Source organism: Telopea speciosissima, chromosome 1 (assembly GCF_018873765.1).
Source record: "Telopea speciosissima isolate NSW1024214 ecotype Mountain lineage chromosome 1, Tspe_v1, whole genome shotgun sequence".
Taxonomy (NCBI): domain Eukaryota; kingdom Viridiplantae; phylum Streptophyta; class Magnoliopsida; order Proteales; family Proteaceae; genus Telopea; species Telopea speciosissima.
The window spans coordinates 41,726,932-41,785,978 of NC_057916.1; the positions used below are offsets into that span (position 1 = coordinate 41,726,932).

General features: G+C 38.4%; 2 protein-coding genes across 5 annotated transcripts; both read right to left on the reverse strand.

Moving 5' to 3' along the window:
• Window positions 1-492: 492 nt before the first annotated feature.
• On the reverse strand, window positions 493-10,303 carry LOC122641075 (ERBB-3 BINDING PROTEIN 1-like). Of its 3 annotated transcripts, none has more exons than XM_043834412.1 (5): window positions 10,247-10,303; window positions 10,002-10,145; window positions 9,700-9,784; window positions 744-893; window positions 493-647 (listed from the first exon to the last, which is right to left on the reverse strand). In XM_043834412.1, the coding sequence occupies exons 2-5, from the start codon at window positions 10,093-10,095 to the stop codon at window positions 575-577; spliced, it is 402 nt and encodes a 133-aa protein (XP_043690347.1). In that variant the 5' UTR covers window positions 10,096-10,145; window positions 10,247-10,303; the 3' UTR covers window positions 493-574. The 3 variants fall into 3 exon arrangements, with proteins under 3 accessions (XP_043690347.1, XP_043690332.1, XP_043690338.1); XM_043834397.1 differs by lacking the exons at window positions 9,700-9,784; window positions 10,002-10,145; window positions 10,247-10,303 and adding exons at window positions 1,034-1,118; window positions 1,350-1,472; window positions 1,591-1,650 and having other exon boundaries at window positions 504-647; XM_043834403.1 differs by lacking the exons at window positions 9,700-9,784; window positions 10,247-10,303 and adding an exon at window positions 1,034-1,118 and having other exon boundaries at window positions 504-647.
• Window positions 10,304-18,526: 8,223 nt separating this feature from the next.
• On the reverse strand, window positions 18,527-53,253 carry LOC122654620 (GDP-Man:Man(3)GlcNAc(2)-PP-Dol alpha-1,2-mannosyltransferase-like). 2 transcript variants are annotated; one of them, XM_043848801.1, is made up of 8 exons: window positions 52,838-52,923; window positions 50,242-50,276; window positions 49,990-50,138; window positions 49,376-49,562; window positions 35,277-35,345; window positions 34,630-34,823; window positions 19,076-19,185; window positions 18,527-18,948 (listed from the first exon to the last, which is right to left on the reverse strand). In XM_043848801.1, the coding sequence occupies exons 3-8, from the start codon at window positions 50,103-50,105 to the stop codon at window positions 18,704-18,706; spliced, it is 921 nt and encodes a 306-aa protein (XP_043704736.1). In that variant the 5' UTR covers window positions 50,106-50,138; window positions 50,242-50,276; window positions 52,838-52,923; the 3' UTR covers window positions 18,527-18,703. The 2 variants fall into 2 exon arrangements, with proteins under 2 accessions (XP_043704736.1, XP_043704727.1); XM_043848792.1 differs by having other exon boundaries at window positions 18,528-18,948; window positions 49,990-50,276; window positions 52,838-53,253.
• Between the last annotated feature and the right edge of the window lie 5,794 nt (window positions 53,254-59,047).

A 59,047-nucleotide genomic window follows, 5' to 3' on the forward strand; every position in this document is an offset into this window, starting at 1 on the left:
TCGTTCTGAACAGCATTCTTGAGAACGTTACGAAACAGTCATTTTCGGTCTCAGAACGCCGTTCTAGACCAAGAACGCAAAAGAACGTTTCTAGTCAAGAACGGGCGTTCTTTGTTCAGACCGTTACCAAACGCAGCCTAAGTGTGGTTTCATTTATATATTAATAATAATGCATGTAATACTGCCCTTACATAATACAAGATTTACACCTATTGCCGCTGGTGGTCCTATGTGACACTTGCTTGATCTAATACATCTAATACTCTAACAGTGTTCGCTACTTAGCCATTATAATCTTACAACAATGTTAGAATCCCATAAAATCCTTAATGAGGAAGCTCTAGTGGGTTTCCTAGCATATCTATAATGTGCAAATGGAACACTCTTATCATTAAGAAACATCTAACTCAATAAAGAACCTAGGGCAAAGATTCAATGGAAATTAAACAAACAAATAAACTAAACAAGCCCTCCAAACATAAATAAGTTATTACATTTTTTCCTGGTCTCACAAGCCGTAAAGCAACTTCCGCAGCAGTACTGGCAGCTGCAATGACATCCACTGCCCACCCAGTCACTGGCCCTTCTTGAAGGACAGAGTGTGAGCAACTATAGCAATGAAGCCATCTATGTGACATCCCATATCACTGCAATAAACCAAAAATACACGCATCATCTACTTTCCATTCTTAATAAATTAGACATCGGAAACATACAATGGAATGCAGAAAAAGAAAACTTCCATCTTCAACATATCTCCTTCTTGCAGGACCGTCTCATCACTGGCGAGAGGGGAGAAATGACAAACAGTGTTGTTAATGGAGATGCATGTCGGGAAGGCAATGCCCCTCTCGATCTTCTTTTTCACGTTCTTGTACATGTTTCCAGATTGCCTGTATGGGCACCATCAACCAATCAGTACCATTGAAACTCTTCAGTATAACCACAAACAACATTTTGCAATAGAACTATAAAAACAACAAACTTGTACAAAAATAGGGAACGAAAAAAGGGGATAGATTAGAAATCGTACTCTCTGATAAAGGCATCGCCTTTCTCACATATATCTATGACCTTAGCCTTTGGTTTGCATTCCGACACTACTAACTGCAACGCCTCTGCAAGTTTTGCATTTCTAAAATTTGTCAAGCACTAAATCCAATAAACTATTCTCAAATTAAAAGGAAAATCGAAAATCACTGATTAGAGCTAAAAATTTCACAACATGATACACCAATTATCTAGTAGTAGTTACTTTTCAATCTAATGATCTATCATTCATAAACCCCAAAACAAGAAGTTTAAAAAGAAGATAAAAGAGAGAGAGAGAGAGAGAGAGAGATGCTAACTGTTGACGCTCTCAGCAACACTCTTATATTTGGTAACAACTTCAGGAGAAGTGAGATCTGGCTCCTTCTCCTCCTTCGTTTCTTCATCAGACATCTTCACTAAGCTCTAAATCTCTCCTCTGACTGCGTCAAATAAATCAAAATGAATCAAAATCTATAGAGATCGACTAGATCTGTAATGGAACAGCGAAGAGCTTAGGTACTCCAACAAATGGAAATCAGCAGAACCACAAGATCAAACCTATAGAGATTATGGTCACACTTCGAAGTAGGGTTTAGGCGATTGATACGTAAGATATTGTAAGAGAAAAGGGTTTAGTGAGAGGCGACGGAGAAGCTTTCTCCAGCTCTGGTTGTGGTTTGCTTCCAATTCAAGGGCAACATGTTGTGATTTATATAGCAGCGTTAACGCCAAGTTACGACTAGTAATCTTCTACACCGGAACGAAACCACCACTGGCACCACATGCCATATATAGTAATGGGCCTGGGGAAGGTCCAGACCGTATGAAATCTTGGGTTGTAAACGTCATTAGGGCAGTTTTTTGTTTTGTTTGTTTTTTTTTGTGTTTCCGGTCAAGAGAAAATCCGTTGAAGGATAGAATGTGTAGAACTTAATCGCTTCATATTCACAAAAATCATGAAGTCATAGAGTGGAATTTAGTCAAACTATCACACACATAACAAAATAGACAGATGATACAAGAATCTAATACCTTCACTTCTAAGCCTTAACTTGAGATAGTTAGGGTTTTTTCTTTCCTCTTCATTCCACCACCATGCGAGTTACCCTTCCGCCTTGTACGTGTTTCCTATCTCCGCCTCTATGCATGTTTCTGCTCTTAGCCTATTAACCATGACCATTGGCCTTACTAGTGACGAAGATGCCAGCGCCGACGCTGACAGTGGCAATATGGCCAGGGGACGGTGGTCATCACCAGTCTTAGCCATTTTCCTTCAGATCTGCTTTCATCATCCTCAGCTTCGGTGGCAAACTCTTGAGTCTGCTTTTCAATGGGACTGTCCACAGTGTATTCCGACTGTGGTTGATCTTCCAGCCCTGATCATTGGAGCTTCTTTGGAATCCTTGAAGTAGCAGGCGAAGGCCATCAAATGGCAAGAGCTCATGCCCACTGTTGATGTCGTCAGCCATCTTCTTACCCCTTCCCCTTCCCTCCCATGATGCTCCCTATTTTATGGGTTGTTGGGGGTTTTTTGCCAATATCGGCAATCAATCTCTTTGGTCTCAGTCTTTAGTTTCTATTTGATCATGTACGCGGGGTTATCAGGGGGTTTTTCTATTCTGTTTATGTGTGTTTTTGCAAGTGATGTTGATTCGGGTGCCGATGGCACCGTGGTTAACGGTGACTCAGAGGATCCACCGGCCGTTCAATCTTCACCAACCACCCTCTGTCGCCAGACGACGCTCCACTCACCAAGTAGGCTGTGGTAGCAACTTTGGTGGTCTTCTTGCCATCAATCGAAGTTCCACTTGCTGATCCATCAGACCTTTACTTATCCGGGGTGTTTGTTTGAAAGTAGGTTGTGGCTGTATGTAGCACGTATGGGCAGTGTGGGTTGTTTTCTTTCGGCACGTATGAGGATCCTTTTCTTGGCATGTTACTGCATGCACTTAAACTTAGCTGTATTTATAGCTTGATCTCTAGGGAAGTGTTTGTGAACCAACCCCTAGTCAGGAATCAGGATGACCCAGTCAATGGCATGTGAGACCGGGTCAATTTCCACTGCTTGGTTTTGGATACCATATATCCATACCTTGTGTTTATCATGCTCTCTATCAGTATGATGTCTTTTGTTCTTCTTTGTTTGGCATTGGACGCGCATGAATGAATAGCCTTTTTTTCTACCAAAAAAAAAAAAAACACAATAGATAGGGTTTTCCTAACCAGGGTATCTGAAACACTATTTATAGCCTGTGGAATACATTGAAAAGAAATAGAACCAAAAGAAGACGATTGTCTAATAGTATTTGAAATTACAACAAAAGTTTGCTTGGGTGGAATTTGGTCAGTTAGGATTTAGGAGTAAATAGTGTTAAACATCCAGTTCGGCTTAAACCGTTTAATTAAACGGCTTCAATTTTGAAACCATAACTCAACCATTTATTAAATGGCTTCACGGTTTCGATTTTAGTAAACGGTTTCTGTTTGATTTTGACACATTTATGTACATCTAAGAGTGTTAAATGGTTTTTTCGGTTTAAATTGTTTAATTAAACGGCCTCAATTTTGAAACCAAAACTGAACCATTTATTAAACGGTTTCACGATTTTGGTTTGATTTTGACACCCTGCCTTAGGACCATGGTTTGAGGAATCGGTATCAAATCGGCCGTATCAGACAATTCGTATTAGTATCAGTGGACACCAATACCAATCCCTTATCGGTAGATTGGTACAGACAGGAATAAAAATGTAATGAATTCTCATTTTTTTAAGAAAATAGGGGTAAACTTGTCTGATCCAGAACGATACCGATTACTAAAACCTAGGTTAGGCCTTAAGATTATAGATTACTACTAAAAATACTCTTGTATCGGTCAGCTAGTCTTTTTTTTTTTTTTTAATGGAATGCTAGTCTTGTTGTAACTTGTAACATGCTTGACTTATATATTTTTTGGATCTGATTAGGTTTTAAAATTCAATGGCAAGCCCAGCCCAACTTGATTGGGCTTTTGATGCTGGACTGGCACGGTCTTAGGCCCAGCTAGCTAATCCGAGGGTTGGGCTGCCTTCCCTGCTAATCCCACTTCTATATAACGTGCGTTGCTTAAGAGAAAACTTTCCTATTTTAATTTGTTTCTTATCCTTCAATAGGAAAAAGTAATATTTGATGACCAATCAATTAATGAATTAAATGGAATTTAATGATCTTTGAGGCATAAATGTAAAATAACGTCTACAAGATTTTCACATTTTAATTGGAAAAACTTTTTGAGCCATTGGGGCAAGAATCAGAATGTGATAGCGTGTCTTTGTGTCTACTCTATCTCTTTCCTTCTCACATGAAAATAATGAAATGACTAGACTGCCTTAATATATAGGAAAAATGTTTTCGATGGAGGGGGCACAGCTCATGCTCAAACACAGTGAGGAACGAAATAACTGCCCCACCTCCCGAGATGCCAACATGAACTTTCATTGGCTGTCGCACACACGTGACCCATGCTCTTCCCCATATATATGATACTATTTTATCATACTTCATTTGTGTGTATTTCCTATTTCAAATTGTAAAACAAAAAAACTAAAAACTTGTATGACCTTTTTTATTTTTGAAAAAGCTCTATGACCATCATCCTGGTTGCAAAAGCATCTTCAAGGATATCTTTATAGTAAAATATAATTAAATTACTATAATACCTCCTTCAAGATAAGTCTTTTCCACTATGTGATTTACTTTCTTCTTTTTTTTGTTGAACACTATGTGATTTACTAGTATTATATTATGGAGTGATTTGTAATATTGGGCTAAACATCTACAATGAAATATCTGAGTTAAAAATGTAGTAGTGCTCTTATAGAAGTTGTGGTTGTTGGATTCACAAAACTTTAGGTGGAATCAGATTGCAAGGAGGTGGTCAGCTATATCCTTGATCAAAACTAAATTCCACCCTCTGAATTTTCTACCATTATTTTAGATATTTAGAGACTATCCTCTTCTTTGATTTCATATCTTTTCATTGTATTCCATGGGCTAAGAACAGTATTTTAGATGTCCTGGCTATGAAGGCTGATGCAAAATTATTTCCAAACTGGGCTTCTTTTATTAGAAATAACTCTAGGGTTGAGATATATATATGTTGGGCCTTTGATCCCAAGAGTTTTCTATGTAATAGGCCACTTTAATGAGCCTAAACTAGGGGTATAGAGGTTGCATACTAGATTAGCCCAATACTTAGTTTATTTTTATGTTTTTTAATTGAACCGGTTCAAATCGGTTGCATCCAATTAGTTCAATTTAAGTGATCATGTGATTTGGTTAAGTGGTCATGTGACAACTTAAGTGGTCATGTGATGTAAGTTGGGTTGGATTAGGACTTTATAAGTCCAGCCATATTTTGAATCTATTTCCTTTAGTATTCTAGTTTTCTAGTCAATTTAAGTTACTTAATAGGTTAAGAATAGGGTTAGGCCATTCCTTTTTTGTGTCTAAGTCTATTTTTGAGTCTTCTATATAAGTTTATAAGGGAGGCTAGCATTGAATATGAATTTGATTAATAAAAATTAGCTTTATGCTTGCTGCCATTGCTGCTGCTCTTTGTGAGTGTACATCCTTGTGGATCTCAAGGTGGATAGGGTGGGTGGACTCCTGCGACTCCTTGCATCTGTCCAGTACTGGGAGGTTCTTCTTCTTCTTCAAGCTCTTGTTGCTGCCTTTGAAGGAGATCAAACCAGTAAGTAATTTTAGTTTCGTGCATATATCCTTCCCCTCCATCCATCAAACCCTAACCTCCATTAAACCTACAACTCCTACCTTAACTAGGACTCCCTCATAACTTCAGATCTATCAATCAGTTTCAAACCAAACTTCCAGCATACAACCCCCACACTTCTCCCTACACTCGATCCTAAACCCTGCTCATAACTCCCACTCTATCTCCTCCATTCCTCCGCTCCATTAAAACCCAAAACCTACAACTCAATTCTGTCTAGAATTGCAAAATTTTAAAACCATTCCAAATCCTATTATTTATATGCCATAAAAGCACCCTAGACTTGCATATTACAGCCATATAAAACCCTGCCCCAAATTCCTATCCTAAACCCTAAAATTAACCTAAAACCTAGTGCTGCCCATTCGAACCAGCAACCCTTTTTTGCTATTGATCCTGTTATCTGGCACCTAGTAGGTCTCCGATCTATCTAGGACTACATAAAGGCTCTGACTATTATATCCACGACAAATTGGTAAAATTCCACTCCGTGGCTTCATAATCTTTGAGAATCTGAAGCTTTAGGTCGTACACTTACTATCCTTTAATGAATCCTCCTTTTAACCCCCCCCCCCCCAAAAAAATGGTATTTCAGATGAACCAAAATTTTGTGAATTAGTAGACCCTCAATCCCCAACTCGCATTTAATCAAAGTTGCCCGCGTGACAAAATGAAGCATTGAATGATCCAATATTGCTGAAAGGGTGCACAACGTTATTTTCCAACCAAGTGGGTACATAATAATAGGATAATATATGATTGAATTCAAGTTTGAAATACACATCTACAATATAATTTATGGGTTGAAGACGTTGTATAGCATGTATATTTCAAGTGGGACCAAAATTTTGTGGATAAGTAGACCCCAATCCCTAACTCGTCTGTTAGGTTTAAACCAAATTAAATTTGACCAAGTAACAAAATAAAACATTGAAAGATCTAGGATTGCTAGAGGGTATACACCATAATTTGCTAACCGAGTGGGTTCATGCAATACAAAGAAATTATATGATTGAATTGAAGTTGGAATCTGACAACACATCTACAATGGTTGGGGGTTGGGTGAGCAACAGACGGAGGCAACATGGGATGGGGTAGAGGTGATCATGCGGGGAAGAGGATAATAAGTTATCTACGCTGATAGAAGACCATGTAGATCTTTTTTTATTTGCTTAATCGATTTTCCTTTCTTTGCATAAAAAAAAATACATAGGCTTTCTAAAAGAGAAAATTTTCATTCACCACGCGGTGAAGGTTTACCAACCCATCCTAGGGTTCACAAACCCCTATAGGGTTTTAATGTAAATTTCAAAATACCCTCCTGATACCTTCTCACGCCCATTCTTCAGCCTGTGGCAATTGGATTCATGTTCATTGTGGCTGAAAGAAAACTCAGTCCATATTTAAATCACTGACATTCTTTTTTTTTAATGAAAATAAGAAGTTAATATTAAAACATAATAGAAATATTGTCTGACATACAAGTAGCTGATACGTGAAATGTTCTAGCGTGCTGTACTAGATTGTGAGCTGGTTGGATGAAGTGTGTAGGTTGTATAATTAAGGTTATAGACTCAAACAAATTAAAAGAAGTTAATATCAAACAGTAAGTGAAAAGTTCCCACGGCCAAGGATTGTCTTCTTAGGAAGCCAGTTCCTTAGCTTCTCTGAGTCCGTCCTAATCACTATTTCCCTGCACTCCAATAAAAGTGCTCCTTCAATCCCTTCTTGGAGTCCTCTGGGCTCCGTTTCCTGTGTTGTCCCTGCAAATCCAAATTTCATTGAAGATGCAACTAATTCATGATTAGGTAATGAATAGCTGAAATCCGTTTCCGTATCAGTGTCCGTATCCATTTAGCACTATCTGAATCTGTCGGAAAACTAAACAGATGTGGATAAGGATAGGCTATAGCTATATGAAAAGCTATATTTACATGTAAACGGATAAAATATTCGATCCGTATCCATGTCCATAACTGTTTAGCACTATCCGAATCCGTCCGAAAGCTAATCGGATGCGGATGTGGTTATAGCACTATCCGAGCCGAATCCGATCCGTTTACATCCTTATTCATGATGGAATATAAGGACTAATCCCCACCCCCTAGTTTAAATGTAGAGTTGAAACTGCCATCAAATATTAGAAGACTGGATTCCGTAGTTTCCATAACCAAGTAAAATGCTAGAGAGGATGGTATATGTTGTTGTGAAGAAGCTCCTTCAATTGAAATGTCCTCCTCGTGTAGGAGATGGTTATCATGAACTCATCTTTGTATTTGTTGCAGGAGAATAAATGGATCGAGCTTAATGCCTTGAAACACTGTCCTATTTTTGTTTTGCCAAATAAAATAAAAGGTGATTCCAGCTATGCAGAGCACTCTATCCCCATCTCGTTTTGCTATGGATGGATCTAATATCAAGTTTGAGAAAGCATTCAAAATGTTGGTTCCTTGTAGGAATTCTGTTCTTATACCCGGAGGTCCTCCAGCCCAAATCCTTTTAGAAAGGGGGCACAAAGAAGGATGTGCCACAGAATCTCAGGTGCATCATGACAGATGGGGCAAAAAGCAAGAGAGGGATCAATCCAGTTTTTTTAAGCTTATCCCCTGTTGATCGCCCTTCACTTGAGACTTTCCAAAGGAAAAGTTTGAATTTTGGATGAACCTTTAGCTTTCACACCGACTCCAGATTTTATTGTATAGTCTATTTCTATTGGGATTTGAAGCTAGGAAGGCTGCTGCACTCTTGGTAGAGGGGATTCCTGTTTTTATTTATTAAGGTGAATAGTTGATCATGAGGATGTTGTGATAGAGGAATGGGGAGTATGGTTTGACTAATTGACAGGGGAAGGAGTGAATCACTAACATTCTTAAGGCCTAACCAACCTTCAGATTTTGGAGCACAAATGGCCATCCAACTGACATTATGATTTTTTTTATGGCAAGAAAAACTAATATTACTGAGAGAAAGGGCTTACAGAGTTATGGGTAGGCCATATATTCATATAATTGCAACATTTGAAAATTATACTAGTGAAGTTATTCGTAGCATCAGCTTGGTCAAAGCAATATTTGATGAAGTTTCAGGGGAACCGAGTTGAGGGGGTAGGAAGAAAAAAGTCAAAGAGCTCCATGCTTGAACAGATGATTTCTTTAATTTCTAGGTTTCGTTACTTCGCGAGTCTCCAGCCTTGGACGATCCCAAAAAGCTCTACTTCCTTTGCATCTGATGTAGACAATCTACCTGCATCTATTATTACACTCTGGCCAACTATCAAGATTGAAACAGTCCAACTGGTTATTTTAAGGTCTGGGTCATATATGCCTGCACAAGTTAAGCCAGGAAATTGTATATCCATATTAGTAATCATTGGAGGAATATTTTGGGTGTGTGTGCTAGGTTATGAAGATGGATTAGAAGATAAAGTGAGGAGAGGGTGAATATCCATATCTTTAATCCATCTGAAAACCTCATTGAGAACCACCATCGGGTCGGCTTTGGAAGTCCCTATAATAACCTTGTTTCTAACATTCCAAACAAAATAACTAGTAATCATTAAAACAAAGAAAATCCAGGTCAAGGATTGTTTATCAAAAACTTGAGAAGAAGAGATTGAAACACAGAGATGTGTGAGAGAAGGCCAGAGAGGTGCTCGGTTCTTAATCCGATGGGGCCAAATGCCCAGATACGCTTAGTCCAATCACATGATAAGAAAAGGTGACAGATTGATTCATCTTTAGATCCGCATAATGCACATGTAGGGTCGACCATCAACCAATCAGTACCATTGAACCTCTTCAGTATAACCACAAATAACATTTTGTAATAGAACTACAAAAACAACAAACTTGTAAAGAAACAGGGAACGAAAAAAGGGGATAGATTAGAAATTGTACTCTCTGATCAAGGCATCGCCTTTCTCACATATATCTACGACCTTAGCCTTTGGTTTGCATTCCGACACTACAAACTGCAACGCCTCTGCATGTTTTGCATTTCTAAAATTTGTCAAGCACTAATTCCAATAAACTATTCTCAAATTAAAAGGAAAAACTAAAATAACTGATTAGAGCTAAAAATTTCACAACATGATACACCAATTATCTAGTAGTAGTTACTTCTCAATCTAATGATCTATCATTCATAAACCCCAAAACAAGAAGTTTAAAAAGAAGATAAAAGAGAGAGAGATGCTAATTGTTGACGATCTCAGCGGCAGTCTTATATTTGGTAACAACTTCAGGAGAAGTGAGATCTAGCTCCTGCTCCTCCTTCGTTTCTTCGTTAGACATCTTCACTAAGCTCTAAATCTCTCCTTTGACTACGTCAAATAATTCAAAATGAATCAAAATCTATATAGGTCGACTAGATCTATAATGGAACAGGGAAGAGCTTAGGTACTCCAACAAATGGAAATCAATAGAACCACAAGATCTAACCTATAGAGATTATGGTCACACTTCGAAGCTAGGGTTTAGGCAATTGATACGTAAGATATGGTAAGAGAAAAGGGGTTTAGTGAGAGGCGAAAGAAAAGCTTTCTCCAGCTCCGGCTGTGGTTTGCTTCCAATACTAGGGCAACATGTTGTGATTTATACAGCAGCATTAACCAAGTTACGACTAGCAATCTTCTACACCGAAATGAAACCATCACTGGCACCACATGTCATATATAGTAATGAGCCTGGGTAAGGTCCAGACCCGTATGAAGTCTTGGGTTGTAAACGTCATTAGGGCAGCTTTTTTTTTTTTTTTTTTTTTTTTTGTTTTTCCGGTCAAGAGAAGATTCGTTGAAGGATGGAATATGTAGAACCTAATTGCTTCATATTCACAAAAATCATGAAGTCATAGAGTCGAATTTAGCCAAACTATCACACACATAACAAAATAGACAGACGATACAAGAATCTAATACCTTCACTTCTAAGCCTTAACTTGAGATAGTTAGGGTTTTTTCTTTCCTCTTCATTCCGCCACCATGCGAGTTACCCTTCCGTCTTGTACGTGTTTCCTATCACCGCCTCTATGCGTGTTTCTACTCTTAGCCTATTAACCATGACCATTGGCCTTGCCAGAGACAAAGATGTCAACGTTGACGTCGACACCGACAGTGGCAATATGGCCAGGGGACGGTGGTCATCACCTGTTTTAGCCATTTTCCTTCAAATTTGCTTTCATCATCCTCAGCTTCGGTGGCAAACTCTTGACTCTGCTTTTCAATGGGACTGTCCACAGTGTATTCCGACTGTGGTTGATCTTCCAGCTCCGATCATTGGAGCTTCTTTGGAATCCCTGAAGTAGCAGGCGAAGGCCATCAAATGGCAAGAGCTCATGGCCACTGCTAATGTCGCCAGCCATCTTCTTACCCCTTCCCCTTCCCTCCCATGATGCTCCCTATTTTATGGGTTGTTGGGGGTTTTTTGCCAATATCGGCAATCAATCTCTTTGGTCTCAGTCTTTAGTTTCTATTTGATCATGTACACGGGGCTATTAGGGGGTTTTTCTTTTCTGTTTATGTGTGTTTTTGCAGGTGATGTCGATTCGGGTGCCGATTGCACCATGGTTAACAGTGACTCAGAGGATCCACCGGCCTTTCAATCTTCACCAACCACCCTCTGTCGCCAGACGACGCTCCACTCGCCGAGTAGGCTGTGGCAGCAACTTTGGTGGTCTTCTTGCCATCAATCGAAGTTCCACTTGCCGATCTATCAGACCTTTACTTATCCGGCGTGTCTGTTTGAAAGTAGGTTGTGACTGTATGTCGACACGTATGGGCAGTGTGGGTTGTTTTCTTTTGGCACGTATGAGGATCCTTTTCTTGGCATGTTACTGCATGCGCTTAAACTTAGCTGTATTTATAGCTTGATCTCTAGGGAAGTGTTTGTGAACCAACCCCTAGTCAGGAATCAGGATGACCCAGTCAATGGCATGTGAGACCGGGTCAATTTCCACTCCTTGGTTTTGGATATCACATATCCATACCTTGTGTTTATCATGCTCTCTATCAGTGTTATGTCTTTTGTTCTTCTTTGTTTGGCATTGGACGCGCATGAATGAATAGCCCTTTTTTCTACCAAAAAAAAACACAATAGACCGGGTTTTCCTAACCAGGGTATCTAAAATACTATTCATAGCCTATGGAATACATTGAAAAGAAATAGAACCAAAAGAAGAGGATTGTCTAATAATATTTGAAATTACAACAAAAGTTTGCTTGGGTGGAATTTGGTCAGTTAGGATTTAGGAGTAAATAGTGTTAAACATCCAGTTCGGTTTAAACCGTTTAATTAAACGGCCTCAATTTTGAAACCATAACTCAACCATTTATTAAATGGTTTCACGGTTTCGGTTTCAGTAAATGGTTTCTGTTTGATTTTGACACATTTATGTACATCTAAGAGTGTTAAATGGTTTATTCGGTTAAACAGTTCGGTTCGATTTAAACCATTTAATTAAACAGCCTCAATTTTGAAACCATAACTGAACCATTTATTAAATGGTTTCACGATTTTGGTTTGATTTTGACACCCTGCGTTAGGACCATGGTTTGAGGAATCGGTATCAAATCGGCCGTATCAGACAATTCGTATTGGTATCAGTGGACACCAATACCAATCCCTTATCGGTAGATCAGTACAGACAGGAATAAAAATGTAATGAATTCCCATTTTTTTAAGAAAATAGGGGTAAACTTGTCTGATCCAGAACGATACCGGTTACTAAAACCTAGGTTAGGCCTTAAGATTACTCTTTTATCGGTCAGCTAGTCTTTTTTTTTTTTTTTTTTTTAAAAGGAATGCTAGTCTTGTTGTAACTTGTAACATGCTTGACTTATATATATATATTTTGGATCTTATTAGGTTTTAATATTCAATGGCAATCCCAGCCCAACTTGAATAGGCTTTTGATGCTGGACCGACACGGTCTTAGGCCCAGCTAGCTAATCAGAGGGTTGGGCTGCCTTCCCTACTGATCCCACTTCTATATAACGTGCGTTGCTTAAGAGAAAACTTTCCTATTTCAATTTGTTTCTTATCCTTTAATAGGAAAACGTAATATTTGATGAACAATCAATTAATGAATTAAATGGAATTTAATGAGCTTTGAGGGATAAATGTAAAATAATGTCTACAAGATTTTCACATTTTAATTGGGAAAACTTTTTGAGCCATTGGGGCAGGAATCAGAATGTGATAGCGTGCCTTTGTGTCTACTCTATCTCTTTCCTTCTCCACATGAAAATAATGAAATGACTAGACTACCTTAATATATAGGGAAAATGTTTTCTATGGAGGGGGCACAGCTCATGCCCAAACACAGTGAGTATCAAAATGACTGCCCCACCTCCCGAGATACCAACATGCACTTTCATTGGCTGTCGTACACACGTGACCCATGCTCTTCCCCATATATATGATACTATTTTATCACACTTCATTGGTGTGTATTTCTTATTTCAAATTGTCAAAAACAAAACACTAAAAACTTGTATGACCTTTTTTATTTTTGAAAAAGCTCTATGACCATCATCTTGATTGCAAAAGCATCTTCAAGGATATCTTTATAGTAAAATATAATTTAGTTACTATAATACCCCCTTCAAGATAAGTCTTTTCCACTATGTCATTTACTCTTTTTTTTTTTGTTGAACACTATGTGATTTACTAGTATTATGTTAGGGAGTGATTTGTAATATTGGGCTAAACATCTACAATGAAATCTCTGAGCTAAAAATGTAGTTGTGCTCTTATAGAAGTTGTGGTTGTTGGATTCACTAAACTTTAGGTGGAATTAGATTGCAAGGAGGTGATTAGCTATATCCTTGATCAAAACTAAATTCCATCCTATGAATTTTCTACCATTATTTTAGATATTTAGAGACTATCCTCTTCTTTGATTTCATATCTTTTCATTGTATTCCATGGGCTATGAACAGTATTTTAGATGTCCTGGCTACGAAGGCTGATGCAAAATTATCACCAAACTGGGCTTCTTTTATTAGAAATAACTCTAGGGTTGGGATATATATATGTTGGGCCTTTGATCCCAAGAGTTTTCTATATAATAGGCCACTTTAATGAGCCTAAACTAGGGGTATATAGGTTGCATACGAGATAAGCCCAATACTTAGTTTATTTTTTTATTTTTTAATTGAACCGGTTCAAATTGGTTGTATCCAATTGGTTCAATTTAAGTGATCATGTGACTTGGTTAAGTGGTCATGTGACAACTTAAGTGGTCATGTGATGTAAGTTGGGTTGGATTAGGACTCTATAAGTTCAGCTATGTTTTGAATTTATTTCCTTTAGTATTCTAGTTTTCTAGTAAGTTTAAGTTACTTAATAGGTTAAGGATAGAGTTAGGCAATTCCTTTTTGGTGTCTAAATCTATTTTTGAGTTTTCTATATAAGTTTGTAAGGGAGCCTAGCATTGAATACGAATTTGATTAATAAAAATTAGCTTTATGCTTGCTGTCATTGCTGCTGCTCTTATTGAGTATATATCCTTGTGGATCTCAAGGTGGATAGGGTGGATGGACTCCTGCGACTCCTTGCGTATGTCCAGTACCGAGAGGTTCTTCTTCTTCTTCAAGCTGCTGCTACTGCCTTTGAAGGAGATCAAACCAGTAAGTAATTTTAGTTTCCTGCATATATCCTTCCCCTCCATCCATCAAACCCTAACCTCCATTAAACCCGCAACTCCTACCTTAACTAGGACTCCCTCATAACTTCAGATCTATCCATCAATTTCAAACCAAACTTCCAGCATACAACCCCCACACTTCTCCCTACACTCGATCCTAAACCAAGCTCATAACTCGCACTCAATCTCCTCCATTCCTCTGCTCCATTAAAACCCAAAACCTGCAACTTAATTCTGTCCAGAATTGCAGAATTTTGAAACCTTTCCAAATCCTATTATTTATATGCCATAAAAGCACCCTAGACTTGCATATTAAAGCCATATAAAACCCTGCCCCAAATTCCCATCCTAAACCCTAGAATTAACCTAGAACCTAATGCTGTCCATTCGAACCAGCAACCCCTTTTTGCTATTGATCCTGTTATCTGGCTCCTAGTAGGTCTCCTATCTATCTAGGACTACAAAAAGGTTCTGACTTTTATGTGTACAACAAATTGGCCAAATTCCACTCCGTGGCTTCATAATCTTTGTGAATCTGAAGCTTTAGGTTGTACACATACTATCCTTCAATGAATCCTCCTTTTAACCCCCCCCCCCCCAAAAAAAAAAAAGGTATTTCAAATGAACCGAAATTTTGTAAATTATTAGACCCTCAATCCCCAACTCGCATTTAATCAAAGTTGCCCGCGTGACAAAATGAAGCATTGAATGATCCAATATCGCTGAAAGGGTGCACAACGTTATTTTTCAACCAAGTGGGTACATACAATAATAGGATATTATATGATTGAATTCAAGTTTGAAATACACATCTACAATGTAATTTATGGGTTGAAGACGTCGTATCGCATGTATATTTCAAGTGGGACCGAAATTTTGTAGATAAATAGACCCCAATCCCTAACTCGTATGTTAGGTTTAAGCCAAATTAAATTTGACCAAGTGACAATATAAAACATTGAAAGATCTAGGATTGCTAGAGGGTGTACACCATGATTTGCCAACCGAGTGGGTTCATGCAATACAAAGAAATTATATGATTGAATTGAAGTTGAAATCTGACAACACATCTACAATGGTTGGGGGTTGGGTGAGGAACAGATGAACGCAACATGGGATGGGGTAGAGGTGATCATGCGGGGAAGAGGATAATAAGTTATCTACGTTGATAGAAGACCATGTAGATCTTTTTTTATTTGCTTAATCGTTTTTTTTTTTCTTTCTTTGCATAAAAAAATATATAGGCTTTCTAAAAGAAAAAATTTTCATTCACCACGCGATGAAGGTTTACCAACCCATCCTAGGATTCACAAACCCCTATAGGGTTTTAATGTAAATTTCAAAATACCCTCCTGATACCTTCTCACGCCCATTCTTCAGCCCGTGGCAAATGGATTCATGTTCATCGTGGCTGAAGGAAAACTCAGTCCATATTTAAATCACTGACATTCTTTTTTTTTAATGAAAATAAGAAGTTAATATTAAAACTTAATAGAAATATTGTCCAACATACTAGTAGCTGATACGTGAAATGTTCTAGCGTGCTGTACTAGATTGTGAGTTGGTTGGATGAAGTGTCTAGGTTGTTTAATTAAGGTTATAGACTCAAACAAATTAAAAGAAGTTAATATCAAACAGTAAGTGAAAAATTCCCACGGCCAAGGATTGTCTTCTACATTAGGAAGCCAGTTCCTCAGCTTCTCTAAGTCCGTCCTAATCACTATTTCCCTGCACTCCAATAAAAGTGCTCCTTCAATCCCTTCTTGGAGTCCTCTGAGCTCCATTTCCTATGTTGTCCCTGAAAATCCAAATTTCATTGAAGATGCAACTAATTCATGATTAGGGATGTAATGAATAGCCGAAATCCGTTTCCGTATCCGTGTGTGTATCCGTTTAACACTATCTGAATCTGTCCGAAAGCTAAACAGATGTGGATACGGATAGGCTATAGCTATATGAAAAGCTATATTTACATGCAAACGGATAAAATATTCGATTCGTATCCTTGTCCATATCTGTTAAGCACTATCCGAATCCGTCCGAAAGCTAATCGGATGCGGATGCGGTTATAGCACTATCCGAGCCGAATCCGATCCGTTTACATCCTTATTCATGATGGAATATAAGGACTAATCCCCACCCCTAGTTTAAATGTAGAGTTGAAACTGCCATCAAATATTAGAAGACTGGATTCCGTAGTTTTCATAGCCAAGTAAAATGCTAGAGAGGATGGTATATGTTGTTGTGAAGAAGCTCCTTCAATTGAAATGTCCGCCTCGTGTAGGAGATGGTTATCATGAATTCATCTTTGTTTTTGCTGCAGGAGAATAAATGAAACGAGCTTAATGCCTTGAAACACTGTCCTATTTTTGTTTTGCCAAATAATATAAAAGGTGATTCCAGCTATGGAGAGCACTCTATCCCCATCTCGTTTTGCCATGGATGGATCTAATATCAAGTTTGAGAAAGCATTCAAAATGTTGGTTCCTTGTAGGAATTCTGTTCTTATACCCAGAGGTCGTCCAGCCCAAATCCTTTTAGAAAGGGGGCACAAAGAAGGATGTGCCACAGAATCTCAGGTGCATCATGACAGATGGGGCAGAAAGCAAGAGAGGGATCAATCCAGTGTTTTGAAGCTTATCCTCTGTTGGTCGGCCTTCACTTGAGACTTTCCAAAGGAAAAGTTTGAATTTGGGATGAACTTTTAGCTTTCACACTGACTCCAGATTTTATTGTATAGTCTATTTCTATTGGGATTTGAAGCTAGGAAGACTGCTGCACTCTTGGTAGAGGGGATTCTTGTTTTTATTTATTAAGGTGAATAGTTGATCATGAGGATGTTGTGATAGAAGAATGGGGAGTATGGTTTGCCTAATTGACAGGGGAAGGAGTGAATCACTAACATTCTTAAGGCCTAACCAGCCTTCAGATTTTGGAGCACAAATGGCCATCCAACTGACATTATGATTTTTTTTATGGTAAGAAAAACTAATGTTACTGAGAGAAAGGGCTTACAGAGTTATGGGTAGGCCATATATTCATATAATTGCAGCATTTGAAAATTATACTAGTGAAGTTATTCGTAACAATGATGGGTCAGAGAAAAACTCATCACAAATTGAAGAAGAAGGTTACGAGTGCGCTCTCTCCTCGAACCATTTTCCGAATTGGGTGGATTATTACTTTTCAAAGGACCTTCCATAATTTTCGCTTATTTCCAATGTGATGATAACTGACTGAGGGAACATAAATAAAGTGTGTGACGTGGGGGAATAGTAAGGGAAGAGGACAAAACAGCGTTAAGGAGAAGGGAAAGGTTAATGATGGGTGAGAATGGGTGAGATAGGAACTCATCGCAAATTGAAGAAGAAGGTTACGAGTGCGCTCTCTCCTCGAACCGTTTTCGGAATTGGGTGGTGGATTTTTACTTTTCAAAGGACCTTCCATAATTTTCGCTTATTTCCCATGTGACGATAACTGACTTTATGATGGTGTGTGCACATAAATAAAGTGTGTGATGAAGGGGCATAGGAAGGGGAGAGGACAAAACAACGTTAGGGAGAAGGGAGAAGGGAGAAGGGAAAAGGGAAAGGTTAATGATGGGTGAGAGAGAAACTCATCGCAAATTGAAGAAGAAGGTTACGAGTGCGCTCTCTCCTCGAACCGTTTTCAGAATTGGGTGGATTTTTACTTTTCAAAGGACCTTTCAGAATTTTCGCTTATTTCCCATGTGATGATAACTGACTTTATGATGGTGTGTGCACATAAATAAAGTGTGAGGCACCATTTTTAACCCTAGATGCGGTATAAATACTGATCTGTTCACACTACTGTCCCTGAGAAGAGGCCGACCCCGAGGAGAACGGTTACCACCCTATCACCCTTTGATGAGATTACAGTTTCAATCCGTGAGTGTTGATTCCCACTCAAGCCCGTCGTCCCATTTTGTGTCAGTAGTATTCCAGAATGACCATATGTTGAAATCAATTAAATATCCACATGAAAATGACGGGGGACGATCATAAGAAAGCAGGAAAATAACAGAAGAAATTATGGTTGTAAAATGAGTTCTACACAAACATAATTTCAATTCATTCCAAAATTGAATCTCTTCAAAGAAATGTCAATGCCTCCAGTCATAAGTTAAACTCTGAACTCAAGAACTGTACAAAAGACATGATCAGCTGAGATCAACTAATCAAAGCATACTTTCGACCGCCACTTATTTGAAAATAGGTATACAGAAATTTCTACCTCTTATCTCAATGTTTGAGAGAAAATCGGGTGGATCGCAGCCTTGAAATCTTCATAAAACCTTTTCTCAGAAAACCTGGCCGCACGCTTCCTTGTAGCAGCTGCCATCTCAAGTCTTTTAGTTTCTGGCATCCCCAGAAGCTTTAGTATAGCATCGGCATACTCTTCCACATTGAGGGCGAGGAAACCTGTCTGTTTCCCATCTTCCTCCAAAACAATGTCCATTTTTGGCCCTGCTGAATTATGAGCTGCAGAGGGTGGGGAGAATTGATATAACATTGTCAATGCAGAAAATAATTCTTAAATTTAGCAAAATAAAAAACAAAGGGTGATGGAGGAAGCTGATTTAATATAAGAATCCACCTAAACACTCACCAATTGGGATTGCACCTGCTGCCATGAACTCTACAACACTTATGCCAAAGTGCTCATCTGTCATAGAATGGATCCCTGCAATGGCACCTCCTAGAAGTGTTACCAAGTCCCTGTTGATAGCAAAAATTAAATAGATAAAGTATAGCTTCTGAATTCATAGCTAATTGTAATGACTGGCACAGAATTCTTGCAGTAAGGAAATTAACAGAACAAGGAGAATTCAGAAGAGTAATATCTCATATATGTGACCCCAAAAAATAAGTGGGAGGTGGTCCATTGATCTCTTGAAAATATTACTGTTGCACTCATTACGTGAAACTGAATCAAATCATATTGACTCAGAAGTTATCCAACTTGACTTGAGAACAGTGTTTTATTACTGTCTGAAAATGAATATGCATGATTCCAGTAGAAGCATGAAGTGATAGCAGCTGTTAAGCTGATGACAGCTGATGACCCAGACGAACATGATACCCCATACCAGATAAACTGACACCATCTTCCCCCTTGCCCATGCCCACCCCCCACCCCCCACCCCCCCCAAAAAAAAGGCTATTGGGGGATAAAGAGAACGGAATCATGTTAACTTGCTACAGCTTCCATTAGTATGACCATCATCCAGTCATAATTCCAGTTCCTTTAATATGTGAAGATTCATCGTGGTTTTCTTTGGAACTGTTTAATTCAAGTTCTTGTTGACGTTTCATGAGGGAGATGGCTGGATAGGGGATTGCGGTAAGGGTTATGTTGAGACTGATACTTAAAGATGGTTGTTCAGTTGGTGCCAATGCACCACTACTGGATTCATTGAAAAAGTACTGAACAAAGTTCATGCCTTCACAGATTTTTCTGTCTTAATTCATCATTTGACTTCTTTTGTTCCCTATTCCTTTGACTCATGATCAAGTTTGAGATTCATATCCTTACATGGCTGTTTAGGTGGTGTTGTCTATAAATTTTATTTTTCTGTAGTTGTTTTATTGTTTGGATGGATGCATAATGCAAATATTTATTTGGTTTTCTTAAATTTGCCTCTAGCTTTGCTAATCATGAACAGCACAAAAATGAAACTTCTGCTCAAATTGGTAGAACCATTTTTTTGGTGAATAAAAATTATATTACCAAAGCCCGAGGGGGGCAAGAAGAAAAGAGGGGGGAATATACAAAGGAGGGAGAAAGGGAGGGGGGGTGGGGGAAGAAACAGACCCAACTAAGGGAGCCGTACAAGAGCACTATCTAATCCCCAGGATACAACAATATGCCTGTTCCTTGGGGAATCCAAAAAAGTCTTATGAGGCAAAAAACTAAGCTTAGAGGAGACATCCGAAAAGATGGCTTTCCAAATTGGTAGAACCTTTGTGACTTGAAATTCGACTCCAAATCTTCCAAAAAGATGGGGGTTCAAATCCACCAAGTGTTGAAACATTGCATAATTATGTTTTTTGTGACTCCTACTCGTGTCTTAAAGGTGAAAGAGCCATTATATTTGTTGCATCTAACCTCACTCTTTAAGTCTCATAGTGTGTAGAATGGTTATGTGTGCAATGGTTCTTATATGGTCAAGCTTCAATCAATGTGCTTGGCTTTCCTTGAGTGGCAGCATGTGACAACCTTCATGGTTTATCGTAAGCCCATGCGTAAGCCTAACCCAAGGCTTGAAGTGTTCCTGCACTTCAATAAGTCCATCAACAGCATGTAGAGATAAAAATCAACTTGTTATAATTAAGAACACCTCAGTAAGTCCACTTTATGGCATATTATGATGAATCAAGCTTCTTTCAGTAAGATAATTTTGGAGATCGTCAAAGCTACATTGGACATTCAACAATGCAACTTTCAGTAGACTTAGGATTTATGTTGTAAATTGGCAATTCATTGTTGTAATCCTAAGCATGGTTTAAAGTATTGACCGATACGATACGATACGAACCGATATGTATCAATACCGATACGATACATACTGATACATATCTTTTTTTAAAGAAAATAATGTCTAAATTGGTATCGTATTGTATCGACCGATACGATACGGTATAGACCGATACGTACGATACATATATTAAATGTTCTGTGAGAGTAACGATATGTATTGGCCGTTACGGTTCGATACAGACCAATACAGCTCGATACATACCGATACGATCGATACCAACCGATACATGTTGATACGGCCATTAAAGGCCCATGTGACTATCAAACTATGATTTTGTTTTTGAAACCAAAGATTGCTAGAGATTTCACAGAAAAAGGTAGGTTTCAAAAAAAAAAAAAAAAAAAAAAGGCTTGATATTTGTGTTTAAATCATGGTTTTTAATCCTATTTTTTGCTAAAAATCGATAGGCTTAGATAAAACTAAGTTTGTTGATGCAACAAACTTGATCATTTACAAGGCTTTGTACTCAAATCGACGAAAGTCTCTTGTCTCGTTATACGTTGTTCTCCATTTTAGTGGTTATGGATTACAGATATTATATATTGCTTATTTATATCGTTTTTTTGTCCAAAAGTGTATTTCCATGTGTATCTTGACCATTTCCATGCATATTCATAGCGTACAACACGTATCCTCGATATGGTATGATACGTCTCTTAAAATCACCCTTCCAATATGATACCCGATACCAATACTTTAAACCTTGATCCTAAGTATGTAAGGTGATTCTCCAATTAGGACGCCAAGACTCACCAAACCAAAAACCCCAGAGTGACCTTCAATGGTATACTCAGACTTGGGGATTTTTGGGAAAATGGTCTAGGGAAACACATTTTTACTTGGATAAATGTCCAAAACATGAAATTCACTTAAGTCAAGATCGTACGGTGTAACACACCCAAAAAGCAGCACCGGTCAACTAGCTCCCAGTAGGTCGATGTTTCCCAAGAGCAGCCTGTTCTCAGACAGTTAAATGGTGTCCAACCAGCTCCTGTAGTGGCCATAAAACAGCTAGTTTTGCAATGGCTATAATAGGAGGCAGTCGACTGCCTTCAGTAACCGGTCGACCGGCACCTGCCAAAATAGAGCCATTGGGCTCCATTTCAGGCTAGTCTTTTGAGCTCCTTTTGACCTTTATTTAAGAACTTGTGGGAGCCTTTAAGCCTAACTTTTGCACTTCAATTGGAAAATCTTTCTTGAGTCTTAGAGCCCAAATTGTTGAGAATCATTATTGTCCTTTCATTTTTATAGCTACCTTTTAGAGGTTGACCTTTTGCTTTCAATTTATATACTTGGCTCTTGAGCCTTTGTTCTTCATCTTCTCAATTCAAGAGAATTGTAAGGGTTTCTGGTGGTGAGCCTAGGAAACCACTAGGTTTGAGTGTGAACCAAACACTTGGGTTGTTGTTGAACCTGGAAAAACAACTGCGAAGGCTTCATCAATGTCATTGGGAAATTAATCGGTTTAACAGAAAGTCCAAGGGTGGAATCTCTTGGTAGTGGACGTAGGCAAGTTGCCGAACCATTCTAAATTTATTGTCTCCTCTTTGTCTCTTTCCCACCTTCTCAATTGCACTTTACACTTTCATTTACAACCTCTTAGTGTTTCATTTATTGTGTTGGGTAGGCAAAGTTTTAACTTGCATTTATTTCTCTTCACCCAATTCACCCAACACCAAGACCCTTCAACTAAAATTCAATTTAAATAATATGAATGCAGAAATCTAATTAAGTGATGATTTCATTTATTATTACCATTCAAACTTTAGCTAAGCCATATAAGGCCCAATAAACTGAAGATAATTAGAACAGGAACCTAACTAACAGAATGATATATCAGCAAGGCAAAACAGAATTAAGAAAGGGTACAAAACTAGTAGCCACAGGATAGAAAGTTAAGGATGATCTGACCTAAACTCGATGGAGAAGAAAAGTAAGGATAGAAGAGAAAATAACAATCAGCAATCTACCTCATTCAGGCTTGGAATCCACCAAGTCCCACTTCTGAATCCACAGAAATGCAACTCAAAATCCTCTAAGTCAAGCCTGAAATCCATGGAACCCGAACAGCATAGCAGCTTCATTAATTCATCAATTCGTTTTCGAGGTTGTAGACCCTTACATATATTTATTGAGTTTGAGTAAGACAGACTCAGACTACAAAAAAAAAAAATTTTAAACTAAGGTCAATGCTGACCCAAAAAAGAAAGAACTAAAACATAAAATGGCTCTAACTATTCCAATTAACTGGCTAAGGAAGAGTCTTAATCTGAGCAAACAACTTTAAATAATAAAGAAAATACAACCAAACAAGACCGGAATTAAACAACCTAACCCATCCTAACTTAAACGACAAATAAAAATTAAAATAATAAAATAAAACCCAAAACAGAATAACGCAGGAGCATGATCGCCACCATTGGATGTGCTTTGATCTTTTATTTTGGGCCTTGGATTTGGATTTTGTAAAAATTCAATGTATTATAATAATGTAAGCTAGAAACATAGGATAGTTTTTTTTAAGTTGTTTTGAAGTCATTAGTTATTCAGTTTAGGAGTCCTCCCTTTAAGTTTATGATAAGGAGAATTTCTTTTAGTTGGTCTGTATCTATGTGAAATCCGCTATAAATTTGAACCTTGGAGCTTGTGTGATTTCAAGTTCTGGTTCAGTGTCGATGATTGCCTCGATGCTGTGGGCTGCATCAGTGGAGGATTCGGATCAATTCTCCGCCTCACCTATGGAGGATTCCGGGGAGTCACAGTAAGCCATTCTTGGCTCTGAAGATTCTGCAGGCTGCCTGCACCTGAGCTACATGTGTCAGACATGCTTGGATGCACACATGCAGAAACTCTCCATTTCTTAGACTGATTTGTAAGTATTAATCCATTTTTGTGTTTATATATATAATATATTGCTTAATTAATATATAAGGGCAGAATGATATTTTCCACTTGTGGGACCCATGCCCCTAGTGTGGAATTCAATTCCCCATAGCCTACCCTAGCTGACCTTTCTTAATTATGTCATATGACATCAAATAGGTGACTTAGATATAAGTAATTATACATTAATTCTGTAAAATTAGATTAGAGAAACAGTTTTACAAAACTAATTTTACTTAAACTAGGGAAACAAGCCTTATTTAAGGCTTAGTATAGATACATTACTTAGTTTCTATTTCATTTCCTACCATCTAAAAAGACCAAATCGATTTCAGCATAGGAAGAAAAGAGAGAAAGAAGAGAAAAGAGGAGGAAAAGAGAAGAGAAGAAGCCTAGGGTTTGAAACTTTGATCTAGTTGGAAGCTTGGAGCTAGGAGTTCTTCCACAAGTTGGAAATTGGGCTGCCATTGTCTTCTCCATCTCCAATTTCAGATAGGCCCTTGAACCTAATTCTGTATTTGACCTAAATCCTCTCTTTCTCCTTCAATTTCCATTAGGGTTATAACTTTATTAAACCCTAGCATAGGAATTGGTTAAACCCCCACATTGAGACATGTATTTGGGTTAAATTAACCCAAATCACTGAATCTATCTTAACTGTACACTCTTTTATCAAATTGGGGCTGTCCATGTGAAGATCCAGCCCTAAGGAGTAAAAACCCCAATTCTAGAAGTCCAGCCGGATGTCCGGCCCCTGTAGCTGCCTGAATCCAGCTGTCCTTCTGCTGTGTTTTGTTGGTCTATTTGTTAGGGGTATTGACCTAGACTTCTACTATAATTAATACATACTGTTTAATGGTTATATAGGACTGTACAGCCAGCTTGTTAAGTTATTATTGAGGGATTGGAAGCTAATTTAGTTTGGATACTCATCTAACTTTAGGTAAGGGATTTTGACTTTAATTTGGTGTGTTTGTGATAATAACTTCTGTTTTGTTGTGGCTGCCATATGATGCATCATTCTCATAAGTGTATTCATGTAGTTTTATTAACTTTAATTTCTTTACATTAGATGTGCATGATTTAGGTTTCATTCTCATATTGCATTGCACATATTACTTGTTCTTGGAATTACTATGGTTTATGATGATGTTGCTGGACAGCTTTGATGTATTCATAGTTGTCACGGCGTCACGGCGATCCAAGTTGATGGAGGGGTGTCACGTCGATATATCGACATGTCGCCCACCATGGCGTTGTCATGGCGAGCATGTCGACCATGTTTTATTTTTTATTTTCTCTATTTTTAATATCATTTAGTATGCTATAATGTATATCCTATAACATAAAAAATCAACATGAAAGTGTACTACTAATATACTATGGTTTAATTCATGAAAGTGTAATATCCATTAGTGTATATGAAAGTATGAAAACATAGATTAGCTTATCAAATAATTGAAAGCAATAGTCTTGCTGATAATAAAGTTGAAAAATCAAATGATAGGCATGTAAGCACAATATCAAAGTACTGGTTTTTAGCAGATTAACATTAAGCTGAAGGGAAAAAAAAAACTGAAATTATGGAGTTGAATATGTGCTTGCTGCTGTTGTGTGTGTGACACTGTGTGAGACTGAGTGATGGACTACTAGCTATAATAAATCCCTCCCCCCCCCCCCTCTATCTCTCGACTCTCTCCCTGTCTCTGTGTATGTAACTGTGTATGTGTGGCTGTGTGGCTGTGTGCAAGGTAAGAAGAAGAAAAAATAAAAAATAAACACCTTCTCTGTGACTGTGCAAGCCTGCAACTGCAAGGCAAGGGAAGAAAAAAATAAAAAAGAAGAGAGAACTAATGGCTGTAATAAATCCCTCCCCCCCCCCCTCTGTCTCTCGACTCTCTCCCTGTTTCTGTGTGTGTAATTGTGTATGTGTGGCTGTGTGCAGGGCAAGAAGAAGATAAAAAAAAAAACACCTTCTCTGTCTAGGTGGAAGCCTGCAACTGCAAGGCAAGAAGAAACAAAAAACCGAGAGGTTGTGTGCAAGCCTGCAACTGCAAGGCAACAAGAAGAAAAAAGGAAAAAAAAAAAACTGAGAAATCTGCGACTGTAAGCAAGCCCGCAATTGCAAGACAAGAAGAAGAAGAAGAAGAAAAAAAAAAAAAAACGAGAGGTCTCACTGTGTGCAAGCCTGCAACTGCAAGGGAAGAAGAAGAAAAAAGAAAGAAAAAACTGAGGTCTGTGTCTCTGTGACTGTGCAAGCCTGCAATTGCAAGGCAAGAAGAAGAACTGAAGAAGAAGGAGTTAAGAAGACGAAGAAGTGAGAAGAAGAAGAAGAACTGACGGAGAGAGTTGCCGGAAATGAAGAAGACGAAGAAGTGAGAAGAAGAACTGAAGAAGAAGAAGGATCGAGTCGCACTCGCCGAAGGACTGGGAGGAGATTGGAGAAGAAGAAGAAGAACCAAATAAATAAAAAATAAGAAATTACTTACCTAAAGGTTGCTAGAGGGGTTCGAACTTGCCGAGAGTTGCAGACTTGCAGCTTCAGTAGTTCTTCTTCTTCTTCTCACTTCTTCGTCTTCTTGACTCCTTCAGTCTCCAGACGTCTCACGAAGTCTCTCCTCTGTCTCGACAAACTTTGCGATTTCTAAAATCCCCCAAATTTCAATTCCAATTAGGGATTTACGGTATAGTAGAAAATTGTACTGTTTAATCTTTAATGGTTTTAATTTTTTATGTTAATGTGACCAATACAAATCAAGGAAAAAGCATTTAAGCTTTTAAATGGTTTTTTTTTAAAAAAAATTTAAAACCTAAGTTTTATACACTAATATCGACCAATATACCCATATATCGTGGTATGGCATCCATAGCGACGCCATGGAGGCCATATCGGACGATATTTATACATCCTCCATGGCGAAGCTCGACATGCTTGCCTCTCCAGCACTAGGACGCCATGACAACTATGGATGTATTACCTCTTATTTATACATATGCCATCATATTAGTAGGCATATGGTTAGGACTAGCATTAACCCAGTGCTACGGTCCTTACCAACAGGGGAGAGGTGTTGGATAATCCGTGGTAGGTTCGAAGGGATGATTCCGGAATGCCATTCACTTTTCCATTTACAGAAATGGAAACAAATAGTAGGGTTAGCATTTGGGGGTTCGCTAGCGTCAAATGTGTAATGCCTGAGCTGCCGAGTCCCCACCGTAGTAGATTGGTATCACTCGGGTGACCGACGTCTGGTTATGTGTTTCCGGGACCGAGGATATCATATTTATTATAGTAGCACTTATACCCCATGAGACCTAGTATCAATGTTAGGAGCATGCTTAACTTAGGTCATTCATCATGGACTATTTGCATATGCTTGTATGTTTCCCTTGCTGGGCTTAGTGGAGCTCACCCCTGTGGAATTCCTTATTTTTCAAATGATCCTTCTACTACTGCCGGTGTATCTATGGGAGCTTCATCCGCTCAGGATCCTCCTACTACTCAGGGAGTTGAGACTCCGCTGTATGTGGAGCACGATGTCTCGTGCTCGTGTGACGATTGTGCCTTCTCTTGAATGTGCTTGACAGTCCAGGCTATCTCCTCTACTCTTTTGTTTTATACATCACTTTTGTATACTTGGTATTACATAGATCTTGCTTCCCTTTTGTTTTAGGTTACTGGTGTGAGTTGTACAGTGTAATTCAAACCTCACTTATATATATATATATGCATTATCACTTAGCCTTCTCTATTATTGCCATTATCTCTATTATTTAAATTGCTTCCGCTACGTTTAAATTACTATGTTGTGATAACTGTTGTGAATAGGGTACTGCACTTGCAATCCTTGGGGATTGGTTGGATGTCAGAGACATCCAGTCACACTTGGCCCTTATTAACCGGGCCAGGGTGTGACATCTTTGGTAAGGCTGGGCACACCGGCGCTGTGCCCAGCTTGAATCTGTCTCTCTCCCACCCCCTATGGAAATGACCCCCCTGCCCATCCCATTCCACCCTCTTCATTGGGCACAACCGCTAGCTCCAAGAAAGCCAGCAGTGTGCCCAACCCTCTCCCTCATTTCTTTTACTAAATAAATTAGGGGAAGCAGTTTTCCGTATAGGAATGTGGCCTACGCTAGCACTCCCATGTGTCTCTCTCTCTCCTTAAAACAAAGGGGCAGAGGTGTCTTTTCACATGGGGAGGAGAGAGATAGACTCATGGGAGTGCTGGCATAAGCCACACTCCCGGACATAAATCTTTTTCCCATAAATTAGGTCAATTATGTGATGCAGATACATCATCAATAGCGGCTTATTTTAATGGGAATAAGTCTAGGGTTGTGTTATACACATGTTGGGCTTTTGATGCCATGGGTTTTCAATATAATAGGTCACTTTTATGGACTAAAGTATGGGTAATTAGGTTGCATACGGGATTAACTTCTATACTTGGTTTATTTTCATGTTTTAGTGTTTTAAATTGAACCGGTCCAAAACTGGTTTGAACCGGAAGTTCAATTTAAGCAATTTTAGTAGTTTTCTTTTAAGTGTTTAGTTGGGCTGGATTAGGACTCTGTTTTGAGTTTATTTCAGTTTTCTAGTCAGTTTAGGTTACCTAATAAGTTAAGAATTGAGTTAGACCTTTCCTTTTAGTTTAGGAGTCTATTTCTGAGTCTTTTATGTAAGGTTGTAAGGGGGGTACGTATTGAACACGAATTTTGATATTAATGAAAAGCTTTTTGCTTTTCTTATCCATTGAAGATATTTGTCATGTGCATCATCAAGGCTGGTGGGATTGGTGTTTTATCCAATTGACACCTTGCAGTGTGAAGCCTAGGTGGTTCTTTGAAGCTTTCTTTTGGTGCTCTTCATGCAAGATTCAATTTTTATTCAAGTTTGTCCATTCAAACAAGCTGCTGCCAAGGATTCTCTGCAACTACAGTAAGCTTGAATCATCCCATCCCCTACAATTCTTCTTCTAATCCTCTCACAGCCCAAACCCTAAGATTCCCCTTTTTGTTTTCACTTTTCCCAATACCAAATTTCTGTCCAGACCTAACTTGCCAGCCATGAAAGCTCAAACTTGAATCGAATACTCCCCTGCCCCTTTGGAGAACTCAATCCAAAGCCTAGACCCAATCTCCCACTAAAACCCTAAAAACCCCAACTCCACTCTGATGCAGAGCATCCGGCTGGTTCAAGTCCAGCCCTGGTTAAACAGCCCAGGTTCAAGTTTAGACCAGTCCAGCTCAAGCCCAACAATTATGTGGACTCCTTGGAACAGTATAAGTCTGGTCCCACAAGGCTGGCTTTCAGTTTATGCCTCTTCATATTCCTACGCATACTTAATGTTTCCTCATTTATTATTAGTCTTGTCTGTAGTCCCTAGGCAGGTTTATGGCTTTTTAGTTTTATGTCTTTTCATCTTCCTAGGCAGGTTTATTGCTTTTGTTATTTTAGTATTGTTTGTAGTTCCTATGTACTGGAACAAGTATCTAAACTTTTGGGGGATTGTTTCTAGGTGTAGGAATTCCACTTTGCTTCGGAATTCCAACAGTCTATTTATTGTAATTCATGTATTCAGCTCTTCAGCTGAGCATATTCTCTCCCTATAAATACAAAAATCGTAGAGGCTGTAGAGCCATTCCAGTATTAAAAAAAAAAAGAACTCTTCTCTGAAGAATTATATCCTATGGACTCAGGTGGGCTGTGGATCTCTTTAGGTGGACCTAGGTGGGCTCCTACGGTGGGCTCTAGTGGATCTGTAGCAGCCAAAGCTATCTTATTTTCTGTTTATCTTCTCTTCAACCTCAACCATCACCCTTATCATATCCACCATCAATCACATCTTCATCACCATCTTCCATTTCATTTTCCCTTCATTTGCAGCCTTTTCTCTTTATAAACCCTCCAACAGTAGCCTTTTCTTTACTTTCCATAAAACCAGAATCGACCCTGGCAGCAGCCAATTCTTGACTGCACCATACTCATTCCCCAAAAACCCTAATTCTCACCCAGCCTATCCTAACCATTAGAAATCCACCAAAAGCTAGCTGAGTGTCCCATTATCCCTAGGGAAATCTCGATCCAAACTTGGTTCCATTTCACCCATCCTAAACCCTAGATTCCACCATTATTCCCTTTCCAAAAACCCAAAAAACCTAAACCTAACCTGCTGTCAATTCAAGTTTACATACCTAACACCATTAAAACTTAACAAGACCTTTACTAATAGACTCCCCTATATCAAATTGACCTAACCCTACCATCAAAACCCAGGTCCCATCAAACCCTAACCCTAATTTCACAATTTGCACCTATTTTGACCTAGCCGAATTACCCAGTTCATAGCAGATCCTGGTTATTGGCTTCTAGTTGGTCTCCTACCAATCTAGAACTACATTATTATGACTCTTCCTTTTAGCTGCGGCTGGGAGGAGGTGATAAGATTTAGTTTAGATTGTTATTTCTTTTACTATTTAACTATTTGAGTCAAGGAGGATACATGGGATCAATCATAAATAAAGAAGTGACATAGAGGATGATGTTACACAAAGAATTAAAGTGGGTTGGATGAAGTGGAGAAGTGCGTCCGCAGTGTTGTGTGACCGACGTATTCCTCTAAAACTTAAAGGAAAGTCCTACAGGACTGTTGTTCGCTCGCCTATGATAAATGGGGCAGAATGTTGGGGAGTTAAGAAATAAGAAGTGTCATATCGATAAGCTTTGTGTAGCAAACATGAGGATGTTACGTTGATGTGTGGAAAACAAGGAATGAAAAAATACGGGATGAGCATATAAGAGCGGACTTGGGAGTTGCCCTGATCAATGGCAAGCTCCGAGAGAGTCGTTTAAGGTGGTATGGTCATATTCAACGGAAACCTAGGGACGCCCCAGTAAGGAGGAGTGATATGATTCTGATTGAAGGGGCTAAGAGAGCTAGCGGCAGACCTAAAATGACCATAGGAGAACTGGTGAGGAAGGACATGCATAGTCTAGGTCTGATCCCAAGAATGACCTCGGACCAAGCCTATTGAAGGGCAAGGATCCATCTCGGAGACCCCATTTAGCTGAGATTATCCTGACGTGCTGGGCTGTACCTTTTTCCTATTACTATCTTTCATCTCTCTATTTATTTCCCATCGTTCATTTGTCCTTTTCCTTTGGCTTTTCTCATTTCTTTCCCCATCCTTCTTCTCCCATCTTTTTATATCTCTGTTTTCTCTATTTTGTATTGTTTGGATCCATGTAGCCGACCCCATTAAGTTGGGATAAGGCTGACTTTGTTGTTGTTGTTGTCAAAGAGGAAGCTTATGTTAGTTAGGAACTTCTATTTTATGTCTTTTTTCTATTTTATAAATCCATGTAAGAGGCTAGCTCTCACCCAAGTTTTGAGTAATGGATAGACTTAGTTTGTTTGAAATAGATTGTTATCTCTCTCCCCCATGATTTGGGGTTGTCTCTCTCCTCTTCTCTCCCCCATGGTTTCTTCTCTTCTCTCAACGACAATGCAAGGAATTTAAGGCTGGTCACATCTGATCATATGGAATCTTCCTTCGACAAACTGATCTCAATCGTTGAACAGTGGGTGGAAGAAAAGAATAAAATGGTTCCAATAGATTTTGTGCTTCCAAGTTGCATCTTCGACAATGGACTCTTTGTCTCTGATTTCGTACCTCTATATCATGGTTTGATCATCGGTTTCACAAGGTCAATGAGGATGGTTGTTGATTGTGCATTGAAGATTCTCCCATTATACAAAGCTCATGGGTGAGTTTTTTCAAACAAGGGGGAATAATGCAGGAGCATGATTGCCACCATTGGGTGTGATTTGATCTTTTTGTGTGTGCCGATATACACTTATTGCCTTTACTCCATAGCTCGAGCTTTTGGGCTAAGCAGTTATAACATGGTATCAAAGCCAAGAGGTTGGGAGTTCGATCTATGACAAGTGTGGGATTTGTGCTATGTGTTGTTGAGCTCCTACGCTTGTGGCCCTTAATGCCACAAGATGGTGTCACTTGCAAAGCCGTGTGGGTCTGCACGTGCGCAGGGGGGTGTTATATGTTGATATACATTGTTGTACCCCTTGCTTAACAGCTCGAGCTCTAGGGATAAGCTAAGCGGTTGTTACATTTCTATTATGGGCCTTTAATTTGCACTTTGTAACTTGGATGTATTGTAATAATGTAGGCTAGATACATTAAGAAGTTTTTTTAAGTTGTTTTGAAGTCTATAAAAAGGGGCGTACCCAGTGCACGAGGCTCCTGCGGGGTCTGGGAATGGTCATAATGTACGCAACCTTACCCCTACTTTTGCAAAGAGGCTGTTTCCGGACTTGAACCAGTGACCACCTTTGAAGTCTATCTTACTTATTTATTCAATTGAGGAGTCTTCCCTTTTAAGTTTGTGATTTTGCAATAGGGAGAAGTTTCTTTTTTAGTTGGTCTTTATTTCTTTTATTAAGTAAGTATTTGATTCAATTAGGACTCTCCTTTTTCTTTCCTTTTTAGCTATGGCTGGGAGGAGGGGATTAGATTTAGTTTAGATAGTTATTTATTTTATTATTTAACTGTTTGAGTCAAGTATGAAGCTTAGGTTAGTTAGACCTTTATTTTATGTTTCTTTTTTATTTTATAAATACATGTAAGAGGCTAGCCATCTCCCACGTATTGAGTAATGGATTGACTTAGGTTATTTGAAAGAGATTGTTATCTCTCTCCCCCTTTCTCTTCCTCCTCTGATTTGGGGTTGTCTCTCTCCTCTTCTCTCCCCCACGATCTCCTCTCTTGTCTCTCCCCCCCCCCCCCCAAAACGATTATATTTTTTCCCTCATTCTTGCAGAACCATTACTAACAGGTCCCCTCTTCTTTTCTTTCCATCAATCTCCACCTTCCTTCTCCAATTTTTAGAGATCTGAAACCCACCACCAGCATGAACGATAGCTACTGGCTGTCATAGTGGACGCATAGTTCGAGAACTCGCGAGATCTTGACCGAGATCCCCTTTTTTTGGGAGGTCGAGTCGAGTTGGTATACGAGTTCTCAAATTACATTTGCTTGGTTGAGATCTCGGGTCGACCCAGATCTCTACTTCTTTAAAAGTCATGTATCTCGACAGAACTCGATATTTCTCGATCGAGTTCTGCCCAAAAGCTATTTTCTTCCCCATTTGAAGGTTGTGATTCATTTTACCTATGGATTTCAAGTTGTAACCTGTGGGAGAGTTGATTCAGCTGCACATTTGAAGGATTCAGCTACAAATCTTCGAGATTCATCTCAAATTTGAAGGGTTTTTCAAAGCACTGGGTCAGGTTTTGGGCCCATATTCCCAGTCCCAACACTTAAGTTTGAAAATCAAAGCATTGGGTCAGGTTTTGGGCCCATATTCCCAATCCCAAACCAACCACACCCATATATGCCTCAATATGACAGTAGCAGTGGATCTCACGCCTCATGGCAACCGTCTCACACCTCATGGCTACAGCTATACCCTAGGATAGGGGACTTGACATATGCAGATATGCTGATGACAACTCTTATATACTTGTTGTGGAGCACTATATGCAACAGTGCAGCAACACTATGTCATGGGAAAACTATGTGGCACTACTGGGACTGAATACTTGATTCAAACTCAAATTTTGTGATGATAGTTATAACTTGTAACATTGTTAAACAGTTTGATGTATCACATTAACATTTCTAATGCTTATTTAAGTTGTTTAGCTATTAATTGAATGTTTTGCTTGCTTTCTATTACTAAATTATGTGTAGAGTAGGGTATTTTAGTACGTCGTCGCCTACCAACTTAAGGTTTGAAAGTAAAACTCCTATTTGGACTTTATGTTTGCAAAATCTGATAATGCCATTGTGTTTAAATGGCCTAAAATAGGCTGAATACCAAGTTTCAGACCCAAACTAGGTCTAAAACCCACCGAGTTGAGGTTTCGAGTTCGAAAAAAAAAATGCACCAACTCGACTGAGATGTCAGTTTTTCCCAGGGTCGAGTTCCGAGTTTTAGTACCTTGGGTGGATGTCACGGTGGCTGTGGCATTGCAAAACTGGCTGTGATGCCACAGTCAGTCTCAAAAGCTGTTTTCGTTTCTTCCTTCTGCCGACATGACTTAAATTCTGCATCAGCCACTGTTTTATATTTTCTTGTTGCTCATTAGTTCTACAAATTGCAGCAGATTGATTGGATTAGACACACCAAGTGGGTTCATTGTTTGGTCTGATATTTAAGGTTTATTGAAGATTGATTGACAGTTGAATATCCCCACTAAGTTTCATGATTGCTGGAAATCATTTGATTGATAAAAGAGCAGAGTTGACCAGGTCCCTAAAGATTTGATATCTTGTTCTTTGTTGGTATTTGACAGAACATGTTCGATTCAAGATCTGATTGCAAACCTTTTGCGCTCATGAAGTTCAACATCGTTTTACAGTTTGGATAATTATAGAGTCAACTTGATGCTGATAACATCTGGTGGGATTTCGGTGTTGATTATCCCTTCCAACTTCAGTCATTGAGTGGCCAGTTAAAGTGTTTTTTGGTCGGTGCTATTATTTGACCTACAGTTGAAGTCAAACCTAATTTCTCAAGTGTATATTCAATTGTTCATCACCCCCAGGTATAAAAGTTTGTTACCATCCTGCATGTCTGATGCATACTACTACAAAATCACTTTAAATAGATGATAATAGAAAGCATGGGAAAAAATGATGGAAAACACACCTGTACATCAAATTCTTGTGGAATTCCACATCCTTCTCCACCTTCAATTCAATAGCTTTGTCTTTAAGTTTTTGTAATCTTTCTTCATCTGCCTCATTCCTACAGCTACCCACAAATTGGAGCTTTGGCCTGCGCGAATCTGCGTCCAGTTTCCTGATGGCAAGAGAGAATGCCTCAAGTTGCAGAGTGTGAGCCTGGGATATCAAAGACCAAATTCAATGGGAATAAAGAAAACTAAAAGTCTAAAACTTATCAAACTATGAAAAAGAAGGTTGTCAAATGTCACAATGAGAACTTTGTCTTCTGTCGCAGCTTGCCACATGGCAAAAATGGGTGGACCCATGGAACTTTAGACAAATCTCACCAGTTAAGTCCCAGCTCAAAACAAGTACGGGAAGTGCCTTGTGAAAGTGAGTTTAAAGTAACAAAGAATGACATCTAGTGAAATGGCATTCTTGTAACTTTATGAAACTTAACACTCACTTTTTAACCACTTCCCATGCTTGTCTAAGGCTGAAACTTGACCAGTGAGATGGCTGTGAAGTCCACTATTACACCCATCTGTGTTTGTTATGTGGCAAGGGAGTGTAAACTTGTGATGAAAACAATGTTCACAAAGTCTTGTGACATTTAGTAATAGTGCCTACCTTCTCTGGACGGAATTGGGCTACAGATATGATTTTTGGGATATCAACAGGCCTTTCCAGTGGAAGCACCTGTATAAAGCAGAGTCCATGAAAAATCTTTGGATTCACTTTGAAAGTTAAAGAGGATACATAGAATGATAAAAGGATATAATGTAAGAGATAGATAAAGAGCAAATAGGTTGCAGAGCTGGACACAAGCCCAGTGACATACTCATCCATATAGAAACTAGAGGAGCAAAAAAATATATATCAAATGTAACAAAATATAAAGCTAAAGAACCAAAACCAAGAATGAGAAGAGAAGAGAAGAGAAGAAGATGAAGTGATGGAGAGGAGCAGGGACTGTGGTTGTGAGAATCAAGTACACAGTCCCCTCCTCATTGTCTTATTTATATTACTCATATTCAGATTACAAGCAGGATTCCTAATCACAATAGGATCCACAAATATAAAATAGAAAATAGAAATAGAACAAATCCTAATAGAACTAGGAGTTTATAATCCCAATTATAAAATACAAAAACCAAATCACTGTTCACATGAACACTGTCACATGAATAGTACTTCAACACTCCCCCTCAAGCTGGAGCATACAAACAACCTAGACCCAGGTTGGAACAACTCCGACGGAAGGCAGGTCCAAACAGCGGCTTAGTAAACATATCACCAAGTTGATTGGTGGTAGAGACAAACGGAGTAGCAATCAACTTCTTCATAACATCTCGAACAAAGTGACAATCAACCTCAATGTGCTTGGTCCTCTCATGAAATACAGGATTAATAGCAATATGGATAGCGCCTTGATTATCACAAAACATCTGCATAGGCTGAGTGATGGGAAATCCCAATTCTTGGAGTAAGGATTTTACCCACATCAACTCAACTGTAGTATTGCCATTACTCGATATTCAGCCTTAACAATAGATCTAGCAATAGTGATTTGTTTCTTACTTTTCCAGGTGACTAAGTTACCTCCCACAAAGGTGCAATAACCAGTCGTGGAGCACCTTTTAGGTAGCATAGAACACAGCAGAATCCCAGTGAATTTTCTTCGGGGCTTGCATAAACTGACTAATAACTCCAACAACAAAGGAGATATCTGGTCAAGTAACAGTCAAATAGATGAGTTTGCCAACAAGTCTTCTATACTGATTTACATCTGTAAAGTCTTCACTCTCACCAGATCCAAGTTTGTGATGGGATCCATTGGAGTATCAGCTGGTTCAGAAGCCAACATTCCAGTTTCAGATAAGAGATCAAGAAAATATTTCCTCTGACATAAACTAATACCTTTCTTGCTACGCAAAACTTCAATACCAAGAAAATATTTAAGAATACCCAAGTCTTTCATCTGGAAGTGTTGATGAAGATAGGCTTTAACTTGAGCAATACTAGAAGCATCATTATTCATAACCAGATATAATAATGTCATCCACATAAACTACCATAATAACCAACATTGATCCCTGGCGGCGAACAAAGACAGAATGGTCAGAGTAACACTGTGAGAACCCGAATTGAGTAACAATGGAGCTAAATTTATCAAACCATGCTCTGGGAGATTGTTTTAACTCATAGATTGCCTTACGAAGTCCGCATACTTTGGTAGAATCCTCCCCCTGAGCAACATACCCGGGATGTTGCTCCATATAAACCTCCTCCTGAAGATCACCATAAAGAAAAGCTTTCTTGATATCCATATGATAGAGTGGCCAATCGAAATTGATGGCCAAAGAGATAAGAACCAAACTGAATTCAACCGAGCAACAGGTGAAAAGGTCTCAAAATAATCAACACCATAAGTCTGTGTATAGCCCTTGGCAACTAAGCGGGCCTTAAGACAATCAATAGAACCATCAACATTGTATTTGATGGCATAAACCCAACGACAACGGACAAGATCCTTCCCAGTGGGTAATGAAACCAAAGTCCAAGCATGACGAGAATGTAAAGCACCCATTTCAGTGTCCATTGCTACCTTCCAGCCAACATGAGATAAAGCCTCACAATAGGTTGTAGGGACAAAGTCAGTAGACAAAGCAGAAGCAAGTGGGTGATAGTGAGATGGAAGATGAGAAATGGAGACATATTTTTCAATGGGATAAACAATGAGAGATTGATGAGATTTTTTAGTACACGCGTGAGTACCTTTACGAATGGCGATTGGCAAGTCAAGGGAACCCTCAGCTTCAGAATCAGATGTCGGGGCAGTACGAGCAACGTCTGCATCATTGGATGGCAGCTCTAGAACATTAGGAGCAGATGGTAATGGACCAGGGGCAATGGAGGCCGGTACAGTGGTAGTGGAGGGTAAAACACTTGGGTGACAGTGTAGACATTGATAGACCTTAACAGATGGAGAGATAAGTATGGACACAGGTATGGGAGGACCTAAAAGTTCTTCAATGGATACAAGAGACGAGGTAGGTGAAATAAAATAAGGGGTAGTTTCAAAAAAAGTAACATCAACGCTAATAACTGCTTATTAGAGATAGGGTCGAAACATTTGTAACCTTTCTGGGTCCGAGAGTAATTAAGAAAAATACATTTGATAGACCTAGATGATAACTTATCAATGACAGGATGAAGGATGTGAACGAAGCAGACACAACCAAACACATGTGGTGGATATGTGAACAAGGAATGATTTGGGTACAGAAGAGAAAAAGGAATTTTATTATTTAACACAGATGATGGCATACGATTAATAAGATAACAAGCACTAAGGACAACATCACACCAAAAACACTTGGGGACATTCATGTGAAGCATAATGGACCTGGCCACCTCAAGTAAATGTCTAATTTCGCGTTCGGCCACTTCATTTTGTTAGGGGGTGTACGAACAACTAGTTTAGTGAACAATACCATGACTGAGACAAAAAACAGAAATCTAAGTTTGAGTGTATTCAAGGGCATTGTCAGAACAAAAAACTTTAATAAGCTTGTCAAACTGAGTTTTAATTTCCTGATAAAAAATTTAAAATACAGTAAGAAATTGAGTTCAGTCTTTCAACAAATAAACCCAAGTGGAACAAGAATAATTGTCCACAAAACTAACAAAATAAGAAAAACCTAACCTATTATGGACACAACATGGACCCCAAATGTCAGAATGCACTAAAGAAAATAAGGAAGAACTTCTAGGTGTAATACGAGCAGGAAAAGAGGCACGGTAATGTTTGCCTAGTTCACAAGCTTCACACTCAAGAGGAGACGTAGAATTGCAACTAGGAATCATCAATTGTAGTTTAGAAAGAGATGGGTGACCAAGGCGTAAATGCCATTGCATGGGAGTAGGTACAGTAGAAGATGTGGCAGCAGTAGAAGGGCCAGTGCCATCCAAGTAATACAAGCCATCACACTCAAGCCCTCCATGAATCGTCTTCCTTGTCTGAAGGTCCTGAAACACACAATAAGAAGGATAAAAGGTCATAACATAATTAAGAGAAGTGGGAGAAATAGTTCCATGACCAGTAACCTTAGTAGTAGATCCATCAGCAAGGATAACATTAGATGAGGTTTGTACTTGATTTAGAGAAGAAAACAAACTAGACTTACAAGTCATACGCGATGAAGCACCAGAGTCAATAAGCCAAGAGGTAGAGGAAGGATAAAAGACCGAGTTACCTTTATAGGCTAAAGTGGCAGTGGAAGTTGAGGCAGAGGCAGCTTCAAGTTGTTGAAGACATTTGACCAGCTGATTGTAATCATCACGTGACACAGTGGATGGAGTACTTGATGTGGAACTTTGATTTATATCACTGATAGGTTTCTCTAAATGGTTGTCAGTCATGGCTGTATTCGCCAGTTCATGTGCCCAATCGGGCTTGCCATGTTTAGCCCAACAAGTATCTACCGTATGATTTGGCTTGCCCCAATAGGAGCATTGGCAGGAAGATTTATCAAAAATATTGGAAACTAGTACCCCTTCCACTAGTACCACGACCACGACCCCGACCCCTGGATTGGCCACGTCAACGTCCGCGACCACGGTTAGCAATAAAGGCAAAACTTTCCTTGGTAGCAGTATTAGGTTTAGATGGATTGGCCAACAAATTGATATGTGAAAATACTTCATTAAGAGATGGAACTTTCTCCCCTGTAAGCAGTTGACCTTTCACTGATTGATAATCAAAGTGCAATCCAACTAGAAATTTACCAACATGAAACTCAGCCTATTGTTGTTTTAACCGATCCAAATTGGTAGTGAGGGGTTGATGGATCTGAAGTTCTTCAATCATACCTTTATAACTAGCAAAGTATTCACTCAAGGTTTTATCCCTCTGTTGGAAAGTAAAAATCTTCTCATAGAGATTATACATACGTGAAATATTCCTTTCTTGAGAAAAACTTTCACATAAATCATTCCAGACATCCTTGGCAAGAGTGTGAAACATCACATTGGATGCAATAGCAGGCTCAAAACTGTTTCATAGACAGATTTTAATAATAGAGTTCTCACGCATCCACTCATCATGAGCTAAAACTGAAGCAGGATCCTTTGGATCAGCAGTTGAGATTCCGGAGAGCTTGATAGTAGTAATTTGAACTTGGACATTGTCCAATGGTAGTTTAGGATCAGCCATCTTGGAGAAATAGCAGCAATAGTAATGTAAGTAGAACTAGGATAGGGTAACACAAGACCCAAAACAGCAGCAGCAGTATCACACTTGATAGCAGTGGCAAAGGAGTAATAAACTGACAATCGACTTCTAAACAAACCCTGATTAGAGCAGGATAAAGCAACTGGCAGAATTAGGGTTTCAAAAACCCACAATTTCTAGCAGTATTAGTAAATTAGGGTTTGAAAAACCCAAAACAGTAGCAGAAAAATCAATCGGTAGTAGTAGGGAGGCAAGGGTATGGTTTAAAAACCAATAATAGCAGCAGGACAATCGGCAGAGTTAGGTTTTGAGGAAACCAACACTTCAACCAAATAAAATAACAATCGAATGTTGTACCTGAAGAAGGGAACCAGAATTGGATCGATTGAAGACACAATCACTAGATAAAAAAACTCCTGACAAAGAACCGTAGGGGATAGAGAAGAGAAATTTTGGGAAATAGAATTGTTGAATCTGCAGTCGATCCTTAGTAATATAATTGAGCAGCTCCAACTTGAAGTTCTTCAATCGATCAGACTCTTCAAGTAAGCAGTAGTAAAAATAAACCCTTAGTTTTCAATTGAAAACTCTAACTAGAGCTTAATCCATATATGCAGCAGAGGGTGCTGCACCCGTAGAAGAAATTAAGACTTTGAGAAGACTATCAAACCAGAATCGCACGAGACAACAACCTAATGGTTGTGCTCTGATACCATGTAACAAAATATAAAGCTAAAGAACCAAAACCGAGAATGAGAAGAGAAGAAGAAGAAGTGATTGAGACAAGGAGAAGGGACTGTGGTTGTGAGAATCAAGTACACAATCCCCTCCTCATTGTTAGTTGTCACGTCGTCACGGCGACCCAAGTCTGTGGAGGGGTGTCATGTCGATATATCGAGATGTCGCCCGCCATGGCGATCATATCGACCATGTTTTATTTTTTATTTTCTCTATTTTTAATGTCATTTAGTATGCTATAATATATACCCTATAACATAAAAAATTAACATGAAAGTGTACCACTAATCTACTATGGTTTAATTCATGAAAGTGTAATATCCATTAGTGTATATGAAATCATGGATTATCAAATAATTGACAGCAATAGTCTTGCTGATAATAAAGTTGAAAAATCATGAGAGTTGAGATATGATTCATATGAAAGTGACTACTAAAGTAACAAAACCAAAAAACAATTACAAGAACGTAATTTATATTGAGTGAATAAAGCTAATAAACAACCCATCTAAATAAATAAAAAAAAAATGCTGATGTGAATATGTGATTGTGTATTAGTGTTTTCTGTTTAATGTTTTTTTAATTTTTTTTTGGTTAAGGAAAAAACATTAAAATAGAAAATAGTTAAAAAAAAATTATTGTTAAAAAATTAAGTTTTATAATTTGAAACAACCATGTCGCCCGATATGGCCATATGTCGTGGTACGGCGTCCATGGCGGTGCCATGGCAACGACATGGAGGCCATATCGGTCGATATTCTTACATCATCCATATCGGTGGTCGATATGCCCACTTCTCCAGCGATATGCCGCCATGGCATGATGACGATATGGCGACGCCATGACAACTATGCTTATTTATATTACTCAAGTATTCAGATTACAAGAAGGATTCCCAATCACAATAGGATCCAATAATATATAATAGAAAATAGAAGTAGAACAAATCCTAATAGAACTAAGAGTTTATAATCCTAATTTTAAAAAACAAAAACCAAATCACTGTTCACGTCACTGTTCACGTGAATAGTACTTCGACATCAAAGATTTAGCGTGTATTTGTATCTGCAGAATGTGTTTGATATACAGTCTTGCTCCAGAGAATGAGACCTGGAATGGGAACCAGGCTTATTCCGGAAAAGTGCAGTAACCTGTTCTTGGCCCAGGCTCAGAACAAGATCTCGTTCTTTCCAAAAATGCACATAGGCTAAAGCTTAACTAACATGTTTAGAATTATGGGCATTTTGTACTTTCGTGATGAAAAAGAGACTCAATTCTTCATCATTTCAGACACATTTTGTAATTTCGTGATGAAGAAGAGGACTCCATTTTTCATCATTTCACACACAAAGAGAGAGAGAGAGAGAGAGAGGCAAATCCTCAACTCCCACAAAGACGACCCCATTGGCCCAACAAGAGACCTTTCCGCCTTTTTCATTGACACCACTCAGTAAACAGTCCCTCCCTCCCCCCCCCCCCAACCCCATGATTTTCTTTTTCGTGGCACCACTTTGGTAACCACCCCCATCTCTCAACCCCCTCTCCCGAGAGTTTGTGTATGCACGGAATCTGCTATTGATAAACTAAGAAAAAAGTGTAGAAATGTTTTAAAAAAAAAAGCAGTCTGAATGAGATGACATTAACGGTAGACTGTTTTCTGCTGGCTGAAATCCAGATGACATAAAAACAGATCTAGCACAACCCATTGGTTTCCTGACAAGAAGGAAAAAAAAACATTTCCCAGTAGCTGAAGTGAAACCAACGGTCAACGTGTTTGTAAAGGCTGACAAGGGAAAATAAGCCAGATTAGCCGGAAGCCACTATAGGTTTGCCAGCATTCCCTATGAAGTTGAAGCATGGTGTTGCAGGCTTGCAGCCAAATGTGGCAACCCCTATTCCATGTTGTATTGTTCCTGATCCCACATTATAGGAACGGGATTGCATTCCTGATAATTGCAAATCCATACCAAACACAATCTTAAAAAGCAACTACTCTGAGGGAACCCATTCTGCTATGTTTTACCAACACATTAAAATGATAAACCAAGATCATCACCACGAATCCACAAAAGGGTCTTATAACCAAGGTACAAACAACAGAGAGTAACTGTGTTCAATTTAAACATATTTTGGAAGTAGGTCCACTAGTCCAAATGATAAGAATGGTTATCATAGAAATAAATAACTCAGAAGTGAAATGGTAAATTTCTTTTTCCCTCTTTTTAATGAAATTGAATAATAACGATGGTAACATTGACAAGAATTATTCTTCAGACGCATATAGGTTCGACTCAGATTAGTTTCTGATCAACAGTGCCAAGTTCCAAGACTGTAATGGAACTCATCACAGGAGCATCCTCCCACAGTTGAGAAAAATAGTGAAGATCGTGTAGAAACCTTTTTTCTGCAGAAAATCCCCCTCTTAACGGTGCTTTCCACTTAAGTGGGCCAGATTTTAACATTGATAATTAAATGATCTTTCCCAAGGAAACCATGAACCTCAGGAGATAAGGTAACATGCTTCAACCTGGAAAGAAAACCGTAATTGTTCTGAAAGCTTCTTAGAGATGGAAAATTTAACACTTTTTATTTTAATTCAATACAATCATCCACCTCTGTCCTTGACTTTTCAAGTTACTTTCCATACGTTGTTAGAACTACTTTAGTTGTGGGCCTGTAGCAACAGTACTAGCACCGGTTCATCCTTTTGGGCAACTCCTCTACCCATTTCATGACCGTCCACATCTACTTCTTTTGCCTTATAATGAATATTTGGTCTTAGAATCAGCTTTATGTTTTACATCTGATGCAGCATCAGCCAAAGGGAAGAGAAAGGTTGGCTATGGTTAGAATTCTATTTCCAGGAGTGGGTCCAAGTCATGGATCTTTGAAAGTCTTTTATTTTTTCCTTTTCTGATTTGAGTTCCAAGTCAAGTCGGTTAATTAATAAGAGTTAGAAGCTTATTTAACTGGCAGTTTATGAAGTCAATTCTTGTAATATTGTTATAAGGAGTTGCCAATAGGCAACAGTGTCAGGTTTAGTTTGAGATTTTCTTTGCTGTTCTAAAATTCCAGGATGAAATAGGATCAGGAAAAGGTCTCTTCTGAAGTCTATAAATACATGTAACCCAGAGCCTTCCCACAATTTTGATAATGAAACTTTCAGTTTTTTCTACGTGCTGCAGTGGATAGCTTTTTCCTCTTAGGTGGATTCCCTATGAGATCCTAGGAGGAATCCTAGGTTTTGGCAGATGAACTCGTGTCTTATCTCCTAATTCCGATCCTATTTTATTTCAGTAAATATCTTCCATCAACAGGTTAATTTCGAGCCTTTTCTACAATAAATACTTTTTTTTGGTGTTATAATTTTGCAGACCAAGTTCTATTTATATATGTTAATCTAGAAGTCAGATTGCCGTCATATTTTATATCCGACTTTCTGTATCTGAAGCTATCAATTGTGAGTTGCAGAATCGAAGTTTAAAGCTCCCTGGAAGTATGTGCTACTACCCTCCTGTTTTCTGTTGTCCTACTTTCAGTCCTAATCACATCCCATGGTTTGGTTTTGTTGCCATGAATCTTTTCACCATGACTAGGGTATCTTTCTTGCAATGAACAAAGAAAATATTTGTACTCTCCATATACTTTTAAGAGGTGATGCAGATTGATATGCTCTCACATATCAGCACAGGAGGAAGAAGAACCAGGCCAAAACTCAAACAGGGCGTGCTGTTCCTTAGAACCTGGTGGTTCAACTGAACGTGGTTTGGTTCAGGCCAAGCCATCTGGGTTGGGTGTTTTCTGGTTCACCCAAAACTAGATCATGGGGTCCTATTTTGTGCTGTACTTTTTTTTGTTGTTTCTAGAAAGCTGGACAGCAGTCATAAGTTCCAGCCCACTTAGTTTCTATTTTTTTATAGTTCTAGAGATTTTCTATTTTATTTATTTGGAATTCTTCTAGCCCATGCATGGAGATTCTGTTTTGATTCAAAGCTATAAATAAAAAGGTTGTTTAAGCTCTCCCCACGATTTGACAATACATCCAGCCTTGCATAGTTCTGTGGGGATGCAATAGCATCCTTGGTGGGATGCCAAGTTGGATTGGTTGGATGCTACTTGCTAGTCAAGTTCTAGGTGGGAAGCCTAGTTCATATATTTTCTTCTTTTCTATTTTGTTTTCTCCAATCAATCTTGGTCAGATTTCTGTATTCTCTAATTCCTGTGCATGCCATTTCCAATTCTGCTTGTTCTATTGAGTTGCTATTCTGTTCACTGACAGCTGTTTAGTTTTCTTGTCAGTTTTCGCATGAGAATTCTAGTGCTGGTATGGTATTTAACTCTGTCCATTGATCTCTAGTTCTGTTTACAGTTCTCTGTCAGTCTTTGAGTTCCGTTACAGAACTACGCTCTAATTTTATTACTATTTCTGCAAGTTTCTAATTCTGAACATGCTATTTCTGTCCAATTTAATTTCCTATTCTAATCCTTGTTTCTATTTGAGTCTAACTTGCTATTTCTTGGCTCCTGGTTGTTATTTCTGTCAGTTATAATCTGGATTCCTATTTTTGTTACTTATCTTTTCTGTGACTTTAAACTTTGGTACACAGGGGATAAAAGTAATAGAAGTGGAGTGAGCATATTAGTGGATAAAGATTTAAAGAATGATGTGGTGGATGTTAAAAGATTCGGAGATAGGATTATATCCATCAAGCTTATGTTGGAGAAAGAGGTTGTTAATATATTTAGCCCTTACCCACCTCAAGTAGGATTGGATGAAAGTAGTCAGTTCCAATTTTGGGAACAGATGGATGGATTAGTGCAAGGTTTTTCATCCAGGAGAAAAAATTATTATAGGGGGTAATCTAAATGGACGTGTTGGGAAAGATCGTAGAGACTATGAAGGAGTTTATGGAGGATATGGTTTTGGAGAGGAATGAGGAACGGATCTCAATTTTAGATTTTGCTGTGGCTTTTGATTTATCCATTGTAAACACTTATTTTGAAAAGAGAGGAGCATTTAGTTACTTTCAAAAGTGGACAGCATAGTAGTCAAATAGATTTCTTCCTAACTAGAAGGTCCGATAGATTGTTATGTAAGGACTGTAAGGTGATGCTAGGGGAGAGCCTAACCACACAACATAGATTAGTGGTCATGGATGTGTGCCTCACTACACAGAATTGTAAGAAAAGGGAGCTTATTTGCCTTAGGATAAAGCGGTGGAGCTTAAAAGGAGATACTTTGAAATCATTTACTAATGAAGTGGTTAAACAAGGAAAGTGGGACTTTGAGGGAGACACTAATACGATGTGAAATGAGATGGCTACTTGTATCAAGAAAGTTGCTAAAGATGCCCTAGGCGAATCTAAAGGAAAACATCATTCCTCTAGAGAGACTTGGAGATGGGATGATGAGGTTCAAACAACCATTAAGACTAAGAAAGATAGTTTTAAGGCATGCCAAAGGACTAAGGATGTAGAAGATTTACAAAGGTATAAAATAGCCAGAAATGAAGTTAAGAAGATTGTGGGAAAAGCAATGGGAAAAGCAATGGCAAAGAAATATGAAGATCTTTATAACAATTTGAGCACAAAGGAAGGGGAAACATCTATCTATAACATAGCTAAAATGAGGGAAAGAAGTAATAGAGATCTTGACCATGTTAGATGTATTAAAAGTGAAGATGGTAAAATACTAGTAAGGGATGAGGACATTAAGAAGAGGTGGGAAAGTTATTTCCGCAGCCTACTAAATGAACACACCTCAAGTAATAGTGTTTCGGAAGACTGCATTATCCATCAAGACACCACATGTCGTAGATATAAACGAAGAATTAGGGTATCTGAAGTTAAACAAGCTTCAAGGAGGATGAAAGTAGGCAAGGCACAAGGCCCAAATGAGATCCGTGGAAGAGATTAGGAAACTGTGGCTTATCTTAGCTAACCAAGCTGTTTAATAAGATTATGAGTACAAAAAAAATGCAAATGAATGGAGGAGAAGCATCGTGGCTCCGATTTACAAAAATAAATGTCATATTTAGAGCTGCAATAACTATAGAGGCATAAAACTAATGAGTCATACTAGGAAATTATAGGAAAGGGTTATAGAAACCCACTTGAAACTGAAACTACTATTACGGAGAACCAATTTGGTTTTATGCATGTAAGATCCACGACGAAAGTTATTTAACCAATTAGGAGATTTAGAGATTGCAAAAAGGATCTCCATATAGACTTTATTGACCTAGAAAAAGGTTATGACAGAGTCCCTAGAGAGTTTAATCTGGCAAGTACTAGAGAAGAGAAGTGTTTCAAGTAAATATGTAGACATCATTAAAGATATGTATGATGGTGCGGTGATATGTGTAAGAACTGGTGGGGGGGGTCAAGGTAGTGAATTCCCAATTACAATTGGGTTACATCAAGGATTAGCTTTAAGCCCTTATTTGTTGCGCATATCATGGATGATTTAACCAAGACATTCAAGATGAGGTTCCTTGGTGTATGATTTTTGCTAATGATATTGTTTTGGTGGATGAGACAAAAGCAGGTATTAACGCCAAGTTAGGTATGGAGATCAACCTTGGAATCAAAAGGCTTTAAGCTAAGTAGAACGAAGACGGAGTATATGGTGTGTAACTTTAAATACACTAGGACGAATAATGAGGTGGTGAAACTTGATGAGAGGGAGATTCTGAAAAGAGATTATTTTAGGTATCTTAGCTCAATCATAAATAAAGAAGGTGATATAGAGGACAATGTTTCATAGAGAATTAAAATAGGATGGATGAAGTGGAGAGCTGCGTCCGGAGTTTTGTGTGATCGGTGTATTCCTTTAAAACTTAAAGGAAATTTTTATAAGACAGTCATACGACTGGTTATGATGTATGGTGCTGAATGTAGGGCAGTTAAGAAGCATCATATAGATAAACTCAGTGTAGTGGAGATGAAGATGTTGAGATGGATGAGTGGCAAAATTAGGAAGGATAAAGTAAGGAATGATCATATTAGAGCTGGTTTGGGAGTAGCTCTGATACATGATAAGCTACGAGAAAGTCGTTTGAGGTGGCATGGTCATGTTCAACGGAAATCTTTAGATGCTCCAGTATGAAGGAGTGATTTAATTCAGATTGAAGGAACTAAAAGAGCCAGTGGCAGATCTAAAATGACCTTAGGAGAAGTGATGAGAAAAGACATGCATAGATTAGGCCTTGTATCAAGTATGACTTCAAATAGAGCTGATTGGAGGGTAAGGATACATGTAGCCGACTCTATTTAGTTGGGATGAGGCTGAGTTGTTGTTGCTTTTTCTTCGACTTCAAGATAACGTAAGATCTAGCTGTTGGATTTGAGTCACAGTTGGCTAAGATGTTCCTCATCCCTACTAGACCACTCGACCAAGGTTTAAACCAGATCTGATCAGTTTTGATACTGTTATCTGATTTTCACCAGTCTGACCTATTGTTCCTTACCTGTAGTTCTAGATTTCTTCTTGGTTTCTATTCCCTAATCCCTAGATGGATAGATTTCTCATTCTTAATATTGTTTGAGAGATCACTTGTGAAAATCTTCACTTTCTTGAAGAGGTGATGTAGGGTAGATTTGGAAAACTCTAACTAGCTGGCTTATGCCCACAAATCAAACAATAAAACTTACACAACCGTAACCTGATTAACAGTAACTCTCAACAGAGCAGGCAGCAGTTAACTGACTTCAGAGATCACAACAAATATCAAACTTGCAAAAAAATTGGGGAATTAATGGTTCACCAAATGCTTAGAAACCCCAAAAGAGTTAAATTAAACAGCTTCTACAAAAAATTTTATAATTTTTTGTGAAATATCCTTAAATCACTTTTTATGCTAAGCAACATGAATGACTCAGAACCAAACTGGCACTACTAGAGTTGTCTTTAGAAGTGTGCCCAATCCCCAGCAACCCCCAAAACTATAAGCCAACTCTTACCTCATTATGAGAACATGAACCAACTCTTTAAAAGACCCTATAAGCCCCAGTTTACTCAAATAAACTTGACTCAAACTATGCCTTTTCCCAACTAGATGGGGTCAGAATTACACATGCCCAATTATAGAGAAATAAGCCATAACTTAAGATCCAACCCAGACTATTCCAATGGCAAATAATAAAATAATGACAATAATAACTAATAATGCCTAAGCCTGCACATCTTTCCCCCTTCTTTGCTGGATAGAATCCTAAGGGTATCTGTTTGGCTATGGCAAAGGCCTTATGTGAAAACATATGTGGAGCCACCTTGGAGGATGCTCCTGTATCAAGACTCAGGAGGCTTCCAACAAATGGGAATACAGATTCCAGTGGTGAAAACAAAATTTCTGCAAAAGAGGCTCCTTACATTGGAATGGAAGGAAAACAAAAAGGGCTATCACTTCTGGAGCCTATCACCCTCCCTCTTGAATCTTTTGTGAGTTCAAGATAAACACTAAGAAAGATAAAAATCTCTTTCTTTCAGAAGATTTCTTTAACTTCGGTGTATAACATTAACAAGGAATAAGGAAAAAAACCTACTTCAATGGACAGAAACGTTTATTAAACTTGAAAATTAAGGAAAAAAACTACTTCAATGGACAGAAACGTTTATTAAACTTGAAAATTAAGGAAAAAACTACTCCGATGGACAGAAATGTTTATTATACTAACTGATGTATTATTTCCAGAGTCAAATACAGAAACAAGGACCATGACATTTTCTGAACAAAAGAAATTAACTTAAACAAACCTGAAGACCTGAAGTATCACATGGAGGGTAAACTCTCTTAATACGGTTAGAAATTCTCCACAGTTTCTCTATATGTGACAGTGTCCATGACGAGTTGACCATTGCAAGGTGTGCATGCGAACCCACAATCCCATACATGCAACTGAAGAATGTGTAATAGATGACCTTGCATTGAGAAAGCCAAATGCTGTCACAAGAGAAGGAATCCTTAGCAGCAACATCAGAATGGAAAAGACATAGCAAAACATGTATTTATCCAAGATGCAATCATGTATCTAGGACTTGACACAACTAGCTTTACTGAATGAATGACAAGCAAAAATGTACCAGCAACTTGTCACCAGAAATAGCACGAATAACCATAAAGATCTTTGGAATCATAGCAGAGACCATAAAAACTTTCTCAAAATTTCAAATCTGTACCCCTGTTGCCCACAGGAGATAGACTATGCTAAAAATTGAACTAATTGGACAAAAGTCAGAATGCTGGAACCCAAGCACATATAAGCCACTAGTTGTCAACCCATCTCACCACCTTGACTCAGAAATCCCTAAACTACTCATAGAAAAGGATCAAATGAGAGAAAATTATTCATATTGTGAAGTAGAAATACCTTTGTGCAATCAAAGAATTGTTATTATACATTGAACTCCGTTCCCGTACACGAGAAACCATGTCCGAGCTGATTGTAGGGTAATGTGTATAGCTAACAACTTTGCACCCAAACATCCGGGCAAGTGGATATGTAAATGCGTATCCACTAGTGTCCAGGTAAATCAAAGGCATAAATTTACTCAGAGCCTCCCACGATAGATAAATTGAACCAAAACTTTGCCCAATCATAGTGAAGTGGGGGTAGGTATCCTCCTCAATCCACTTCCTCTTATGCAAATGCACCACCTGATCATCAGCGATTGCATACAGATATAGTGAGATGGTAAAAGACCAAAAGAAGAAACAGAATAGAATCCTATTTGGACTAAGCAGTAACAAACAATTTGTGCAAGTGATGAATGAGTATAGCAACCCTAATTACAAATACTGAACTATATTTCAACCATGCCAACACTCTTCAGTATATGGAGGTGGGTTCCCAGCACAAGCAACAACAAAAGCTATTCCCTACAACCAACTATATCTACAATGGGGGCATTTGGTTACAGTTCAAACTTTTTGGACATGCTGTCCATGTCAGAATCAAGTAATATGTTGATTTGTTGTCCAATCCAACTCTTGTTTTGAGAATTACGAATGTTGAAGCAAGAAGGGTAGAGTCAGTTACATGGTGGGCTGGACGGGTGTGATGGGTCACTAAATTTGATATGTAGCAAATCTAGAGAATTTGTCCTCCATCCAACAGTCAGAGTAATCAATTCATTACTCCATGTGGCAGAAATAGCTGAAGATGCTGGAAACCATTCTGTTACCACTAGTCCAGGAAAACCTTTTTGCCTATCATATACAACTATGAACTGTTTTTTTTTTTTTTTCCTTTTTTTGTGGTGTACATTTTTTAAGGCTAGAATACCCTTTCTCAATCACTAGAATTACCAATCTATAACAAATTCTAAAGCTCCACATGCCTTTATCCCAATTAATTTCTTTCTTAAAACTCTAAAAATGCTATTGGGCCCTACCACGTTTTCAGGAAACCTACCTTCTACAAGTCAGACAACTAAAAACAAAAAAGTCAGGCATATCAAAATCCTACTTACAGTCGCTTCCTCAGATTCTGAATCCCCTCTCTCAGGTACTCATATAGAGCCCTCTAAAGTTTCTTATCCCATTGAAGGATTTGTATAAAATACCATAAGTACATCTGATAATGCTAAAATACTATCTCTCCTGACAATCTCTAAAACTATCGTTTAAATATATGGTAAAATCTGATTTCTAATAGTAAGAATCTAAATAAACATGAAGCTTATATAATACCCAGAACTGTCCTAAAAATTGGGTTTCATTATGAAGAGCATTTACACGAAGTCACGAACATAGGTAGGTTTGCTCCAATTCATTCTCTTTATCCATCATCCTCTCTCCCTAACCATGGCAAATCCTGATTTGCAATACTAGGAATCCAAAAAAAAAGTTGGAACACATATGAAATACCCCACAACTGTCCAGCAAGCTCTACCGATATCATTTGCTTTAGTTTCTAATTACCTTCTCAATCTCTGAAATCAAATAGAGGATTATGCACATATACCTCAGATTGACTAGTTATATTTGATTCTGTTTTCAACTGTTTGCAGTTCTCTGTTACTGTTGTCTTACAGATTTGAAAACCTACTTTAGGGCCCATACATGCCGGTTTCTCAATTTGCGGCATTTGCCTGCATCGCCACAGCTGCCATTCTTTTATGAGCAAAAAACCTTCTATAGAGATGAGGATTGTGTGGAAAATAACTACAATTCCTTTACGAGGAAGATTTATTGGCTTTATCCTAAACAACTGGACAATGACTCACCTAAGAACAAGTATGAAAATAAGTTGAAGAAGATTGTGGTGTTGTACAAGGATGAGTAATCAGGCAAGACGAAGATGATTCCATATAAAACAGTACCTTTATATAACAAGCTATTTCAGTTATAACCAACTAATTGGAGATTAAGGCATAGTGAAGTCTGCTATAAATGTAATATCTAACAGTATGACCAATACTTCTTGTTAGGTTCTGCAAATTTTTTAGGAAATCCTACCCTCAATCTTCAGTGTTACCACCCTTTAACCACAAATATGTATAATCTAAATCATCTCTTTAAACATTCTATCCACCCCAACATAACAAAATCTTCACTTCTTTCTCAAATTTTACTCCCCTTTGCTGAACTGTCAGGCCAACCAAAAGAGGAGGGGGAAAGGAAAAGAGAGATGTTTATAAAAATTAATTACTAGCTTTCTTTTTCTTATTCAATAAAACTTTTGGTTTTAGTTGATCTGACTTTGTTTTCTCCAAGATGGCTATCCATGACATATATGCTTAATTTGAGCCAAATCCCAATTTGATATTTTTATTGTACGATTGTCATTTATAAGTACGGTTTTCAGCACATTTACCAAAGAGATCTAATAAAAAGAGAATAGAGAACCAAGAATATCACTCACGTTTCTCCTCCTTCCTATGGAATGAATAATGCCATTTTTTTATTTTCTTAAATTCGTTCAGAAAATAATAATGCCAATTTTATGCAAGTTGGTAACTGGATTATTAGGAACCTATTAAGTTTTACTTCTAAAAACCTAATTGGCAAAGAATGTGAACTATTAACACCCCACCCATAACAATAGACCAAATGAAATTTAGCTGAATTTTAACCTCAGTACACATGATCATAAATTAAACTAGACAAAACAATATGAGGCGTCTTCTGATCAGAAAAGGGTTAACAACCATAAATTTCACAAAACATGAACAAGAAAGTGAAACGACAGAAATGTATGATCTTGCCAGGGCTACCTGAGGTGGGAAAAGAAGCTTGACCCCAAATCGATCAGTGGCTCGGTCCATCAAGCTTTGTGGAGAAGCATCATAATCTCCAGTATAGATGACACAGTCAAGATTAGGATACTCCTCTTGGATGGCTTTAACTGCACACCATAGAACCCGCTCTCCACCTCCACCATCATTTGTGTATGGGTGGAAAAAACCCACGGCTCTTTTTCTGTTCTTCCTCCCATTGATCACAAAAGGCAAAAGAAATCCCAGAGCAAGGGCATAAAATATCACCCAACACAACACAGAAACCCCGAAATCCATCAACCTGCTCAAATATTTCTTCATAGCGTACAAGGAGGGTCAGAAATATCTCCACGATCGTCTCCTTTGAGTTTCTCTTTCCTTTTTCTTATTAATTTGCTTCTCGGTTTCTTCGGTTAGAACTCAAATCGATGGGGAGAAGCAATTCTTCTTGGTCGTTATGGGGAGATGCATCTGAGGCCTGAAGCACAACTACTGTTTTTTTTTTTTTTTTTTGGGTAAAGCACAACCACTGTTGGGGAAAAGAAAAAAAAGGCAAATTACATCGAGTTCAGATCTGCTACCCAATGTGTACGAAAAAGACAGCTGGGTACCCATGTTTCAAAAGTGATATTAGAGGGGGGAGCGTTCTCTTTGGTGGTTCTCTTTGGTGGAGTGTGGCTCCTCTGCGTGAAAGCAATCAATGAGAGCATGCGAAGAAGGATCTTTTAGGGTGGGATTTTCTCCATTCATAAGGGGCAGGATGGTCATTTTGCTTTTATTGTGTTTGGGTGTGGGCAGTACACTCCTCCACAGAGAACTTTTCTCCTTAAAAGAATTGGAGGAGCGTTCTCTAAGGTGAGTTTGGCTCCTCTGCATGTAGGGATCAAAGAGAGCATGTGTAGAAGCTTTTTGGGGGCGGGATTTTCCCCTTTCAGGGGGGGGCAAGGCGGTCATTTTGCATGCAGGTATCTTTTCCCATTCAAGGGATGGTAGCTTGTTGTCTCTGGCAACTACTTACTACTCATCTAAGGCGTCTTTCCATCTTCACCTGCTCATTGTGCTACGTTAGGAGGTGGATTCAATTAGGAGTTTACAGATTAGATGAGGATGATTTTCCTTCTTTTTCGTGTTGAGGTGTTGTAGGTTCTCAAGTGTAGAAAAAAATGTTTAATTTTCCCTTATATGGGTGTGTGTATGTGGGTTACAAACAGAATTTGTAACCGGACTTCTTTGCCCTCTTTATAATGAGGTGGCACTAAAATAGATTGTCTAATGATGTAATTTTGACATAGTCTAACTTCCTCCTTTCTTTTCTCTCCTTCGACATCTTCTCTTCCTCCTAGTTCTCTGGTGATGGTCCTCTCCAACTAATAAGAAATGGATGGAATTCTCATCGACTCAACGTTGAATAACCCTAGAGTTTGGAGAGATTTTTTCCTATCTAACAGCTGCTCTAGTTTCCATGGTCAAGAGCTACACCACCATGCGATATCTCAAGCGAATCCACACCTACACAGTCTATCAAACCTCAACCTTGGCTCTGTCATCACAAACTCTTGAATCGTAAAACTGAAAATGGTTAATTTCATTGAACTGGAAAAGAATTCATGGATAGAAACAGAATGTTGGTTTCATATTTCATACTACATAGTTCCCTAACCGATCCCTGTTAAAATATCTCTTTTTTATTTGCATGCTTATTTGTTCACTTGTTGTGCTTTGGGCTCTGTCCATGACTTTTTCTAACCCTTCACCTCTCTTGCATTGGTTTTTGCAATGAACTAAAAAACCGAGATTTGGTACTCTTCACAGTAAAAAAAAAAAAAAATACTAAGAGTTTAAAATTCTCGGTGATTCCACTGTATAAGCTCAGAATTGAATTCATATACAATAACTTTAAGTTACGATAGGCACATTCTTTGACAAAGGGGGAAATTTTCTTAAGCGTCTAAAGATTAAGAACTTAAGTGCTTCGCTGGTCAAGAATTGTCATCAAATTCCGATGGTTTTTGCAATATTACAGCCTAGCTTCAAACAAAGGTTAACCCAGGTTCATTAATACCCCTCTGCAACCTCATCTCTGGTTGCTTCTCATCTTTGGGCTTTAATCGATTGATTGGGGCTTGGAGGTGTTGTTCTCAGGGCATTAAGATGCGCAGGAGAGGGAAAAATTGGGCCATGCGTCTCGGTGACAAGACCGTAGAGATGCTTGCTAACTGGTACTGAGTTCGATGGAGTGAGCGAGATGGGGTAAGGGATGGGGAGTGGGAGTTGGAGACGAAGAAGAATAGGAGAAAGGGGAAGAAGGAGATGAATATGAGGAATTAAAAAAATCCCTTATTTTAAGTAATTGATAAGTAGTGTGGGGGTGGTTAAATAAGTCTGGTTATCGGGTTGGTTACAAACATCTTTATCCTAGAAAAAAGGGGGAAAAGAACTATAGGAAGGGAGCATGCGCATTGTCAAACACATAGGAGAAAAATGACCGTCCTACCCCCATAAAAGGTGGAAATGTCTACCTTATTGATGCTTCCTGCCTTCCACATGTACTCACCCACTGGCCTTGTGCATGCATAGGAGCCACGCTCCCCCATGCTTGTATCTCTCCCACCCCCAATGGAAATGACCCCTATGCTCTCTCCATCCCACCCACACCATGGGCACAATTGCTAGCTCAAAGAAAAGCTAGTGGTGTACCCAATCCTCTCTTAAAAAAAAAATAAAAGAGAAAAAAACAACTAACCCGCATCAAACAACCCCTACACCTAAAAACCAATAAAATAATTTTCATATGTTTGCTACATTACGGAACTTATGATGCCTTTACCACCAAGTGGTAGCGGATTCAAGTTGGGAAACATCTTCTTGGCAAAGTGGGGGTAAGGCTGCATACATTGACCCTGTACATTATGATCCTCCCTAGACCCCGTAGTGGCGTGAGTCTTGTGTACTGGATACGCCTTTTTATGTCTATTTGAAAGATTATCTCTGTATTTATGCTCCATATTAAATTCAATTATTCAATTATTGATTCTCTGCTTCAAGCCTTATCCCATACCACATAGTGGCGGGAGCCTTGTGCACTGGGTACGCCCTTTTATGTTTATTTGAGAGGTTATCTCTGTATTTATGCCCCATGTGAGCTTGTAGAAAGCCTAAATGAAGATAGAGGCCATGAGAGAACAACTTGGACCTGCCATTTGGTTCATTCTTCTTTAGAATGATCTCTACAAACTTTTTATAATCACAGAAGGGAATAACAGAAAAAAAAAAAAAAAAAAAAAAAAAAAAAAAAGGGAAGAGAATAACATCCATTAGATTTATATTGTGTTTGGTGTGCATTCTTAAAATGTATTCTAGGTCGATTTCGCATTCTCGCACGATAAAAATAACTATTTTTATCATTTGAGAATATAAAATCAACTTAGAATACATACCAAACGCTGCCTTAGACTTGTAGTCTATCTGATTTGGTCAATACATGAAACTTGAAAGTTACTTATGTCAAACATGGTTCAAGGATCCATATCCAAATCAGTAGTGGATTTCTAGGGTTCAGACTTTAGACTTATCTCGATGAGATTGATTTGGAGAGAGCTAATCTATTGTTTTGTAATAAATTTTGAAGACTTTAATACAAATGACATAAATTACTCGGATTCATTTAGCTGATTCATAAATGAAACAAAGCAAACACGTGCATTTGCACGTGGAACTTTACTAGTTAGATAAAAGACAGAAAATTACCGTCTCCAAAGAGGAAATAATATTTACATATTACAGACGAAAATTTCCGTCCCAATTAAATGTATTTAATACAGACAAAAGTCCATCGTAATAGGTATAATATTGGTCAATAACAACGAATAAATATAGTCTCAATTGGAAGGTCGCATTTAGAGACAATATTATGTCCGTCAAAAGATGAAATTAAGAGACGGTTTTTAATTAGGCCTATAAACGGATCGGATTCGGCTTAGATAGGGATCGGATATTTCCTGGTCGAATACAGATACCTCTAAATGGATTCGGATGCGGATCGAATTCGGATTTTCGACCATCCGTTTACACCTCTGCCTTGTGTAACCCGAACCTTCCTCCCCCTAGTGGATACAATTCACTCTCAATCCACAGTTTTAGATCATGATTCTCTTTTCCTCAAATTCTAGAACCTGTTGAATCTTCAAAAACCCTCAAGATCGTTATTTACTTAATTTTTTATAATTAAGTATTCGGATTCGGATTTTTATCGGAGTATTCGGATTTTTTTCCGGCTATCTCTAATTGAATACGGATGCGGATCGAATTCAGATTTTCAGTTATCCATTTACAACCCTACTTTTAATCCGTCTCAAGTATCAACTTCCTTATTGCTAATTGAGACGGACGTGAAGTCCGTAGTTAACTGGGTTCTTTTCAGATGAAAATTGTATTTGTCCCAAAAAAAGTGTTGCTAAACCCTGTTTTGTTGTAGTGTATGTAGGGTAACTATGCATATTTTTGTGCATTTTTAAAATTTCATATTATTTTCTAAAAATGCCTTTCCATTTTCCACTAGAAAATAGGGAAAATTATTTTCTAATATTTTTTTTTAGTCTAAATAAAGTTAGTAGATGTTCTCTGTGGTGTTTCACATGACTTGGCACAATTCCCTTCAATGGGTGATGTTGCATGCATGGTATTTCTGGTTTTTTTTTTTCATTTTAAGGCATATTGGTAATTTCATAAAATGTATTTTATGGATCATTTTCTTTTAGAAGGGATCATAAGAAAATAGTTTATATTAGCAATTTCATAAAATGTATTTTATGGATCATAAAAAAGTTGACAAACTTATCCTGAACTATCTTGTCCCATTTAGTAATCGGTCAAAATCAACTTCTAGAACTAGATATATTCTAAGTTTTACCGGATTAGTTCCATAATGATTCCCAATTCCAGTCTCAAATTGACACCAAATCCAATAGTTGGGATAGAATGTCGAAAAAACTGGGCCAGCCCAAGCCTGCCCTAATCCGCCTTGAGCCTGAACAGGGCCGAGCTAGGCCTGGGGTTAACATAGGGTCGCACGCTGGGTTTGCCCTTTCCTTGGCGCTGGCAGGTTCAGGCCAGGCCTGGGTTGAGGCCTCGAGCGCCCTGCCCTGTGTATATTATATATTGCAAGACCCATCTTTTACATATTACAAATCCCATCTATTGTATATATACAAGGCCAGCCCATCTATTATATATTACAAGGCCCATCCATTGTATATATATACAAGGCCAGCTCATCTATTTTATATTACAAGGCCAGCCCATTTATTATTCAAGGTCAATCAGAGCCGATCCGGCCCTATCAGATTCAATCAGGTTGAGCTGGGTTTGGCTAAACCCTGATAGGGTCAGGTTGGGTTGAGGGTGTGTTGGGCCCTAGGAGAGTCGGGCTGGACTTGGGCTGACCTTAAGAACCCTCGGGTTGGGCTAGGGTTTACGGCAAGCTCGGCTCAGCCAGGCCCGTTGACTCCCCTAAGTTGGGATGACCAAGTCAACCATTCATGTGTTGAAGTAGGTGACAGTGTAGTTAAGTACTCCTCTATTGTTACATTAGGTTTTTTATTTTATTTTATGAAAAAGGAGCATATATTCAGAAAAGCAAGAAAGATTTTATAGTTGTACGAGTAAATTGTACCATCTAAAGGTTATGTTAGAAAAGTTTTATGTAAGTTCTGCAAGATCCAAAAAATAAGGTAAACTGTTCCATGGTATTAAGGTGAAGGCCTGACTAATCAAAAGGTCAAAAAGAATCTTGTTGCAGCACCATATCTCCTTTAATTGATATCATGTGCAGCCGTAGTCTTCCATCCGTGTAGAATGTCACAAAACTCTGGCACCATGTCATCCTTAGAAGCTGTTCAACCGACGCTGGTTATAATTCTTTTTCCACTAAGGAACATCGAGGATGTCCACTTGGCTATTTATCGACTTTACGTTTAAGGGGCAATTACTATCACTACCTTACACTTAGCTTGTATTTATTAAAACTACCCTACCTTAAGCTTCTTTTCTAATATTACCCTGCTTTTAAACTTTTACATCTCCTTCTACCCTCATGTTTTTAAATACCCAGATTACCTTTCCTTTTCACCTAGTAACCTGCTAATCTATTTAACCTACCATTCTTCTTCTATTTTTTACTATTATTGTCATTAAAACAGTAAAAAATGA

Coding starts and splice junctions, on each gene's coding strand:
- LOC122641075 (XM_043834412.1), bottom strand. CDS start 10,095: ATGTCTAACGAAGAAACGAAGGAGGAGCAGGAGCTAGATCTCACTTCT. Junction 894..9,699: donor GGCGATGCCTTGATCAGAGA/GTACAATTTCTA, acceptor GTGCCCATACAG/GCAATCTGGAAACATGTACA. Junction 648..743: donor GAAGGAGATATGTTGAAGAT/GGAAGTTTTCTT, acceptor GGTTTATTGCAG/TGATATGGGATGTCACATAG.
- LOC122654620 (XM_043848792.1), bottom strand. CDS start 53,161: ATGAAGAAATATTTGAGCAGGTTGATGGATTTCGGGGTTTCTGTGTTG. Junction 49,563..49,989: donor AATTCTTTGATTGCACAAAG/GTATTTCTACTT, acceptor CTCTTGTGACAG/CATTTGGCTTTCTCAATGCA. Junction 18,949..19,075: donor AGCAGGTGCAATCCCAATTG/GTGAGTGTTTAG, acceptor CACCCTCTGCAG/CTCATAATTCAGCAGGGCCA.